At 30.3% G+C, this 53,791-nt stretch overlaps 3 protein-coding genes and 2 pseudogenes across 4 annotated transcripts; 4 read left to right on the top strand and 1 right to left on the bottom strand.

The window, feature by feature from the left end:
- The first annotated feature begins 1,289 nt into the window (after positions 1-1,289).
- Positions 1,290-3,104, top strand: LOC114193729 (WUSCHEL-related homeobox 4-like). The gene is made up of 3 exons (XM_028083639.1): positions 1,290-1,658; positions 1,888-2,202; positions 2,681-3,104. Exons 1-3 carry the CDS (start codon positions 1,383-1,385, stop codon positions 2,831-2,833), a joined length of 744 nt encoding a protein of 247 aa, XP_027939440.1. The 5' UTR covers positions 1,290-1,382; the 3' UTR covers positions 2,834-3,104.
- Positions 3,105-8,156: 5,052 nt separating this feature from the next.
- LOC114193536 (60S ribosomal protein L13-1-like) lies at positions 8,157-9,994 on the top strand. Its single transcript, XM_028083370.1, has 5 exons — positions 8,157-8,296; positions 8,699-8,814; positions 8,909-9,042; positions 9,342-9,500; positions 9,609-9,994. Exons 2-5 carry the CDS (start codon positions 8,706-8,708, stop codon positions 9,828-9,830), a joined length of 624 nt encoding a protein of 207 aa, XP_027939171.1. The 5' UTR covers positions 8,157-8,296; positions 8,699-8,705; the 3' UTR covers positions 9,831-9,994.
- Positions 9,995-14,197: 4,203 nt separating this feature from the next.
- On the bottom strand, positions 14,198-19,424 carry LOC114194220 (annotated as a pseudogene).
- An 18,305-nt stretch (positions 19,425-37,729) lies between these two features.
- Positions 37,730-42,604, top strand: LOC114193900 (polyadenylate-binding protein 2-like). Of its 2 annotated transcripts, none has more exons than XM_028083882.1 (9): positions 37,730-38,291; positions 38,398-38,516; positions 39,206-39,862; positions 39,956-40,033; positions 40,140-40,229; positions 41,225-41,362; positions 41,597-41,773; positions 41,855-42,055; positions 42,147-42,604. In XM_028083882.1, the coding sequence occupies exons 1-9, from the start codon at positions 38,036-38,038 to the stop codon at positions 42,384-42,386; spliced, it is 1,956 nt and encodes a 651-aa protein (XP_027939683.1). In that variant the 5' UTR covers positions 37,730-38,035; the 3' UTR covers positions 42,387-42,604. The 2 variants fall into 2 exon arrangements, with proteins under 2 accessions (XP_027939683.1, XP_027939684.1); XM_028083883.1 differs by having other exon boundaries at positions 41,240-41,362; positions 42,147-42,593.
- Positions 42,605-46,498: 3,894 nt separating this feature from the next.
- Positions 46,499-50,376, top strand: LOC114193558 (annotated as a pseudogene).
- Positions 50,377-53,791: the final 3,415 nt, after the last annotated feature.

Here is a 53,791-nt window from a genome sequence, read left to right as displayed (position 1 = left end):
TTTTGCAGAATTTGAGCATGAAATTTTTTATTTTAAAAAGTTGTCCCAGTATAATCTATATATATTATATGGGATAAGTATGAATATGGTATAAAAAATCCTTATGGTGAAAGGGGTTGGTTGGATTTTGAAGTTTTGGGATTGGAGGAATCTTTTTGCATTCCTCACTTCACTCACTTTAATTGATGAGCAAAGGGGTTGAAAGAGAGAGAGAGAGAGGCCACCGAAAAGCAAGGACACCTTATCATGAAAGCAAGAAAAAAACGACCCGATTTGACGGGCCAACACACCAACATATACCATACAAACATACCACGTACGCATCCCATGATATCCTCATGTCCCTACCTTCCCTTCCGATGCATATGAAATCAATTGTTCAGAAATAGAGACAAAGCGTATTTGATCGTGATATTTGGATTATTACATTATTAAAAAGTTATATTTTGATTAATGATTATAGTTTTTATTTAGTGATAAGTAGTTGATTCTAACATTCTCTTTGTTTAAGAGAAACATGATTGTAAAACATGATTGTTTTAAACCTGTAATTGTAAAATAGGATTAGTTAATTTTTTTTGTAAAATAGGATGAAGTTCTTAGGATTTATGATGACATTCAGACCGAAATCGTCATGAATGTGACTGATTTTATTATTTTTTTGTAAAATGAAAATTGTTTAAACTCCTACTTATTTCTGTATTTTGTAAAAAGATGCAAAACTGAAGTCGTCATCGACTCATTCTTCTAATGTATAAAATAGTCTTGATAACTTCACTTTTAAAAAAAAATATCAGCCACACTCATAATGATTTTAGTCTTAATGTTGTCATGAGTTGTCGAACTTCATTTTATTCTAAAAAAAATCAATTCATCCTATTTTATAATTGTGTGTTCAAAACAACCATGTTTTACAAAAGAAAAGAACCTCTCCTATGTCTTACTCTCTTTTGCTTCTTGGTTATGGTCATCTTTAATATATACCATCCAAGTATATATTCATCCAAACACAATCTCCTTTTCTAGTAAGTATAGTCATGTTATTTTGTTACAAAAACAAGTAAAAAAAAAAGTCACTTTAGGTTAAAATTTGTATTACATGTGCATATGTAAATGTCACTTCGTACTGTGACTTTTCTTTTCTTTAAAAAAATAAATAGTTAATTCTACTTTTGATCAGAATAAATCACCTTTTAGTTTAATATAGAGAAGTAAATTCCCAAGTCAACTGCACCTCATGATTTGGTCTTGGTTGTTGCAGGCAACACCTCATTTCCCACTTGGTTCACTTTAATCACTGTTTGTTCTACTTGTACTACTACCACCATCATCCACCACCATATGCATATTCCTCTATATAAAATCACCAACTTCTCCGCCATATGGTAGCTACTAGTAACTCACTAACCATAACCATGAAGGTGCATCAGTTCGCACGTGGGTTCTGGGAGCACGAACCCTCCCTCACACTTGGCTGCAAACGCTTACGCCCCCTTGCCCCCAAGCTCTCCAACACCGACTCCACTACCTCCATCACTTCATCTCCTGTCACAACCTTCGACCTCAAGAGCTTCATCAAACCAGAAAGTGCCTCCAGAAAACTTGCATCCTCCGATGACAATAAGAGAGACCCAACTTCACCTCAAGGCCAAGGCCAGGTTATTATCTAATTTTCGATAAAACGAGTTTATAAGTAAATGCAAACTTCATCTTACAAGCTGGTTTTAAACCTTAATCCTACGTTATCATATTGAGAGACCACATATCAAACAGTATACATAAAGATTTTTGGACTATAACTGCATTAAGTTTACTTGTCTGTAATGTGTCACAGTATATAAAAATTGACTATAACAGATTTTTGTTTATTTTTGTGTTGTGATGCAGGTGGAAACGCATATTCCGGGAGGGACGCGGTGGAATCCGACGCAGGAACAGATAGGGATACTGGAGATGCTGTATAGAGGAGGGATGCGAACACCGAATGCTCAACAGATAGAGCAGATCACAGTCCAACTTAGCAAGTACGGCAAGATCGAAGGGAAGAACGTATTTTATTGGTTCCAAAACCACAAGGCACGCGAGAGACAGAAGCAGAAGCGTAACAACCTCGGTCTTGCTCATAGTCCTCGTACTCCCACCACACTAGTCTCACCTTCCTTTAGTTGTAGTGTAATAACCTCTTTGGACACCACAAAACGGGTATGTCTTAAAATAACAGGATTGTGTATTCAAAATTCAAGTTTCAGACTCTGTATTCAACCATACAAACTATTAGGTTTGATCTAGAAGTGAAGTATTAGCTGATATTCATTAGAATGTTGTGCATGAGAGATGGAAACTTGGTATTGATCGTTGACAATTTTATAGTATATAAGTGGAGTGCAAATCTCACCTTACAAATCAGTTTTGAGATTGAGTTAGGTTTAAAATTCACTTCCTAATATAGTATCAGAGACCGTTAAAAAACTTATCCTAACAAGATTTCTTGAACATATTAGTTTCATCTACTTTACTAGAGATAAAATAATTTCAAAGCATATAAGTGGACTGAAAATCTAAGCTTATAAACCGGTTTTGTGAGATTGAGTTAGACTTAAAATCTAATTTCTTAGCATGTTATGAGAGTTATAGTTAATATATGACATGGTTTTTGATTTATGAATGATATTTTGTGCAGGGGGAGGTAGTAGAAAGAGATGAAGAAGATAGTCCTTTGAAGAAGTGTAGGAGCTGGGCATTTGAGTACTTGGAAGAGCAAAGTTGGTCATCATGGAAAGAGGAGGAACAGAGAACTCTGGAGCTTTTCCCGTTGCACCCGGAAGGCAGATGAAGGGGTTTGTTTGTTTGGTTGGTTGGTTGTTTGTTCAATTGTTTAACCATTTAACGAGAAACAATTTTAGGTTTTTTGTTTTGTTTAGTTTGCTTTTAGTTTTCACTTTCTTCTTTGGTTGTGTCGGGAAAGAAGAAAAAGACAAAGTTGTCTGCAGCCTGTACTGTTCCCGCGCGCTCTCAGACCAAATTAACCAAACCTGCGTAATTGTCTCTTTACTTGTTGATTTCAGCGCAGTGGGTGTGAATAAATCGAAGCTTTTAGGTTAAAAGGAGGAGCTACGGACACTGAAGTCCACGCACCTACTGCTTCTATACTTCTTCTTCAATCTTAACCCTACTTTACAGCTGAGCCCAGGGATTCATTCACATACTACTTAACATGTTCACAATAGAACTTTTCGACCCAAAAATTATCATAATACTACATTTAATTAAGACTTAAAATAGTCCATGAAGAATGTTAATTAATATTAGCACTTGATACTCCACTCACCATCACAGATCAGACTTTGATAAAGTAGGCACATGTGGATATTATATAAGGTACATGCTTCCATTTATTTTTCCATCATTGACATGCAAATTTTCTTTCCATCACACACTGCATGTAGGGTCACCTGGTAAAGGCACCGTTAGAATTATGACTTGGGAGGGAGGGAAATATGGAAGATCCACATTTTCAAATCTTCATAAAGTTTGTGAAAATTCGCCAAAAGGGGCTCTGACCAAAATTAAATTGCGTTATGAATTCAAGTCTCTTTGAATTTTTTTTTTCAAGTGTTCTCACCGGATTATATACGAAATATATTGATTGTGTTCTGATAAGCGTGCCATTATTAAAAGACCATGTTTTTAGGCTTTGTTTGGTTGCTGGGAAATGAGATAGGAACGAAAGAAAATAAGGGTAAACATAGTATACTTTATTGTTTTGGTAGAGAAAAAAATGAGTAAAGTTTTAGAAGAAAGATTGTATGATAAACTTGTTAAAACTTGTCGTGAATGGACAAGATATCAAACCGCATATGTTTCGGCTTTCTAATTATTTTTACTTCGCTGAAAAATATATTTTAATATATTAAGCATTATTACTATTACTATTATGTATGTATATATTATGTGTGTGTTGAAGTGAGTAAGAGATAAGTGAGGTTGTATAGATATTGACTCTTATCATATGAGTTGGTTAACTATATTGAAGATAACTTCAAAATTATTAAGAGTTATTTTCCAGTTATTTGTATATTTATATATTAACAAGTTATATCATATTATTATGACAAAATAGATAATAATAAAGATAGCTGAGTTGTTGAAACTTGTCTCTTGATTATTATATAATTTATTTTATGGAATAAAAGTTTATTAACAAGAAAGATTTGATATGAGGAATTCATGCCACAGACTTGCTCTTGGTAAAAGTTTAAAACAGAAAAACATAAAATAAAATAAAAATAAAATTATATATATATATATATATATATATATATATATATATATATATATATATATTAACAGAAGAAAATGGAGAATGTATTATCTTATAATCATTCAATGATAAGAGTCATTACATTACTTAAGACATTTTAACAAAAGAAAAAAATCTTATTTTATTTAATTAAAGTGTGTCTTGTAAATAAATGACCCTTTATTTATACGGTGGAAAAGGTTTAAAAAAATATTCAAAGAAAGATAAAGAGAGCAAAATAATCTAAAGAAAAAAAGATTATCTTCTCTTGACAAAATTATTGCATAATGAAGATGAAAGAAGTTACAACTCTCACACTAATGAGATTCTTAGATACAAAAACTTAGTTAAACACTTAGGTATTCAGTATTGAATTATCATTCCTAAGGACTCTTTGAGGTGTTTTTTTTCCTTCCAAGCTTTCATCCTCTCTTTAGATTGCATCATCTCCATCCATGGTCTCATAATTGATTATGTTAATAATAATTTATTCAAACGATTGGATACAAGTGGAGTGGAGTGTCTCACACTACAAGAAAAAATTATGATATATATGATCAAGATTCGTGAATAATATTTAAAGTCCATTTGAAAAAATGCAAGATGATAAATTTTACCAATGAATTAAAAATTTCATCAGTAATTACCAATGACTAAAAGTTTTTCAAAAACTTTTAGTCAGTGATTATCAATGAAAAAAATTGTTAGTAAATATTTGTCGATAATTACCAACATACTTTTTTCATTGGTAAATTTTACATTTTAGTTCTTTTTTTTCCTCCCTTTTTCTTATTTCTTTTATTTATCCTTTTTTTTTCTTCTTTTTACTCATCCTCTCCTCCTCCTTCTTTCTTCGATAAAGTTGTTATCATCGTCATTGGCTCCTCCAACTCTGGCGCTGTCATTGTAGGCTCTTCTTTCTCCTCTTCATTTTCACAATCTTTCTTTTTCTCCTTTGTTGTAACCACCACCTCTACTACTGTTGTCGTTTTGCTACCACTGTGACACTATTGTTGTCACTGCACCATTGTTTTACAGATGAATTTATTTTCGTTAGTAAATTAAAAAAAAATTAAATGTCTTTTTACCCATGTTCTTTAAATTCTAATGAAATATATTTTTGTTATAGACTAATAAAAAATAATACAACACTTGAATGAAATCTCCCAAACAAAAAAAAAACTAATAATAATTGGAATTTAATATAGACTTTCATTTCTTGAACTTTAATATATAATGATAAACAAGATTCATGATAATGACATTGAATTATTATATTATAGTAACTGAAATTATTTTAAACAATTGTAGTGACATAATTACATTTATGATAATGAGTTAGAAAATAAAAATTATTATATAAAAAATATCAAAACAGTATTTTACATGACAAAAATAAAAACAAATAAAATATTAAAAAGAAGTAAAAATAATCAAATGAGTGTCTTTGAAACAATTTTAATACACCATTTGATAAAATCGCAAAAAGAATAATAAATATATACTTAAGAGTACGATAAAATCATAAATACGTAAGAGATCTCAGAAATCTTTTCATATGTCAAACTAGGTTTGCCACATGTCAAAATTTAGGTCTTCTTTTATTTTGGAACTACTCTGATTTTGATATGTGACACCTTTAAAGTAAAAGATGACATAAATTTTGATATATGACAAATCCAATTTTGAAATATGCAATTTTTAAATGACATAGTGACACTTCCAAACAACATGAAAGTCATTTAAACAGAAAATACCACATTGGATCTTTTTTACAATGATCTCAATCGAGTAAAAACGAATCAAATACCAAAATATAAAAACTAGTTTACTAATTAATTAAACCTTGACTAATCTAATAGTTAGAAGTAATTTCAATTAGTAAGGAGCAACTTTTAGGATTTAAGCTTAATATTCTTGCGATACTTTGGGATCCACTCCAAATATTATGATGGCTTTATTATCTTTGTAATAGTTTGACAATAAAAAAAATATTTAACTTTTGTATTCGACTCTCTATCCAATGAAGTTGAATAATAGATCTATATTAAAAATAGTGATTTAATTATTAGTTACTATTTTTATTCAATTTACCTTTTTAAGTACATTCTTTTGAACTTGTTATATGTGAATTTATAAATTTATGGATAAAGAAAATCATAAATTTGTAAATAAAAATTAAAAAGGATAACACAGTCATTGTTTTATTTATTTTGAGGCGACAGTGAAAATACTCTTGTTTCTTAATCTGTTTAAATGAGATGTACTAAAATACAATTTGTTATAGTTTATTGGTTTTTTAAAATATCAATTTTTATATTAATTTGAGAATATGAAATTAAAATATCACTTTAATTGTACTCCATGATATCAGTTTAATACTTCTCAACCAATAAAATATTAAAAGGTATATACTTTTTTTTTCAATTTATTTTACTTCTGTATTCTAATTTTTGAAAGTTAAAAGATACAAAAGTAAAAAAAAAAAAGAGGTGTACATTTTTCATTTTATTAAAAACTTCAAACCTTGAAAAATATAAAATAAAAAACTTAAGTGAAATATTTTATATGCTTAAAATTAAAACGGAGCTTTCACTTTAATAATCACATGATAAATGTTAGTGTTAAAAACCAGAATTCATCAATAAGACAAAAATTCGACTCTGATTAAAATATACAATTTAGAATTCTCAGAACATAATTCTTGTTTTATCTCAAAATAAGTGGATATATTTTTTTACTTTGTTATTTATAAAATAGCACATTATAATTTAGGTTAAAATATCTTTTTGTTCTCAATTTTCATCAAGTTTTTTTTAAATAAGTCATAATTTTTGTTTTATGTTTAAATAAGTCATAATTTTCGTCAATTTTGTTCAATTGAGTCCTTTTTTCTAACACCGTTTAACTCATTAACGGCTATGAACAGTGACTGCCACGTGTCACTTCGTGTTTTTTTTTTGAATTTTTTTTATTTTTTTATTTTTTTTTTAAAATTTAATTTTTTTAAATGTACATGTGTCAACCCATAAGCGTGCCACGTGTCACTTCGTGATTTTTTTAAAATTTTTTATTTTAAATTTTTTGAATTTTTTTGAATTATTTTTTAAAATATCCACGTGTCAACCCAGTAGTGTGCCATGTGTCAAAATCAATATTCTATATTCAATTTGGTCCCTATATTTGTTATTTTTGTTCAATTAGGTCCCAAATTTTGTTAACATTAACCAATTTGGTCCCTATCGAAGATGTGACCAAATTTAATTTTTTTATCAAAGTTATAATGATGTGAATTTTAATATATTATATAAAAAATGTGAATTTTAATATAAAAATTAAATTTGGTTTTAATTTGGAGAGGAACCAAATTGGTTAATGTTAACCAAAATTGAGACCTAATTGAACAAAAATAACAAATATAGGAACCAAATTGAATTTAAAACATTAACTTTGACACGTGGCACTCTATTAGGTTGACATGTGGACATTTTAAAAAAATTCAAAAAAAAAAAATTAAAATTCGAAAAAGAATTTCAAAAAATTTTTAAAGAAACCATCAAGTGACATGTGGCACACTCTTGGGTTGACACGTGTACATTTAAAAAAAATTTTAAAAAAATTTTAAAAATTCAAAAAAAATTCAGAAATAAAAATAAAAATAAAAAAAATTCAAAAAACCACAAAGTGAGACGTGAAAGTCATTGTTGATGGCCGTTGAACAAAATTGACACAAATTAAAACTTATTTGAACACAAAACCAAAATTAAGTCTTATTTAAAAATATTGACAAAAATTGAGACAAAAAGTATTTTAACCTATAATTTAAGGTTTGAATGATCAGCAAATTGGTCGGGCCTGTGAAACCTTAAACGGATTGGGCTGGCTGGCCCATCTGAGAAACCCTTCCAAAACATAACACTAATCCTTCTCGTCCCTCCGCAGCTGCAGCCACAGCTACACACAACAATCTCCTTCGGCGTCTCAACGGAAAACCAGGTTTTCACATTTTCATTTCTGTGTTCAACTCTTTCTTTTCAATTTCTTTTCGTTTCGAAAGATGTGACAGTGTGGGAGATTCGTAATTGTGCAAATCTACACGAGTTTCTCAGATTACTAAAACCCTACTGAAAAATGTGAATTTTTATTTGAAAAAGTGATAATGGTTCATGGTTGATAGAATCCTATAGGTTTAGACAACCAATGTAGAATTAGGTTTTTTCTTGTGTTGTCATTATAGCATGGTTTGCATATGAAGAATATCAAAATGTGAATCATTTTGGTTATAATGGCATAGTATGTTGATGGCAGTTTGGAGCTGATTCGTCTATTTTATTTTTTTATGTGATCTTTTGTTCACTCTGTTGTTTTTGTTGTTCTTTTATTTCTTTGTTATTTTAGGTAAGCAATGGTTAAGCATAACAACGTCATCCCCAGTGGACATTTCCGAAAACATTGGCAAAACTATGTTAAGACTTGGTTTAATCAACCAGCCAGAAAGACCAGAAGACGATTAGGTAATTTTTACCTAATTTCTTATTATTCATTAAACAAGAATTAGTTTGAGTTTATAATAATTGCTGTGTTTGTCTTTTAATTTTGTTTTTTCAGCTCGGCAGAAGAAGGCTGTCAAAATTTTCCCCAGGCCAACTGCTGGACCTCTCAGGCCTGTTGTTCATGGTCAGACTTTGAAATACAACATGAAAGTCAGAGCTGGAAGAGGATTTTCTCTTGAAGAATTGAAGGTAAAATGAATAATTCTTCTCCCACCTCCCAAAAGATCCTTTTTATGAGTAATTTATGACTTGCAATAGATTCTTAATGTTTGTATCACTGAACATGCTGATTGCTAGTCAGAAGTATGAAATTTTGATTTCTTGGAAAATTCTTAGTTATCCCTTTTCCGTTCAAACATATATGATTCGTGTTGAAAGGAAAAAAAGAAAATAGAAGCGTGTAATTACTCTAAAACTGTGTAAAGCATTAAAAATTCTGCCTCTTCTCTTTTCTTTCTGACCGAATAATATTCATTTATATATCTTAGAGTGCTGGAATTCCCAAAAAACTTGCTCCAACTATTGGCATTGCTGTTGATCATCGTCGCAAGAACCGTTCTTTGGAGGGTCTGCAGGCTAATGTGCAGAGACTCAAAACATACAAGGCCAAGTTGGTTGTTTTCCCAAGACGGGCACAAAAGGTCAAGGTAATGCTAAAAATTCTTTGATTAATTTGTTAAGTATGTGAACTTTATTCCCATGGAAGTAGGAAACTTGGCAAAGTTTGGGATTGTTAAGGCCCTTATTTTTTGCAGAGCGGTGATTCTAGTGCTGAGGAACTAGCAAATGCTACCCAGGTTCAGGGTCCATTCTTGCCCATTGTGAGGGAGAAGCCTAGTGTTGACCTTGTTAAGGTAACAGATGAAATGAAGGCGTTCAAAGCTTACTATAAGCTTCGTCTTGAACGCACCAACCAACGTCACTATGGTGCCCGTTTAAAGAAAGCTGCTGAAGCAGAGAAGGAAGACAAGAAATAGTGTCCTTGAGAAGCTAGTTTGTTATCCGTATTATAGTTTTCAGAATTCTTTGTTTGAGATTCTGCATGCTTGGCTTTGGAAGATCTTGTTAGTCTTAACAATTAACATTCTGGTTTGTTATGATTATTTATGTGATTTTTGTCTTCAGTAAGTTGTCTTTCTTAGTTACTGGTATGGGAATTTGGATTCTCTGCATCTATTATGTTTTTGAAATGATGGGATGAACATTAATTTTGAAATTTTAAAATATATTATTTTTTTTAAAAAAGTATCATCATAGTCTATTTTTAATCCTCAATAGAATAGCTATATGCACGTAAATATTTTGAGTACACATTTTTTAATGAAGATTTGGTTAAAAATACTCAAATTTATAATATATTTAAAATTTAATTAGGCTTAAATAGTAGTTTGGTCTTAGTTTTCGTTCGGTTTTTTCAATGTGATCCTACTCTTGTTTTTTTTTTTCAATTTGGTCCTAATATGGATAATTTTTTTCAATTTGGTCCTTTTTGTTTAAAATAGTTAGCGGATGTGAACAGGAACCGCCACTAGTCATTTTGTGGTTTTTTTTAATTTTAATTTTAATTTTTTTAATATTTTTATTTTAAAAAATGTAAAGGTGTCAAACTCATATTATGTCACGTGTCATTTTTTTATTTTTTAAGTTTTTTTAATTTTTTTAATTAAAAAAAATGCACGTGTCAAGCTAATATTATGCCACTTGTCAGAATCAGATTTTTATATTCAACTAGTGTTTTGAACCCGTGCCTACGCACGAGTCATTCATGTTTTATTTATTGATTTTGTTTAAATATTTTACATGTAATTATTAAGATATCTATAATCTATTAATAACAATAATAATTATAATAATAATAATAATTAGAATAATAATAATAATTAGAATAATAATGATAATAATAATAATAATCTATAATAATAATAAAGAGGATTTTCTCTTGTGTCCACATTTTAAAATACCAATTTTACTCTTTAAAATATAATTATTTATTAAATTTTTGAAAATTGACTGTTATTTTTATAAATTTTTTTCTTTATTTATCAACAATTATTCTCTCATATTTTTTTATATATTTTATTTTATTTTTAATAAATATAATTTTAATTGACCGTTATTTTTATAAAAAAAATTATTTATTTATTATTAATTATTTTCTCATTTTTTTATATATTTCATTTTATTTTTAATAAATATAATTTTATTTTATATATTAACTTAATAATATTATATTATAAATACCTATTAATATAATATCACGCATATTTAAAAAATGTGTATACAGACACTGTCGCTAGTAATTAAAATAATAATAATTATTATTATTATTAATATGTGGAGGCTAGTAATTAGAATAATAATAATAATATTAATAATATTAATGTGTGGACGCTAGTAATTAGAATAATAATTATTATTATTATGTGGGTTTTGTCATTTGTATCCTCGTCAAAAGCTTAAGTTCAAACCTTCACTTCTTCTTTCATCACTTCAGCCGTCATAGTATCCTGGTAGCCAAAATGGTGAGTTTCCATTGATCAACCCTTTAACACTTTCTATCTACCTTGTGTGTTTCTGCATCTGGATTTTCTAGTTTTAATGAAATAATGTTTATTTGTTTTTGTTTTTTTTTTGATCTTTGTTGCAGATTTTCAAGAGGTACATTGAGATTGGAAGGGTTGCTCAGATCAACTACGGCAAAGACTATGGGAGGCTAGTGGTCATTGTCGATGTCATTGGCCAGAATAGAGTATGTCCTTTTCGTTTTTCTTTCTTTGATTTGGTGTTTTTTGGTTGAATTAGATTCATGGAGTGCGTGCCCTAGTGTTTGTTTTGGTTTCTTGTGATGTTTGGGGTAAAAAAGAATCCTATTCTTTGATCTTGTTGTTGGTAAATTTTGGCATGAATTTTGTTGCTGGAATATTTGTTGTGATCCATAATTTTAGGTTTTTGGTTCTGTTGAGGCTGTTGGTTCTGCTTAGTTTTATGATAATTGGGTCGCAAGGCTTTCGCTATTTGTGCCTTAGAGCTTCAACTGAATTTAGCGTCTTGGTATCAATTTGGTATGCGATAATGCCAAATTCCATTGAAGGCGTTAGAGTCGTTTACCTTGTTTGTTTGATGGATGATTTCTTTATTGTTTTATTTCTATATTTTTTGTTAAGCCTATTTTTTGTTAATTGTATTTAAACTGGGTTATAGCAGTTAAGGCTTTGTTGTGTATTGTATTTTTGTATCATCAACTAATTTTGACTCTTTGTATCGATTTGGTTTTGTGATAATATATAATATATAATATCAAAGTCCTTTTAAAAGGAGTTAGAACAATCAATCTTGTTTTGGTTTCTTGTAACGTTTGGGGTAAAAAAGAATCCTATTCTTTGATCTTGTTGTTGGTAAATTTCAGCATGAATTTCATTGCTAGAATATTTGTTCTGATCCATGGTTTTGGGTTTTTGTTCTGTTGAGGTTGTTGATTCTGCTTAGTTATTTTAATTGGGTTGCAAGGCTTTTGCTATTTGTGTCTTAGAGCTTCAACTGAATTTAGGGTCTTGGTATCAATTTAGTATGCAATAATGTCAAATTCCGCTGAAGGAGTTAGAGTCGTTTACCCTGTTTGTTTGATGGATGATTTATTCTTTATTGTTTTATTTCTATAATTTTTGTTAAGCCTATTTTTTCTTAATTGTATTTAAACCGGGTTATAGCACTTAAGGCTTTGTTGTGTATTGTATTTTTGTAGCATCAACTAAGTTTTGACTCTTTGTATCGATTTGGTTTTGTGATAATATATAATATATAATATCAAAGTCCTTTTAAGAGGAGTTAGAACAGTCAATCCTGCTGATAACTTTAATATGTGAGTTTTAGTTGTATGATATAGGCTTTGTATGTTATAATCTATAATAATATATAAAAGATTTCATCTTTTGTGTCTACATTTTATAATACCAGTTTTACCCTTAATTACTTTAAAAATTAATTATTTTATAAATAATTTACTTTTAACTATTATTCTAAAACACTCTTTTGTTTTAAACCATTATTTTAATTTTTTATACATATATTCTTTTTTAATTTTATATTTAACAACTATTTTAAAAATTAATTATATATTTATTATTAATCTTAACTTAAATTTCTTAAAAATTAAAAAATGCAAACACAACAGCGACTGTGTGTTCGCTAGTTTTTATTAAGAGTAATTTAGTTGATATTAATAGTAAATATTTGTTATAATTTAATAATACTAATTTGGTATTAGTAATTTTAGAAATAATTATTTATATGAAATTTTGTATTGTATTATATTAAATTCTATTTATAATATATAGTTTATTAAATGAGATTTTGGAAAGAAATAAAAAATAATAATAATTTGTGACATAATAATCTTCATATTGCTTAAAATCTGTATAACACTACGTTAAATTTAGTTTATATTACATTAAGAATTATAATATGTAAGTGTATAAAAATAAGTCACGGTATATAAACATTTAAGTGTATAAGTATATAAAAGTAATTGTATTAAAAGTGAAATAGTAAATTTAAATATATATATATATATATATATATATATATATATATATATATATATATATATAAACAGCTTTCAAATCTCATTATTAAAATTGAAAGATTCAAATTGCGTATCATGCGTATCCTTTGGTCTCCCTTCAAAAAGGTGAAAAGAAAAACACCTCCCCCCATCTTGCTCGAATAAACGTCGCCCCATCTTGCTCGAATAAACGTCGCTGAAAGAATCACCCAATCCAAAAAATCTGGATTTCAGCAACTGGGAACACATCATAAATGGAAGCAAGTCTATTATATTGGATTCTCAGGTTTTGATTTCTGATTTACTCGATTCTTCTTATCGTTTCTTTTTGGTAAAGTTCTTTTCATATATTTTTTATATGCTTCGATCAATCTACTTTTTCCAAATTTTCAGAAAATATTAAGATGTTGGTAGGTATAAAAAACATAATTTTCACTTATTAATATATTTTATTTTTATTTTATTACTATATTACTGTTATTTTATTGACAATAATTATATTAATTTTTATTTAATATTTTTACACATATTAGAATAAGGGGATCTTTAAGTTTGAATAGGCATAAGACATGGTAAATGGTAAGTATATATAAACCAAACAAAGATTCATGAGCAAGAGATTTGAAAGACAGCCATAAATAGTCTAATGATGTGAATAAAATAACCTAAGGTTGAATAGAAGAGCATCATGTAGTGTTTGTTGGATGTTGGTAAATGTTGAAGTTGTTTAAAATTCTGTACCTGTAGAACAGAAAATGTCAATCAAGTTATATTAGTGTTACACTATGCAAGATTAGTTTAGTTATTGGTGTGTACTTACTTGCTATAAATTTTGGAGAACTTCTTTGAAAACCACATTAGTTGTAGAGTCCAAAGCCCTTTTGTTGTTGTCATGAATAAGAATCTTTAATCCATATTTGCTTTGAACCCTAGACACAGCAACATACAATTGTCCATGGCTAAAAACTGGTGTTGGTAAATATAGTCCCACTGAAGCTAAAGATTGACCTTGGGATTTGTTTATTGTCATAGCATATGATACCATGATAGGAAATTGTCTTCTAATAAGTTTAAAAGGCCATGGTGATTGTGATGGAGACATAGACATTCGCGGAATATATATTTCATCACCACTTGTGCTTCCTGTGATAACTTTTGCACCAATAACATGATTTGCTAGCCTTGTTATTATCAATCTACTTCCATTACATAAACCTTGAGTTTGATCCAAGTTCCTCAAGAGCATTATTGGTGTTCCAATTTTCAACTTAAGTTTATGGTTTGGAATACCTGATGTGGTTAATGAATTTAAAAACTCTGGAGTAATTTGATCAAAAGCATCGGCTTCTATTCCTTCAGAATTGTCTATTATATCAGAGATAAGATACTCCTTTTGTTCTCCTGCAAAAATAGTCAATAAAAGATTGATATGGAATACTATTTTATAAATATGTATATCATTAAATAAAATAAATTTTAGGATATGTCATGTAAAAGTACCAGGTATTAATGATAAAACATAGTCATTGATTTGATCAACTGTTTCAATTCTGCTAGCCAATATTGCCCTGCATTGTAAGAAATTAAGATCTCTGAAGTTTTCAATTAATTCTGGATAAGTACTTGCAACTATCGCTTCAACAGGATCAACAAAGTTTGTGATTAGCAATTCTGGCGGGATTTGTATTTCAGCTATGCCATCATTAGGTTCAAATAATTTACCATCTCCGAGTTTCACTATCCATTCAGAGAATTCTTGAATTTGTCTTGCATTGGATTTTTGTAACCCGTTTTGCAATAAACGCATATTCTTTGTCAGTGTTAATATCTGACATTGGTCCCAAAGATAGGAAGCATTAATTGTTGCATGAACAATATCTGATTTGTTTCCTCTAGGAATAACATGTAGAATTTGCCTGAAATCACCTCCAGAAACTATTACTTTTCCACCAAATACAGAGTTAGATTTATTTTCTTTTCTCATTATATCATTCAATGTTCTGTCTAGTGCTTCGAAACAGAATTTATGTGCCATTGGTGCCTCATCCCATATAATTAACTCAGCCTTCTGTAATAATTCAGAAACCTCACTTCCTTGTTGGATATTACAAACTGAGGTATCTAGTGTTGGTACTGGAATCTTAAATTTTGAATGCGTCGTTCTTCCTCCTAGTAACAATAGAGATGCAATTCCACTTGATGCGACTGTTAAGACAATTTTTCGTTGACTACGCAAAGCTGAAGCCAATGTTTTTCACATGAATGTTTTTCCTATCCCACCATAGCCATATAGGAAGAATATAGCTCCTTTTTTACTTGTCACTGCATGCATTATCTTCTCAAAAATTTGTCGTTGCTCATCTATATAGTTTGTGAAAAGTAAATTAATATTAGTCTATATTACTATAATAAAGTAATTTAGTAGGTAATATAGGATATTTGCAATGTATTATTATTACCAGTAAGCAAGTTGAAGTTTGATTGAAACTGATGTTTTTGATCCTCAATGTTATAATCAAGTTCAACATAAATTAATCTATTTCCTAAATGACTTGTAACATAGTCATTAGGATAAGGCATGTATAGGTAGTCCTTCAAGCTCTTTCTGTTTATTTGGAGAAGGTTTTCTATCTCCAACAACGTTAAATTTTGTAGCTGGTCAACAGTTAGATGCAATTCTAAATAAAAGAAAAAAGTTATAGGTTAGTACATGGAATATATAAAAATGTTTAACTCAAGAGTATAAGAGTTTTTGTACCTGGCAATCTCGCTATTTTTCTTTGATTATATTGAATGTCATCTGAAAGCCATTCCCAAGTCTTTTGCCAAAATAGTTGTGGATTATTGACACAATTAGACAATAATATAGTTACAAACAACTTTCTAAGATAATGTCCTGAACCCCAGTCCTTTGCTTCTTTAATAGCTTCAATATATTCTCTATCATCGGCTAAGAATCCTGAAACAAAGCAAGCTTCTCTAAATGTGGGATATGTTATGTTATCAACAGTTTTGATGTCATCATAGGACGAAGGTCCCTTTACGACTGTTAGCATCCTCTGTAAATAAAAAAGCTCCCCAGTACTTGGTGGTACCCAAATAAGTCTTCCTATTGTATTTCCTCTTTGTCTAGGTTTCCAACATCTATTCTTCTTGACATAAACAAACTTGGAAGCAAATTGTGTGTATGTTAAATTTCTTGCCTCTTGGAATGTTTTGTTGCACTCCATCCAAGCTGTAAACATTGATTGTGAAACGCTTGGTTTAGAAATTATGTCATCAATGTCATCTTCATCTTTAAAATATACACCGTGCTCACCTTCAAGATGGAAAAAAAGTTTTTCCTGCTGGATTTCTTCCATGAATAGGAAAAGAAAATATTCGCCAACATGCTTCACATGGAGAGATGTATCTACAATCTAAATATTGTTTGATCTCATCTAATGGTTGAGATAATGAGTTGGCTTGAGTGTCATTAGGAACAATAGCAGCTGTTATCCTGTCATATCCTTTGTTGATATATTTGAATAAGTACTTTATTGAAGTACTTTGATTACACCATTCAACATTAATATGTGCTTGATACTTTAGTAACAACATGGGATTATAAGGAACTACAAAACGATTGTCTAATGTGATATCATTCTTAACAATGTTACAACCATTGTCTCTTCTTCTATAATGAACAAAACCATCTTGGTTTATGACAGTTATTTCTTGAAATTTTTTTGGAAAAAATCAAGAACATCTTCCGTTTTTCATGCAAGGTGATGATTTATTAGACATACCACAAGGTCCGTGAAGCATATGATCTTTCACACAATTATACAACTGGGGATTTTGTTTGGAACATGGTATTTCAGCTGATATCACTTTATCTATGTCCTCTGGATTTGGATATTTGCTAGATGGATGCAAAAAAATAAGTAGATGAGCATGTGGTAATCCACGTTTTTGGAACTCAATGGTATACATGTCTGCAAAGAAAATTACACGCTCTAGTTAGAAACATTATGCATTATAATAATTACTTTGAATAACATATAACATTGAAACTTACATGCTATAACTCTACCCATCACGTGTTTTTTAGTCAAATCTTCCAGAAATTTATCAAACTTAATTTTGAAAATTCTAGATATTATATCTGGACGGTCTGATGGTGTCAAAGTCAATTCCTCCAATAATCTTGTTATTTCTGGCCAATTTGGATTGCAAGTAAAAGTTAGAAATAGATCTGGAAAACCAACATGGCTACAAATTGCCATTCCATCGAAATACAGTTGGTCCATAAATCTTCTACTACCAACAAAAGTTGATGGAAGCACAACCCTTTTTCCTTTGTCCGCTCCTTCATTATGTGAACTGGTTGTTGGTTGGGAAAGATTAATATATTTATCAACCCTCAACTTAGATTGATTGTTTCTGACAAATGATAGTCTCTCAGATTCTACCATTATATATCCATCTACCACAAATTGTTGGAACAACCTTTTAGATCTTAACACAGTGCTTGCCTCTGATTGTCTAGTTTGAATTCGAAAATAAAACCATTCTCTTATAGTGAGTCGATTTCTTTTTTTATGTGTGCGGTCACGATGGGCAACATCTTCTCTATAGCCATCTTCTCCATAGGGAAACAATAAGGGATATTGATATCCTAAGTAACTTGGATGCAATTCGTTTATTCTTTGAAGCTTGCCACTTCTATTTTCCAGTATTATATCCCTAGGAGATGTTGTATCAACATCACCTACTATCAGTGCAGCTACTTCTGAAACCTTTGGTATATTATATATACGACCATCTTTAGCCCTGTCAGATATCAATCTTAGTTTCAAATCTTGATATGGTTGATCTTTATATCTATCTCTGGCCATCCGAAATGATTTTGTATGTACATTATGAGCATCCAACATATCTCTTAACTTTCTTACAATTTCAACATCAACCTTGTTTTCGTTCCTGCCATTACACATATGAATTCATAAATAAAAATATAGTTAACAACCATACTATGACGAAAGTTAATGCTTTTATTTTGTTTACCATTATGTGTTAAGCATATAATGTACAAAGTGAGAAATGGTTAGAAGAAGTATAGAATTAAAAAGAGCATTTTACCTTAAAAATTTCATTCTGTTATGTATTTCATTTTCAGTGTCATATATGTATAGTTGAGCAAACTTAGGTAGTTGTCCTGGCAGTGGTAATAAGCTTCCTATTATGTGACATGATTGTCCTTGTATTCTCAAATTTGGAGGTCCTTTTCCATTGTTGAATGAGTTATCAAGCTTTGCCCCAGGGGAAGTGAATGCAAACATCATGTTGTATGCTCGGATGTTTTGCTGGTAATTCTTACTATCTGCAAAGTTACTACTAAATAGAAGATGTTGTAGTAGAGATGGAGGTTCTTTTAAGAGTGGGAGTTGAACTTTGCCATTACCACAACATAGTTGAAACTTTGGATTAGCAGCATTTCTATGTTTCATTATTCTTTCCTGGTACCACATATAAGCTTTGCAATGATGGCATTGGAAAATAGGATTGCCTATATCTGAATAACCTTCAAAGGATTTGAAATTTGTTTTAGCTAATTATATTAAATGATTGAATATAACTTAACTTCAAAGTAATGAACTAATGATTTATTTTTTACTTGAATTTGTTATGCTCTGTATTTGTTCTCTTGAAAGTATTTCTTCTTCATCATCACCAGAATTATTGTCAAATGTCTCATCTATTCATATGTGAAAACATCATCATGAGATAAAATTATACATATATAATAAATGTAATCATAGAAACAATAATGCATATGACAATTAATGTATATGAGTAAGTTACCTTGGGATTGAGCACTGACAGTTGGAGTAAGATAATTTTGAAATTTATGAACTTCATCTAATCCATTAAAAGCATTTGATTGACTTTCTCCAATAAATGTTGTAGTGTTTTCTGTTTTTGTTTCTTGAGATGCATTTTCTGTAGGAGATCTGTCCAAATTCATTTTTTGTTGTTTGGGACACTTTGTCGCATTCTTAGTTGTATTTTTCTTTTCAATTAGAATATTCTTTCTTTTCAACCTTGCCTTTGCAGATAATTGCTTCTTTATGTTATTTCTGGTGTCCATAAAGAGTTGAAAATGTCTGAAATTGTTATATTTGCATTATAAATTTATAATTCAATGTTGATTGATAGCTAAAATTTGAAATTGTTGTTCTGAACAAAGAGAGAAAAAATGCTTACCCAAATTTTCTTTGATTTTTGTAATTCACAGTGGTAGAGAAGATGAATTTGAAATCTGAAACTCTTTGAATGGACAAAGGAAAAAAGGTAACTCTTCTTCTCTCCATATGATAGTTGATAGTGGACTGAATACTAATTAAAAAAAGTGAATATAGGAATTGTGAACTTTTTGTAGAGGTCACTCTTGTATAACTGAATATGGCAGTTGATAATATGACCAATTTGTGAGAAGATGCTAAAAGTATAGGTAGTTGATAAGTATGGGAATGGGCAATTTATAAGTATGGGCAGTTGAAGGTCACTATTGTCGTTTGATTAGTGTTTCTATAATTATTATTTTATTCAAAGAAGCGAGTTTGTTGGTGGTTATTATTAAGTTACTAATAAGTGATCTTTCTCCACTTCCTTAATGATATTGATATTAAATTGCAATTTAATTTCATGAGAAGTGACTCTGGAGGCCAATATTGAGTTTAAGGAATGCAGAACTGGTATACAATTTTATGACTATTACGCATAGATCGTTTACACATGGTTGATAATTACATTTAATTTATAAACACCTATAACATTTTTTATATCGATGATTCTCTTTATGAGTGAGATGTGTATTGATTTAGCCTAGTTTATATCATGTTTTTGTCATGAGATGTGTATTGATTCTCTTATGTACTGATTCTTAAACATGTATTGCGGGAGCATTTGGTGAATTTGCCACTGGGATTGGAAACAGTGACGTTGGTTTTGTTTTGGGAATTAGGAAGCTTATGCTCCAGGTATACTTAAGATTATGTGTGCAGTTTAATACTTAAGATTATGATTGATTAAGTAACAACTGTTGTATGCAACACTGGAATGAATATTATCTTTTTGCACCCCTATTAGCTGGAAAGGAAATTTACTTTGCTAATTATTAAATCTCCTTCCGTGTCAAATAAAATATCTTGCTAAAAGAATACATTCTGTGTCAAATAAAATATCTTGCTAAAAGGTAATTATTTTTTTTAATTTTAAACTTTATTCATGACTAATACTTGAAATCAATCTTGTTGTATTTTTACCATTCAAGAATAAACGACTAATATTTTATCCACAAAATACTTGTATTTAAAATAATATGTTGGTCATTCAAAAAGTAAAACACAACCATAACAAAGATAATCTTACTCATAATTTAAAAAGTACAAAACATAACCATAACAAAGATAACCCTTCTCATAATTTAATTTTTCTCCTTTTTGACTGTCTTGCTCATCTTGGTAGTTGACATTTGAGCATTTTTTAATTCTTGTGATAATTGATTATCATTGTCAATATCTGAACACAATCTCTTGCATGGAGTTACAGAAAATGATGTATTTGGATCATGATTTGTTGATCCACAAAAACTTTCCTACAAAAGTAAAGAATATATATAAGGTCCTATTATATGATGTAATAAAGAGGAAATAAAAACGATATATCAATATACTTACAATACAGGTTTCTGTATCAGCTCCTAAATCATAAATTTCACTCAATTGTCCACTATGCTGAAATAAGAAGAAGAAATTATTATATTAGATTTTCATAATACATATACTAATGGCAGTATAGAATTAAAATAATATTATATATGATATATATTTCATAAAATGTTATGATAAAAATGTGATAGTCATTATACCTGTTCAGGTTGGAGTTGACCTTTAATTTCCTCAATAATTTCAACATCATTAGAAACTTTCATAACTGACATAGATTTGCTCCGTGATTGAACTTTAACCTTAAATGCCAAAGTACACCCCAAAATTACATCTAAATCATTTGGAAAGCATTTAGGATCATCCTCACCAACCTAAAGTTAAAATATAAAGATGTTAGTAAATAGAAATAGTTTTAGTATATTGTAAATATTTATATATAAACAACAAAAGTTAAAAGGTAGGCTAATAACCTCAATCATAGACTTTCTCAAATTTGTTGTTGACATTCCGATAATCGATGCACAATCTTGATCCCAAAGAACAAAGTTAGCATAATCCTTTCCATAACAAACTTGAACTTCCAACTTGTACCTAAAGAGTAAAATTTATTAATAACATTTAATTTCACATGATAGTATTTAAATATGATTTTAAATTAAGTAATTGTCATAATATATTAATGTACTAACTTGAGAACAAGATTGTCATTGTATTTGTCACATTTATTGCACTTGAAAGCACCTACTTGATTAGTTTTTTTGTTACAGTGCGTGCATGCAAAATAAATCCAACCATCATCACTTAAATTAAATTTAATTGTAGTACCCACGGTAACACAAGTCATCTCCTATTAAAATAAGCCAACAGAAAAGTCAGAATAATCTTAATTATTTGAAATCATGTATCATAATTAATATGTACTTCATACACACCTCTTTTATGGCATTGATCTCTGAGATACTTTTCACTGTCGCTTTAAACATAAATCTTTCTTGTTTGCTATACTGGGAAGATGTAGGCATTTGAGTTTGATCCTGACTTTGACTAATCTCGGACAAAGGCATTCTACCAAATATCATACAAATAATTATACATTAACATATATATATATATATATATATATATATATATATATATATATATATATATATATAATTATCACCCTTCATTATGTTAATTGACCCATGTACAATAAATATAAATATAAGAATACAAATTCATACATACTCTATATATTTCTCCTTGAATTCCCTTATCTCTGGTATATCATCATCCGTAAACAACTTAGACCCATGCCATGAGTTAGATATTGAAACAGGCCATGTTCCTAAACATATGTTATAATTCAATAATTATTTAAGTAATTGAAACATTGTTCATATATAAGTGAATGAAACATTGAATTACCTGATGGTGCTTTGATCTTTGCTTGAGTCAAAATGACTATTGTTGTATCAGAATTTTGTTTTTCGTTCCAATGGCTTAAAAATTTGGTTGCATAGTTATCCCATAGGGTGCATCCAATGACACTACCACTACAAATTCATGAAGTAAACCACATTAAATAATTATTGTTGCAGCTCCAATTTCTGAAAAACCTAATATTAATTACCTTAGATCCATGACATTAAAGAACACACAGTTTGAGTTGAGTTTATTTTTAACATTGTCCACAGCCCCAATTATATCTTAGAATCATGACACCAAACTCATTAGTTAGCATAACATAACCGTGTTTAGAGTAATGGGTAATAAGTAGAGAAATATAATATAGGCTTACCAATCAAGATATCAGTAGTAGAGTAGGTTCCATCTACAATTTCCTTTATACTTTTGAAATTGTACACTCTCATAGGCACATTTGCAATTTCTTGCGGCTTAATAGTTGTTGCACCAATGAACATTAATTTATAGGGGTGTTCACACACTCTATATTGTCCTTGGTTCTTTAGGATTTTGAAATTGTGCATAACATAAGTTTGACCCTCGATCAATTTATCCTCCCACAGCCCTACATCTTCCTTCTTAACAAAAGCAGGTATGACATTACCCTACATACATCATAATAGTGATTGTGAATAATACATAATACATATTATATAAATGCATCATAATGATATACCTTATGGTCTACCAGAATCATCTGAATATGCTTAGTAGAATCACGATTTTGAACAATCCATAAATCAGTTATTCTAACACCAAGTTTTAACGTTTCTCGCTTGCCATCAATATCATTTATTAGATCAAATTTCTTGGCCATGTACTATAAACAAATCAAACACTATATTATTAGAAAGTCAAACACAACTTCTAAAAAAGTAAGAAAATATAACATACATGAAATGAAAATTAATAAGCAAAAAATAAAATCCAAATTTGAAACCCTTGCTCTGGATAGAAAAAAAGAATGGCATCTACTGCATGCAGGCTTGTACATTTGTATGTAATACTAATATTTTGTTGTCTTACAATGACATGTTATGATTACATGGTTTTGCCTTAAGTATAACGTGAATGTTGATTCATTTTTCTTCTTCATGTGCCACTGGCTTGCATAAACATGCTTATGATTACATAGTGCATTAATAATTAATAAATCTGATTGTGCATATTGAATTCCTTTGACAACAGATTATTAAGTGATTGTATCATTTGGTGAGGTGCAGTCTTGTTCCCTTTAGACAATTGTGTAAGTCTGTGACATTGTATTTTTCTTTTCAAACTATTAATTTTTCTATATTATTTAGGTTATACTAATGAGGATTCTTCTCATACAAAAGTGTTGCATGACTCTGGTCCTATTCCAATGGAGGAGGAGTAAACTTGTGGTACAGCTTCAGAGCTAACCGTAAAACTTTAGCAATTATTTATGTGACATTGTATTTTTTTTCAAACTATTAATTTTTCTATATTATTTAGGATATACTAATGGATTCTTCCCATACAGAAGTGTTGCATGACTCTGGTCCTATTTCAGTGTGCAAACAAATTAAGGTGATAGCTAATAAAAAAATAAATATGATGCAGTAATCGACGTACATTGAACTTACTCATCAAAAAAAGGAAATTATTGTATATAATAAAAGAACAAAGAAACAGCTTCGATGCTTACCCAAAAGAAAAGAAGAAGAATGCTTGCCTAAATTTTTATTCTCTGCTATCTGAGTTGAAAGTGTTAGAGAAGGTAGATTAATTGGAAAGCTTTAAAAAAAGTCAATTTCTTTTTTGGATTTGGCGGTTGAACTTTGTAGTCCATAAGTTACGTGGGGTGTGGGTATTGGGTAGTTAAGCAATCCACAAAAATATAAATAAACAAAAAAAAAAAGAATGCTTGCCTAAATTTTTGTTCTATGTTATTTGAGTTGATAGTGTTAGAGATGGTAGATTAATTAGAAAGCTTTAAAAAAAAAGTTATTTTTTGTGAATTTGGCAGTTGAACTTTGTAGTCCATAAGTTACTTGGGGTGTGAGTATTGGGTAGTTAAACAATTCTATTATTAAACAATCTATTATGTATACAAATAAGCCTAATTATGTATAGGTATCAATAAAAACGAATGGAAATCTATTATTAAAATAATAATAGAAGTAATTATTATAATTAACAATAATAATTATAGTTAATAATAATAATTATTATTATAATTATAATTAGAGTTGATAATAACAATAATAATATTTATTATCATTACAAATAATATTTATGGAAAATTATTAATAAAATAATAATAGAAATAATATTATAATCAATAATAATAATAATTTATTATTATTATTATATTTAGAGTTGATAATAACAATAATAATATTTATTATTATTATAAATAATATTTATTGAAAATTATTAATAAAATAATAATAGAAATAATATTATAATCAATAATAATAATTATTATAGTTAATAATAATAATAATAATAATAATTATTATATTTAGAGTTGATAATAACAATAATAATATTTATTATTATTACAAATAATATTTATTGAAAATTATTAATAAAATAATAATAGAAATAATATTATAATCAATAATAATAATAATTATAGTTAATAATAATAATAATTATTATTATTATAATTATATTTAAAGTTGATAATAACAATAATAATATTTATTATTATTACAAATAATATTTATTGAAAATTATTAATAAAATAATAATAGAAATAATTATTATAATCAATAATAATTATTATTATAGTTAATAATTATTGTTATTATTATAATTATAGTTAGAGTTGATAATAACAATAATAATATTTATTATCAATTATATATTAATAATCTATTATAAATATTATAATCTATTATATATTTTAATTAATATTATTATAATAATAATATTTATTATCAATTATATATTAATAATCTATTATAAATATTATAACCTATTATATATTTTAATAAATATTATGATAAATATTATTTTAATAATAATCTATTATATATTTTAATAAATATTATTATAAATATTATTTGTAATGATAATACTATTAATAATTAATATTGTAGTTGAAATTATAAATAAATGAAAAAATAAAAATAAATTGGCTTTAGTATGATTTGAACCCAGATACTTTTAGTAGGATTTGAACCCAAAGTTTTAAAATGACTAAAACAGAGATTTTTAGGACACTTGTCAATAAAAGAGAATAGGTAATATAGTAATTTTGGTGGTATCTTCTTTTCTTAATATATAATAGATTTGATCCTAATATTCATCCTAATATTCGTTATTTGTTTTCAATTTGGTCTTAATTTTTTTTAATTTAATATTTTTGTTTCTCTCCAAAGACAAAATATAATTTGTATATAAATGTTACATGGATATTCTCATCAAAATACATATTTTTATTAAATATTTTTAATTTAAAATTAGAGTTGGTTTAAAATTAAATATTTTTAACCTCTTAAAATTTTAAATTAATAGTGTTGTTGTTTTTTTTTCGTTTTAATTTTAAACTAACTCTAATTCTAAATTAAAAATACTTAACAAAATTATGCATTTTAATATATACATATTAAATTTTGTCTCAATTTGGAGAGGACAAAATTGTTAAATTTAAAAAAAAAAAATAGGACCAAATTGAAAACAATTAACGAATATTGAGACCAAATTGAATATAAAAAACTGACTCTGACACGTGGCAAGATATTAGTTTGACACGTGTTTTTTTTTAAATTAAAAAAAATTAAAAAAATTAAAAAATCACAAAAATGACACGTGGCATGATATGAGTTTGACACGTGTACATTTTTTTAAAATAAAAAGAAATTAAAAAAATTAAAAAAAAAAACACAAAATGACACGTGGCGGTTACTGTTCACATCCGTTAACTATTTTAACGGTGTTAGCGTAAAGGACCAAATTGAAAAAAAATTACCAATATTAGGATCAAATTGAAAAAAAAAAAAAAAACAAGAGTAGAACCACATTGAAAAAACCGAACGAAAACTAGGACCAAACTACTATTTAAGCCATTTAATTAAACCCTTTAAATTTAAGGTCATCACAACTTATAATAATAATAATAATAACTTGGAAACTAACTAAAAGTTTTCAGATGAACTATTAATTATTTTATGTGAAAATATATTTATTTCATTTTCAAAATTTTCAAACGTATATAATTTAGTGCATTTTTCTAATTTTTAAAATCTAATTTAATTCAATCTTAATGAAGAATAATTGAATTGAATTTTCTTGTTTTTTAAATATATAAGTGTTTTTAGCAACATATTTAATGATACAATTCATAATTAAATTTGAAGAATTAATCATCAAATAAAATAAATCAATCCACACTTATCAACCATAATAATGATTATTATAATATCAATGTTTGATATTAAACTCAAATATGTCTGTACAATAAATTCAACCAAAAATAAGAGCCCATTAATACCTGAGCTGAAATTAAGAAAAATTATAGTCATGTTGACTTTTTTACAAAAATGTGGTGTAATTTGAATTCATAATTACGAAAGTGGTGCAACTATTTTTAAAATTTCGAATAAGGTCTTCTATTGGAGCAGACACGAGAGAGTAAGAGTAAATTGTGAGACTGTGTTTTATTGAATGAAAGGAGCAAGCCTTTCATACAGAGTAGAAAAGAATAACGGGTTTTGTTAAAAACAGAAATAACAGAATACTTGACTTAATATTGTTTACAAACTAACAAACAAACTAACACTCTTCCTTAAGTCAAGTGTTTAATAGATACAACTCCAACTCTCCTCTTTAAGTCTTCAAATCTCTCAATCTTCAATGCTTTTGTGAAAACATCTACTAATTGTAACTCTGACTTGCAATATTTCACAGAAATTCTCCCTTTATTCACCATGTCTCTCAAGAAGTGATATTTTACTTCTATGTGTTTGCTTCTGCCATGACTCACAGGATTTTTAGACAAGTTTATGGCAGATACGTTATCAATTCTCAGCTCCATAGGTGCTTTTGTACTGATCTTTAGTTCCTTTAATAATTCTCCAAGCCAAACTCATTGGCATGCTGCAAGACTTCCCGATATATATTCTGCCTCGCAACTGGACAGAGCTACCACCGACTGTTTCTTGGAACACCATGAGACATGAGCATCGTTCAGCGAAAACAAATACCCTGAGGTGCTCTTCCTTTTCCACCAAATCACCACTGTAATCTAAATCAACGTACCCTATTAGCTTCAGTTCTGATTTCTACTGTCCGATAGGAAATAATATCCCATAATCTGTTGTGCCTTGGATGTATCTCAACAATCTCTTGGCTGCTAGCATGTGTGACTTCTTTGGATTGCTCATGAATCTGCTTATCAATCCCACACTATAAGTCAAATCTGGTCTGTTGTTGCACAAATACCACAAAGAACCAACAATACGTTTGAACTTTGTCTCATTCACTACATCTCCTGATTCATCCTTGGTTAATCTCAAGTTAACCTCAATGAGGCTCATCACCGCATTACATGAGATCATATTAAATCTATTTAATATATTTCCAACATATTTTTTTTGATGCATGACCATTCCTGCAGCAGTGTAGGTGAACTCCATTCCAAGAAAATAGCTCAATCTTCCTAGATCCGTAATCTCGAATTCGGCCTCCATTGTCTTCTTGAACTGTTCAATGTCTTTAATGTTTGACCCAGTCACGAGTAGATCATCAACATAAAGACATATGATTATCAAACCTCCTTCTGTGTTTTCTTTTACGTACACACCATGTTCAACAATGCACTTAGTGAATCCAAGATCAAGCAAGAAAGAATCGATCCTTTTATTCCAAGCTCTAGGGGCTTGTCTTAATCCATACAAGGCCTTTTGTAGTTTGTAGACCTGATTCTCCTTCCCCTTTACCATGAATCCGGGAGGTTGCTGAACATAAACCTCCTCCTCTAAAGGTCCATGCAAAAATGAGGACTTAACGTCGGGCTGGAATAATGGCCAGTTTCTCTCACATGCAACTGCTACAACCACTCTTATAGTCTCTGTTCGAGCCACTGGAGCAAACACTTTAGAAAAGTCCACTCCTTGCCACTGGAGAAATCCCTTCGCAACAAGCCTTGCCTTGTGCTTGGAGATTGACCTGTCAGGGTTCAACTTCTGTTTGAACACCCACTTTACACCTATGCAATGCTTCTTGGTTAGAAGATCCACTAATTTCCAGGTCTCATTTTTCTCTATTGACTTGAGCTCCTCATGCATCGCATCTCTCCAGACTGGTTGTGTCACAACTTCTTTCTCATTAATTGGTTCAGCTCCTGCCATTAGTGCTATGTGCACTAAATCTCCATCATCATTAACCTGTTCGTCGGAAACCATTTCAAAGTCAACAAACCTGTGTGGCACTACTCTCTCCCTTTGTGACCTTTGAGTCACAACATCTTGTGCCCTGCTGATATTTCCTGTTGTGACTGCTTCTGGTGTAGTTTCACCTGTTACAGATTCTGTCAGTGTTACACTATCAATTGTGCACTTCTTTAAGCTAGTTTGTTTGGTCTCCCAGTCCCAACTTTGGTCTTCTAGTACCAATATATCTATGCTCAGGACCATCTTCTCTTGGTTTGGATCAAAGAGCTTATATGCTCCTATAGGATGATATCCAATGAAGACCATTGCTTTACTTTTATCCTGCAACTTGGTTCTCTTCTGGTCAGGTATGTGCTTAAAAGCCAATGACCCAAAAACCTTAAGATGCCCAACTGCAGGTTTTACTCCAGACCACACCTTCAAAGGTACTTCACTTTTCAACACCTTTGTAGGACATCTATTAAGGATGTAAACAGCAGTGGAAGCTGCTTCACCCCACAATTTATGTGGCAGTTTTTTTTCTTTCAGCAAGATTCTTACCATGTTCAAGATTGTCCGGTTTCTTCTTTCCGCAAGAGCATTATGTTGTGGTGTGTAGGGTGTTGTAACCTCATGCATAATCCCATTAGCTTAACAATAACTTTCAAATCTGTTAGAGGTGAATTCTCCTCCCCTATCTGTTCTGAGTGTTTTCAACAATTTTCCACTCTCCCTGCCGACTTTAGCTTTGAACTTCAAGAAGACTTCAAACGCCTCACTCTTCATTTTGATCACATACAACCAAATCATTCTACTATACTCATCTACGAAGGTAATGAAATACCTATTTCCACCCAATGAGGGAACCTCGAAAGGTCCACATACATCTGAGTACACCACTGCCAAGCATTTTGTGGCTCTCATCTTCATGTTAGTCTGGAATGGTCTTCTGGTTTGCTTTCCAGCCAAGCAAATCTCACAGACATTCTCTGGTAAGTCTATATCACCAATCCCAGAAACCATATTCTTCTCACAGAATTGCTTTAGACTTCTGAAATTCAAATGGCCATACCTAAGATGCCATAGCCAACTCTTGTCATCCTTCTTGATTGCAGATAGGCATTGCGCATCAACAGCCTTCATGTTAACTTGGAAGGTTCTATTTTTTGAGATCTTGCTTCTCAAAATTAGATTCTTGTTAACATCAAACAACTCAATTTTGCCATAATTTCCCATTACTACAGTAAACCCCTTCTGCACCAATTGACCTATGCTAAGGAGATTACATTTCATCTCTGATACAAACAACACATTTGATATCACAGCTTTTGAACCATCTATCCTTAAGATGACTACATCTTCAGCCCCCTCAACTTTCAAGGTATTGTCGTCAGCAAATGTCACCTTACTCTTTTTCTCTGCATCAAAGTTGATAAGCCACTCTCTATGACAAGTCATATGATTCGAGCATCCTGAATCTAAGTACCATGACTTCTCTTGTGAATTCACACTTCTTGTTGTAGTGGTTACCATCAAGGTTAAGGTTTCGGAAGAATCATAATCATAATCTTCCTGTGCCATATGAGCTTCTTTATCTCGATGCTTCTTTTTCTTCTTGTCAGCATAACATTCAGAGGCATAGTGACCCATCTTGTGACAGTTGAAGCACTCGAGGCTTCTTTTATCTTTCTTCTTGTGATGGTTCTGATACTTTTCTGTTCTTGCACTCCCTTTTGTTGTATCTGACCTGTCATAGTAATCTTGAGTAGTCTTGCCAGACTTCTTTTCTCCTTTTGCTTTCTTACCTTTCCACTTCTTCTTATTTTTCGTGGAATGGTGTGTTTTCAAAGCCTGCTCAACATTATCTGCGTCAATCAGCAGCCGCATCTCATGTGCTTCCAAGGAACTTTGGAGTTCCTCGATCTTCATTTGTGATAAGTCTTTAGACTCTTCGATTGCCACTGCAATAAAATTGAATTTTCGTGGCAACGATCTCATAACCTTTTCAACAATCTTAAGATCAGATATTGACTCACCAAGACCCTTCATCTGATTAGTGATCGTGAGTACCTTGGTAAAGTATTCACTGATTCTGTCACCTTCCCCCATCTACAGTAACTCATACTGCTTTCTCAGGGTTTGGAGTTTTACTTTCTTGATCTTTTCCCCTCACGCATGACTTCGAATTAAGATATCCCAGGCTTCCTTTGTAGTATTCGCGTTCTGAATCTTTTCAAAGTGGTTATCATCAATGCCTTACTGTCCTTCTACCACATCACTGACGTCTTGAAACCTGAACAACACCTTCATTTGAGTGCTCCATCTGTCCCAATTTTTCTCTATAAGAATTGGAAGATTTGATGAGGTAATATGATTGTCGTCACCAGCCATTCTTCACCCACAACTGATCAAGAAACTGAGTCTTGATTCCCCTACTGTGTTGTCTGCTCTTCACTGCTTTCTTCAACCTTGAAATCTTGAAGCCAAACGTCCCAGAAATGAAACTAGGCTCTAATGCCACTTCTATTGGAGCAGACACGAGAGAGTAAGAGTAAATTGTGAGACTGTGTTTTATTGAATGAAAGGAGCAAGCCTTTTATACAGAGTAGAAAAGAATAACGGGTTCTGTTAAAAACAGAAATAACAGAATACTTGACTTAATACTGTTTACAAACTAACAAACAAACTAACAGGTAAGTCGTGCTTGATATGACTTTATAAAGAAAAAGTCGTATTAATTAAACATAATTTTATTTAAATTAACATGACGTCGTGCTAATATCACATATCACACGATTTCTTTATATAATATAAAGTCGTCTCATATCAACACAATTTTGTTTAAAAATAATCATTGTTTTTTTTTTTAATTATTGAAGGCAAAGTCGTATGATTGTGCTAAAATCATAAGTCCATATTTTCTATTAGTGTTTTTGTACTGTTATCTACTGAGCATTAAAAATACACTGTATTAATATTTTAAATATCTTTGTAATATATTTTAAAACGTCAAAATTAATGATAATCAATGTATTATAAAGACACAGTAGAGGAACAACACAAAAAAACCCAGCAGAGAATCCAAATTCTAAAAACATAGTATGATTGCAAGACTTTAACATAAATGATAATTTCAAAATTGTGGTGAGCTATAATGGCACAACTTCCTCATTATGATTGATATGACTGAGTCAATTGCAAGAAATAACTCAATTAAGCAGGGAAGTTATTAGCACTTTACGGTATTCAACCGAAAGCGATATTTTTAATAAAAGATGCAAATTTGATGTAGTCTTCAAAATGTTTATTTTTCTGTAAAAATGGAATAAGAAAAGAATAGACAAAAATATTTTTGTTTTTGTTTTTTTAGTCCGACAAGGATTGACATATTCTCATTCAAAATGATAAATTATGGTTACGTAGTTATTTAAAAATCGATTTGAAAAGCAATTGGGAAAATGATATTTTTTTAGGAAGTAAACCTAACAATGACGGATCTTGTTCTTACGTATCTTCGTTCATAATGGAGAATCAAAGATTATGTAATTCTTAAGATAAATTATTTGTTAGAGAGGGTTGATGTTTTTAATTTTTGGAAATTTATATCTTTTAGTATTTTTAAAAATAGGTGTCACGCAACGCGAACGGTCGGACATACACGAAAGGTAGAAAGCAAAACATTTTATATTTTTGTACTTTTTTGAATTACTTGAAAATGGGTGTCACACGACGCAAGCGACTAGACAAATACAAAAAACTGAAGGAGAAAACAATTTTTGATATATTGAAGAAAGGAAATGGACCAAGTATGAGGACGACGTGGACAACCACATGTGTAAACATACCTTTAAAAGCGTATTTAATAATTTTTTTCATTTTTAATTTTATTATTTTTATATTAATTACAAAAAGTGAGTGTATGAGAGAGTGAAAAGTACGAAAATTTTAAAATAAGTGTTTAAAAAGGAAATAAAATAAAAGTCCCAGTATTTAAGAAAAGCTGACAAGGGTGCATAATAGTAAAATCAGTGGTGCAATAAGTAATTGTTAGGAGGAGTGTGTAGTGAAACATGCAGGTGTAAGAAACAAAAACAAATAATAAGCCCAAATAAAACAAACAAACAAATGTGTTGTGTAGAACATGGGTGCAACAAGCAAACACATGATCCAATCCAATAACACATAACAAACTAATAGAGGTCGGGGAACAACAATGGGGTGCCGAAATAAAACCAGTCCAAAAATAAACACATACAAAATAGGGTGTGAGTTGATAATGATGGGAGTGCATGGAGTGTACTTATTATTTAGGGAAGCAAGAGTTTTGATGGGTACGAGCAAAGCATATGATGAAGGCTAGAGTATAAGAGATTAGTTGAGAAAGGTTCAAGTTGAGATTTATAGGAAAATATTTCCCTAATAGTGCCAATTTTGCTAAGGAGGTTGAATTTCTAAGATTGGAACAAGGAGATATGTTTGTACATGCTTATGATGCAAGGTTTGAGTACTAAACTTGTTTCTATACTCAAACCACTTATGAAGATTGGAGATGTAGAAAATTTGAGGAAGGGCTTAAGTATGAGTTGAAGAAGATAGTAAAACCTATGTGTATCCATGAGTTCCTTACCCTAGTAGAGAAAGTGGAGATGATCGAAAGATTGAAACAAATATCTGGAAGAGTGATGAGGTCACATCCTAATGGATCTTCAAGTAGAAGGTATAGATTGCAACAATAAAAACCTTATTCTAGGCCTTAACTCAAGAGGTTTAAAACCTTATCTCAACAATCTCAACAATCATCACAAGGGAGTATTAAATGTTTTTATTGCAATGGACCACATATGAGAAAAGATTGTCCAAGACTGTCTAAAGATGGAAGGTGCTACCAATGTAACCAGCCAAGGCATATAGTTAGAAATTGCCCTCAAGTGGGAGTTCAAAGTGCTCCTACTAGGCAAGTTTCACCACAATCGTCACACTCAACATCTCAGCAACAACCGATAAAGAGAGGAGGAGATAGATCGCAAGCGGCAGGAAGCGACAACTATTTGGGGGAGTGCATAGTAGCTGGCAAATGTTTGAAGATGTTATTTGATTATGGATTGACACACTGCTCTGTGTCAACTTTGAGTGTGCAAGAGTTAGGTTTACAAGTTAGAGAGCCATAGTTTAAACAATTGGTATCATCTCAAGCCTCTAGTATATGTCTACCTCTTTGGTATGTGCTTATTGCTCATTATTGGTTGAGAGACACAAATTCAAGGTGAACTTGACCTGTCTACCATTATGAGAATTAGATGTCATTTTGGGGATTGATTGGTTGTCTGTTAATCGAATACTCCTAGATTATAGTAAGAAAAAAATGTTATTTTCTAAGCCCAAAAAGTTGAATGTAGTGTATGCACAACGAGTATGGAATGGGTTGAAAGAAGGACCACAATGTTATATAGTGTTAACTCATTCAGATGTTGGGATAATGGAAGAACGAATAGTACACCTGTGGTAAGTGAATATATGGATGTTTTTCTAGAATAAATACTTGGATTACCACCACACAGAAAATTGGAATTTTTCGTTGACCTAGGGCCAGGCGTTGAACCAATATCAATGCCTCCATACATGATGGCTCCATCAAAATTAGTTGAATTAAAGAAGCATATAGAAGAATTTTTAGAAAAACAAATTATTAGACCCATTGTATCTTTGTGGGGAACAACAGTACTATTAGTGAAGAAAAAGGACGAAAGTTCTAGATTGTGTATGGATTACACACAACTTAATAAACTCACCATTAAGAATAAGTATCTGTTATTAAGAATACACGATTTGATAGATCAACTACATGGAGCCACTGTATTCTCCAAAATAAATTTAAGATTGGGTTAACATAATAAAAGATATATATATATATATATATATATATATATATATATATATATATATATATATATATATATATATATATATATACACATATTCACTACCTAACATTGGCGATGCCGAGCATGTATCGGATAATTTCAAGTTTGGCTTATGAATTTCCTAATTCAGGGAGCTATTATGAACTATTCAGATACTCACCTACTTGGTAAAACTTCCTTAGACCCCACCATGGTCTTGCCTTTCATCCCGCAATATACCAAACTGTGACTTTCTAAATACAAACACTCTGACATTAGTTTTATCTCAACTTATTGAAACCAACCTTAAGATTCTTTCTTAAACTGACTTACTCTTAGACATATTCAAAGAACATAAAATGTAATCACTATCAAGTTATGTCCTTTTTTACCAATAATATATATACACCATGCACAAATAGTACAAAATAACAGTAAAACATATAGGTAACTTTTATTTTTTTTTATCCAAGCTCACTAAATAAAATAATATTTGCTTTTACTTTATTTTTATATTTTTCAAAGTATAAAATAATGATAAAACAAAATAAAAATCAAATCAAAAACTTTAAATAATTTATTATAGACGGATTAGAATGTTATAAGACATAATAAATTATAAACTAATATAAAGATTCATGCAAAACTATAGATAAATGAAATGAATGAATAGGACCAATACATAACTAGAGATAAATTACTAAAATAAATCAACAAAACCAGTACAAGTACATAACTGAAGATAAATTAAATAAAATAAATAAACAGGACTCATGCATAACTAAAGATAAATTAAATAAAATAGATAAACAAGACTCGTGCGTAATTGAAGATAAATTAAATAAAGTAGATAAATAGGACTCGTGCATAACTAGAGATAAATTAAATAAAATAGAAAAACAAAACTTGTGCATAATTGAAGATAAATTAAATAAAATAGATAAACATGACCAGTGCATGACTGAAGATAAATTTATATAGATAAATAGGACTCGTACTTAACGAGAGATAAACTAAATAATATAAATATAAATAAATAGGATAATAAATGAAAATAAGTTAAATGAAAGTAAATAAAATAATATACAATTCAAAATAAATAAAATATTAATATAACACCCATGAGTTTATAAGATTAATATAAAAAAAGCTCAACCTCACACTTCTTACCTTTAATTATTGAAGGGGCACACTAACAACATTTTAGAGGATTAGGATATCTTCCAATATGTTGTTCCAAGACTTTCTCAGTGTATTTTCTATGATTCTCTCTCTCTCCTTTCTTTTCTCACATTTCTCACATAACTTTTATCTCTTTCCTATTTTACCTATATTTATGAGCCAAAATGGAAGGATTCATATATGTGCATTAATTACATGATCACATTTGCCTTAAATGCACATTATTCCTTCTTATCTTCATTTCTTTTTCTTTTTCTCTTTCACTTGGGTTTTTTTATAATCAAACCATGTGCTGCACAATTATGATAACATGTAATTAATGCAAATATTCTCTTAATTAATGAAGAGATAAACCTTATATCTTTCCTTTTTTTTCTTAGGTAATCACTCTTCCCTCATTTCTTTTACACTTTCCTATCACATCCACACATATTTACAAGTTAGAGTTGTAATAGTCTTTATATGTACAATTAAATGCATGTTTATTCCTGTCTTATCTCTTACATTTAAGATCAGAAGATTCCTTTAAATTTTTTTAATATATATATATAACATTGTTTTTTATTTATTTAATATTTTAATTATTATTAATACTATTATTTTAATTCAAAATATAATATATTTAAAATTAATCAATTCTATCAATTTTTTATTATTATTTTATATGATTAAAAAAATCAATGTGTACATGTAATATTAATTGTAACTAAGTTTAAATTTGAATATTAATATTACAAAATAATGCAATGATAAAACTATTTACATTTGAAATTAAAAATAAAAAAGCAAAATTGTAAAATGTCTCTAAAAATTTTCACATGTTTTCATCATATTTTCAAATACTGCAATGATAAAAATATTTGCAATTGAAATTAAAAAAAAAATGTAAAATGAAGCCTTACAATTTTTTAATGTCTCTAAACAACTAAGTTTAAATTTGAATATTGATATTACAAAATATTGCAATGACAGAAATATTTTCATTTGAAGTTCAAAATAAAAAAAACAAATTTGTAAAATGAAGTCTTATGATTTTTTTAATAGATTACAACATTAAACAATTTTTTTAATGTCTCTAAATAATTTTCACATATTTCCAATTTTCATAATAGATTGCAAATAAAATGAGAACAAAGTCTAGCAGTAGAATTTAAAAGATTTGACCGTTCTTAAAGAATATAATAATATATTATAACAAATAATACTATCTAATAGTGGGATAACATAATATTAATAAAATGTTAATGATAAAATCATTAAGTTAATTTTTTTTTTTTTGAATCATGTTTATCATTGTTTAAAATATATCTATTTTTAAATTTTTTATTTACTTTTAATTATTATAGGAATAAAATACAATAATATTAAAAATAATCTCGTGTATTGTACAGATTAAAATACCAGTTAAATAAATAAAATAAAAGGTGATTTTAAAAATTTGGAGTATTGAAAAGATGAGGGGGGTTGAAGGAAGAAGGTCCCAAAAGAAAAATAAAAAAACGAAACAAGAAGGCCAGATCTGCTTACACGGCCCAATTGTAACATTCTTCCTCTCTGCATTTCGAAGCACTTAGATTTGACCTAGCACACGAATAACGGTTACCACCGAGTCCAACGTTTGTTCAAAACAAAAATCCCAACAATATATCTGACTGGGTCTCTCGCACGTGCGAGCCCATAACATCTTTTGACCCACGGATTTAACTAGGGTTTCCTTTCACACTATATAACCCACACACTTGCCTGTGTGACGTGCGGTGCAGCCCCTTCTGCCCTCCCCCCTAAAACTGAAAAAAACCTAAAAAACCAAAAATAATATTTTTTTCAGTTTCTCCGCCGTCAACAACCACCACTACCACCGTTCTATTCTCCGGCGACCCTATCACTATCCTTTATTCCTATCCCTTACTTACACGGAAGAAGAAGAAGCAAAGCGAATTACGAAAAAAACTATTCCAAAAAAAAATTTCTGAAGCGGTTAGGGTTTAGTTTTCTATCAGTTTTTTTCGTGTATCGATTTTGTCTGTTTGTGAGATGGCGCAGATTCAGGCACCGCAGCATCAGAGTCCAGTTTCGGCTCCCCCAAACGGCGTCGCACCAGCGCCAAACTCGAACCAGTTCGTGACGACGTCGTTGTACGTAGGCGATCTTGACCAGAATGTCAACGACTCGCAGCTCTACGATCTGTTCAACCAGGTCGGACAAGTCGTTTCGGTTCGTGTTTGCAGGGACTTGACAACGCGTCGTTCACTCGGCTATGGCTATGTCAATTACAGTAGTCCTCAGGATGGTTAGTTTCACATTTGTTTAAATTTTTAATTTTTAATTTCTTCTGTTTTCATTTTGAAAATGGGAATTGTCATTGATTATCTGGTTTGTGTGTTTGGAAACCTCAGCGGCGAGGGCATTGGATGTACTGAATTTCACTCCACTGAACAACAAATCTATTAGGATCATGTATTCTCATCGGGATCCTAGTATTCGGAAGAGTGGTACTGCGAATATTTTTATCAAGGTATGTTAAAAAAAATGATCTGGCATGGCAGTGACAGTGTCATTTCGCGTCTTAGTTGGATTATTCTTCTGAATTTGTCAATGTCCGCATTCAGTTCTTAAATTCACGAAATTTGTAATGAATTAGCATCAGTGAAGTGTTAATACTTGGCGGGTGTTTTAGATGTTTGGATGATATTAGTTCGCATTGCACTTGAAACAATCTAAAAGTAGAAAACATTTATTGAGAAAGAGAAAATCATTACATTCCTGTATTTCTATCGCCGTAAATATTCTTTTAAATCACCTTTTTGCGTTTAATTGGTTGAAAGTCAGATGCATGATTGTGGATAAGCCTCTTTGATTTTAATTTATAGCTTGATTAAGAAACTAGCTTAATGATTACCGGACTGTATGGTTTAGTTTTGATGAAATGTTTTTAAATTTGTCTATTTAAACAAATACTGGAATCACACAGCATTAGACAGTTGTTCTCACTGTGTACCATATATACACAAGGAGATTATGTGAGCGTGACGTTTTGTTTTTAAACGCAAAAGTAAATGCTGTTTTCTTCAACAAAACAGCCCTGGATTTTTTTATTAGCGTTGTTTATTATGTGTATGTGTATTATCGGCTGAGTATTTGAGTTAATTATTGTTGTTGTCTCCTGACATGTTGAATCTGATATTTACATTATTGGTTCTGCAGAATTTGGATAAGGCTATTGACCACAAGGCCTTGCATGATACTTTTTCTTCTTTTGGACACATTCTTTCTTGCAAAATAGCAACTGATGGTTCTGGCCTGTCTAAAGGTTATGGATTTGTTCAATTTGACAATGAAGAGTCTGCACAGAATGCTATTGACAAGTTAAACGGCATGCTGATCAATGATAAGCAGGTCTATGTAGGTCCTTTCCTGCGAAAGCAAGATAGAGAGAATGCTCTCAGTAAGACAAAATTCAATAATGTCTATGTGAAAAACCTATCAGATTCAACCACAGATGAAGAGTTGAAGAAAATTTTTGGAGAATATGGTACCATTACTAGTGCTGTAGTAATGAGAGATGCGGATGGTAAATCTAAGTGTTTTGGTTTCGTCAATTTTGAAAACCCAGACGATGCTGCCAAAGCTGTTGAGGGGCTTAATGGGAAGAAATTTGATGAGAAGGATTGGTATGTTGGAAAAGCCCAGAAAAAATCTGAGCGTGAACTTGAATTGAAAGGAAGGTTTGAGCAGAGTATAAAGGAAGCTGCTGACAAATTTCAGGGTGTGAACCTGTATCTGAAGAACTTGGATGATACTATTAGTGATGAAAATCTTAAAGAAATGTTTTCTGAGTTTGGGACAATATCTTCATACAAGGTTTGTAGATGTGATTTGTTGACAAATGTTATGGTATAAATATCGTTATTGGTGGCAGACTTGAACAATGCTTGTAATTCAATCCTTCCCTAGGTAATGCGAGACCCGAATGGAATTAGTAGAGGATCCGGATTTGTTGCATTTTCAACTCCTGAAGAAGCATCTCGTGCTGTGAGTACCCAATTTTATACAATTAATACTATAAGATATAGTTTGCTAGTACTAATTTTTTGCTATGAACTATTGTTTTCTTATATAGTTGTGTTGTTACTTGTAGCTTGCTGAGATGAATGGTAAAATGATTGCTGGAAAGCCTCTCTATGTTGCCCTGGCACAGAGGAAAGAAGAGAGAAGAGCAAGGTTACAGGTAACAATGTGTCAGCAGTTTTTTTTTTCTTTTCCCAATTACACTGGTTAATTTTTAGCAAAGAATATCTTGTATTTTGTTCTTTGAGAATGATACATATCCGGTATGCATTTGTGCCTGTATTTTTGTTTTCTTTAATGAAAGAACTTAATTTGGTTACCGCAATTCTGATGATAAACAAAAGTTGTCCGTAGAAACTTGAAATTCTTCTTTTATGAATATATTATTGGGTTGTGTTGTTGATAGTATTTTGGCACAGGCCTTAGGTTTTAGGACTAAGTTAGAGAAGGTGCAAGCAAATCCTACTTACTGGCTGAGACCCTTACTGTGTGTACATAATCTGCAGATCTTGAGTGTATTTTTCATTTTTCCCTTCATAGGTTAGGTGTGGCACGCAAGTTCCTTATTGAACGTTATTGTCTTTACAATTCCCATCTCTTGTAGTCACCTGGTTTCACTTTAGACCTTATTCCAAGGCTTGAAATAAACAGTGTCTCTGTTAATGATGAAAGTGTTTAGTTATATTTTATATTTCTTATATACGTGTTACACTTTCTTTAGCAATTATATCCCCTTTTTATTAAATTTAGTCTTCTGCAGATCCGAGAAAACTGTTCATCTGTTTCAATGCTACCTTTTGAAACTTGTATTAGTCGTTTTGTACGTATACTATGATGTACAGTTGATTGAGTTAATTTAATTACCTGCTTTGTTGTTATTTATAAAAAACAATTTACTGTGGTCTTTTGTTGCCCTTGTGTTGTATTACGCATTATTAAGGCATGTGTTTTTTGTATGAGTATATATTTAGCATATACAACTTGGGCTTTCTTTTGTTTTTATTGAGCCATGCATACATTCATTAAATATTATATAGAAACGGGTATATCAATATTAGCAACTTAATTAGAATTACCGTAAGCTCGATAAATCGAAATGGAAATGGGAATAGAATTTAAATTATTGTTTCATAATAATTACTGCCTTTCGTGCAGGCACAATTTTCACAGATGAGGCCTGTTGCAATTACGCCATCTGTGGCACCTCGTATGCCTCTCTATCCTCCTGGTGCTCCTGGACTAGGACAACAATTTTTGTATGGGCAAGGACCACCAGCCATGATTCCTCCCCAAGTAATTATTTCCTTTTTTACTTCTCTCGTTTCTTTTATGCATTAGAAAATATCTTTTCATGTTAGAAGTCAAGTGTTACTTTTTTTTACTTAATATCTCAGTTATCTCAGAGGAGGTATTTCTCTTTGTATTCTAATTATGCCACGTATGCTACTGATTGTCATGCCATGATGCTTATTTGATCAAATTTAGACTGAGAAATAATTGTAATAATCTCTCCTAAAATAAATACAGGCTGGATTTGGTTACCAGCAGCAGCTAGTTCCTGGAATGAGGCCTGGTGGCGGTCCAATGCCTAGCTTCTTTGTTCCTCTGGTTCAGCAGGGACAGCAAGGCCAGCGCCCTGGTGGTCGCCGTGGAGCAGGTCCTGTTCAACAACCTCAACAGCCAGTGCCAATGATGCAGCAGCAGGTCTGCTCTTGCCCAAACTTTTTTTCTTCTTTTACGTACCTTATTATCGGTATGTATGCATGATGATCAATTCGTTCACAGATGCTTCCAAGGGGACGAGTCTATCGTTACCCTCCTGGCCGCAACATGCAAGATGTCCCACTCCCAGGTGTTGCTGGTGGGATGATGTCTGTCCCTTACGACATGGGTGGTCTTCCAATCCGTGATGCTGTGGGACAGCCAATGCCTATTCAAGCTCTGGCTACGGCCCTTGCAAATGCCCCACCTGAACAGCAGAGGACTGTAAGAAGATGTTTGGTGCAAATCTTTGATTTTTGATTCTGAGTTTTTAATGTTGTACTGATTTTTGTTACGATGTATAATGGTTCTGTAGATGCTGGGTGAAGCTTTATATCCTCTGGTTGATCAGCTGGAACATGACGCTGCAGCAAAGGTTACTGGCATGCTTTTGGAGATGGACCAGCCTGAAGTGCTTCATCTGATCGAGTCACCGGATGCTCTGAAGGCGAAAGTTGCTGAAGCCATGGATGTGTTGAGAAATGTTACTCAGCAGCAGACCAACCCTGCTGATCAACTTGCCTCACTCTCTCTCAATGACAATCTTGTCTCTTAGATTCCGTTGGTCCTTTGACAGGAATCTGCACTTCATTTATTCCTAGCCAGCCACTTTATTTTCAGCTCTTTAGATATTTCCTTTTAGTCGTTTTCTCTGCTACTTTTTGTTTCTGTTTTTCCACCATCTCGATTGCTAGGAGTAGAATAACTTGTTGGATTTCTTAGTTTATGCATTTATGCTTTTTTGCTCGTTTGCATTACACTTTTTTGTGTCAATTTCTTTACTCTTTAATTCTTCTAATCCACTATTTGTTGTCCTCGATATTAAAGGCTAAATAATCTTGGAATTAAAACCAAGAACACCAAGACAATTATTTTTTTATAAGAATTGAATTGAACTTTTTAAAATTGTTTTACTTTTTCAATGTTTTATTTGAATGAAATAAATTTAAAATTTTCAAGTATTTTTTTCCACTTAAATTGAGTATTTTTTCCAAGTATTTCCCTGTTAGTAAATCAAATAGATTAATATTGTATTTTAAATGTTTATGTTTATTTAATTAATAACGGTTTCCCTTTAATTCATATTATTTTCGGTTATTGCTTTACCAAGTAATAAAGATTATATTCACTACCATTTTGATTAAATCATTAATAATAAAGATTATATTTACCATAATTAATATTAAAGATTATATTCACTACATATTTTCTCTTCTGGCATTATTTGTTCCATTAATAAAAGGAGGCACTGGACATAAAAAAAGTTACAGGTAATGTCAAAAAGTTCATTATTATAATTTTTATTAACGATTAATGTTATCGAATATTATTTTTAAAAATATTTATTAAATTAATAACGTTTTCTGTTTCATTGATATATTATTTTCGGCTATTGTTTACCATAATATTTTAGACTACAATAATCAACAAGATTAATGTGAGCACAAATTTCCTCTCCGAACGTTAATTAAAAAAAATAGTTAATTTCAATTAGAAGTTTTTTCCTTTGAACATTAGAAAATAAAATTGAAACATAGTTTTGAGAAAGATATGTGCCATTAATAACAGAAGTCACTAGACACAAAAAGTTAGAGGTGATGTCAATTGTAAAAATCTAATTTATTTATATCCATAATAAAGAAAAGAAATCTTTACTGGCACTAATTAAGAAAACTATTTAATATTTCAAAATTCTTAAAACTATAAATTTAAAATTCAATTTTACAATAATAAAAAGCCTAGTGCACAAACTAAAAAACTTCCGATGTTGGTTAAGAAAATTACAACTAACATTAATTGAAAAATATTTTTGATCAATATTGTTTAAAAAATAATTTTGGATTTAGAAAAACTTAACTTTGTCAAATGAAAATAACTTCAAGTCTCGTAAGTTGAAAAAATTAAAAACATTTTATCAACTTCGAAACACGAATAAAATAATTTTGATAATGTCGACCAAAAAGTAAAACATAATTTTAATATAAAAGAAACATTTATTGATATTTTATAAAAAAAAAGTAACATTGAAATTATAATAATTAAACTTCAACCAAATCAACAATATCTCATTTTAATTAATATGACACACTCTCATCAAATCACAAAAAGTTTGAAAAAAAAATATATAAAAATTTGAAAATATAAATAATTTCATATTCTTGTTATTTTTAAGTATATTTTGAAAATTTCTAATTTTTTTTTAAAAAAAATTCTTATCAAATTATAAATTTTTAACTTCCTTTATATTATCTTTCCTAAATTGTATATTTTTTTTATAAAATATTTGAATTTTTAATATTAATTATCTTATTAGAATTCTCGTTCTACATAAATATATCTATATAAATAGAATAAAAATTTAAAGTTTAAATTGAAACGTGTTATTTATTTGTTAAAAAAATTTATAGTTTTATACTACTAAATTAAAGAGATTGAGCTATACTATATACTAGTTAAAAAAACAATGATTTTATATTAAAAAAATGAACTGAACATTCGGAGGGTATTAAAATATATCTTTCTAAACTAAAGCTATCAACATTTTTTATTCAACTTAAGAATTTAAACTAAACTCTTCGATCACAATATTTATCAGACGAATATGCTTGAAGCAACTTTAACTTTTTCATTCTATGATTTATTGAAATAATATATATATATATATATATATATATATATATATATATATATATATATATATATATATATATATATATATTTGGTGGATCTTGGTAAAAAAATTTAAAGGAGTTAAAGTAATATACTCAAATTTTATATATTTAATTATTATTATTAATATAAAAAAGTATATATAAATTTAGTATTACAATTTTTGTATGTTTTTCTTTAAAAAATTATATTTTTGAAATTGTATTTGATATGAAACTCAATTTAAATTATTTTTTCTAATTTCATATCTTTTCGCATATATTCTTATATTTGAGCATTTTTTTTTTATACTAAGTTCCAAAAAAACCAATATGAAACATTATGTATATAATTCAAAAGAGATAATATGAAATGATTATCTTATTCAACAATTAAATTCTTAATATCATGCTTGAAAATGTTATTTTATTTTTCATCAATGTACCTATTTAAAAAAAATTAAGACTAAAAAGAATAATTTATCAAAATTCAATAAAAAATTGAGAGACATAATTAAAGAAAAAAAAACGATAATCAAGTCACATTTAAGAAATAGTTATGAAACAAAAAATACAGTACATAATTTTTTATATTGATAAAAAAATAAATATACAAAAAAAATCATAAGATAAAAAAAATTAAATATCAAACTAATATTTTCCTAGAGAGAGTTAACTTTTTTTTTTATCTTAAAAGAGAATGATAAGAACCAAGAATAAGAGAATGAATTTATATCTAATTTTATATCTTTTTAAAAAAAATAAGAAACAAAAGAAGAGATGCAAGATTAATAAATGAATACAATACTTGAGAAACTTAAAATAGAAGAGAACAAAAAAAATATCCCAATGAATTTTATTATTTTATATTATGTTTAATTTTTATTTTATTATTTATTAATATTAAATATTATATTTTATAAAAAATAAAAATAAATTCAAAAAATTTTAGAAAATACTTTTAAAATATTTAAAAAAAATTAAAAAGTCTTGGGAAGTCATGGTAATATATATATATATATATGTGGTTTGTCCTAATAATTTTAGGTTCTTTGAAAATTATTAACTACACATTTAATACTATTAACTAAAGTAACCAATTTTTTTTATTGTACCAAAAAAATTAACAAACTTTTGGAGAACATTCTCTAAACCTAGACTTATATGATGAGTTTATTAAATTTAAGTCACATTGGTTAATTCTTTTTCCCCTTCAAATAAGTATCGTGAAATTGCTTCAATAAAAAAGCTATTACCTGCTATGTACCAACAAAAAAACCAAGTTTTCACTCATAAGCATTTAATATAACTTCAATTAAACATTCAGTTTATTAATCTTAACATTATATTAATATTTTTGGGTAGAGTTATTAAATTTATACAACAGTGTGAAACCCACACATTCAAAAGAAACAACTAATTTATTCAATATAAAAAAACAAAGAACTTTCACTATTACTTAGGTTCTCATGTCAAAATTATAAAAAATAGAATAAATTTTTTATATAATAAAATAACTACGAAATTTCCTAATCGTATCATTTTGCATTTCTATATCACAATAAATATAAATATAAATACACATATCGAAACTAATTAAACTAAGGATATATATTTGGGGAAAAAATGAATGTTGCTCAACTTTAACGACGGACATATAAAAAAAAATGTAAGAATTTGAGAATTAATTTTTCTTAAAGTTTTTATTTTCTTGTATAAGCACATGTTTTCTACGAATAATGAGTAAAGAATTAAAAATAAATGATCATTTTCCATTAAGTTGGTAATACTGGTGGACATACATGAAAAACATTAATTATTAACCATTAACCATTAATTAATAAAATTCTCAGACTTAATTAAGAGAATATGCGTTGAAACGTAGCGCAAAACGCCAAGCAATGTCGCAGAAAAAGCGGCATTATCCGTACGTATGACACGTGTTGCATCGTCATTGGCTATTACTCTACCCCGTTAAGCCCAGGCCGCAGCAGATTGCTCCCCAAGGGCAAAACGAAGTAAAAACCAGGAAGTATGTGTGACCAGGTGCTCCGCAGCCGCACGACGCATGATGGTTGCGCCACTCATGAGCCACTTATCCGAGGCTGCTGCGACTAATGATACCATCACCCGGCTCCACCGTGGGCAAATAAAATGGCGTCGTCACAGCCAATCAAGAGGCGCCCTGTCCCACACTCACAGTCACCGGCGGGAGAGTGACAAAGCTTGCATAACACGATTCTCGTTCTCACTACAAAACCACACTCGCTCTCTTTCTCTTCGTTTTTTCTCCCATTTCCTAAATCCTCCTTAAACCCTAACACTCTCAATCTCAATCTTATGATTAATGGAAGACCAAGCGCAAGATTCTCTACCCCCTGGTTACCGGTTCTACCCGTCCGAAGAGGTTCTCCTCCGCTATTACTTAACCAAGAAGAACGAGAACCGGGAGGGGGGTTCAACGGTTCTGATTTGATCAAGGAACTCAACCTGTACGATCACGACCCGTTCGAATTACCGGACGCTGCGTGCTTCCCGTACGGTTACCGAGGGAGGAAGAAGCATTGGTTCTGTTACACCGTTAAAGAGACCAAACGCCGAAGCAGAAAGGTCAAAAGCGGGTTCTGGCTCCGGAAAGGAAGGGTTCGGGACATTCGCGATAACGGTGGGATTGGGAACGCTGTTTTAGGCACCAGGTCGCGTTTCGTTTTCTACGTCGGGAATTCGCTGAAAAACGCTATCAGAACGGATTGGATTTTGTACGAGTACGCATTGGTTGACCAAATTCTGGTACGGTTTCACGATTAATTCAAATCACACCAATTCTTGAAATAGTTAGTTTGCTTTTGGAAGAGCAATTGAAAACTGATTTTAATGTAATTAGATTTTTGCTTGCATTTACTTAAAAATAAAAACTAGTATTGGAAGTTACTTAAATTGTTTCAGCTCCATAAATTAGAACGTGTAACAAATTCCTCAATTTAACAATTTAAATCAAGTTATGTCGGGAGATAAAATGCCACCTTACTGAATAACACTCTGCGCTCGTATTGAAAAAGGAGAGAAAAGCAAGAACAGGGGATTCGCAACAGAGTATGCATGGTGTTGTTCGCTTCAGTGTAAACAATAGGAGACATGAAGGAAAGAAACTGAACAGAGAAAACCGAGAGCATGAAAGGGAAAAACATGTATTATTGAACTAAAAGAGAGTATTGTCTTAACGTACAAAAGGGGAGGAAAAGGGATATATTTATATAGGAGAGTATTGTCTGATTGATTATACTGATACTTCAACGTGATTTTGATAATCCAAGGTGAGTCCAAACAAGCTATTGATTAATGTAATGAATTTGATTTTTGCGTGTGCAGGGTTCGTTCGTGCTTTGTCGTGTGGTGAATAAGCCTCATCATAAGAATAGTCCATCTGAAATTGGTCGCAGTTGTTGTGCTGAAGAGAGTGCCGATGTGGCGGTGCGACACATCGGTGTTCAGCATGATGGATGTGTTGGAGGTGATGACGTTTGTGATGATGGCTTTGTTAATAGAGAGATTGAGGCTGTTGAGAATCCAATTAGGCGTGGTGGTGAACATGATCATGCTGCAACTGTTTCAGTTGCTCAGGGAAGTCAGCCGGTGAGAAATTAACACTGATTTGATAAGCTGTCTTGTGCTTTCGCAAATTGCATGACTTAGGAAACTTACCTACATGTTAGAATGTCACATAAGAACGTAACATATGGTTTTATTTCAAGGGAGAACTTGAATACAGCTTCTTAGGTGGTGTTGGCATTATCTAATCAGAGATTGGAGTTTTACCTCAGTTGTTGACCTTTACTGAATTTTTTATGCAAACTTATATTTTACGGGCATTAAACTTTACATATGGTAAGAGAACAAACACCTAGAGTATCTATGGGGCTGTTTTATGTTTGTTATTTGTTTAGCATTTGGCGTATTGTAAAAATATAGCAAAACATGAATATATAAAGTGGAACCTTTTGTTTTTTATAGAATAGAATTGAACGATTACAATTTGTGTTAATGTGTGTTAAGTCTCCATGTTAAATAGTACCTTAATAAGAAATTATTGTTCTGCTTATTTATGCTTCATTTTTGTTACCATGCATCTGAGAAAGTAAATTTAGCCCTAAATCAATCTTACAAGTAGCTTATGAAGTTATGAGGTGAGGTTTGACTTATATATTACAATATGATCATATGTGAGATTTTCCACACATTCTTTCGTGCCTAGAACTAGACATCTCAAATATGGGACTAGATATTTGTGGGTGATAGATAGTGTTCTCATAGCAAGTGACATCATAGTTCTCAACAAACTTTGTTAAAGTAGACTTAATACAATCTTGGTGGATTTAAGTGTACCTCAACTTCACAAAACTGACTTATAAGATGAGTTTTGGATTCATGTATATACTATAAGTTGGTTATACCTTTAGCTGATGTAGGATATCCAATAATGCAACAGTGTATGACTTACTACCAGGAAGGCTTTGTGTGTTGGTAGTGTTTGTTTGTGGAGCTAGATAGTTCCATTGGATTCATTTGAATTATTTTTGTTTTGGAGTTGTCAGTTGCGAACATCGGCAGTAGCCTGAAAAGTGCAGTCAGAATTAGGCTATTAGTATAGGGAGTCACTCAAAATATTTGTTGCAACTACTATTTTTTAAAAGAAAATTGAAAAATTTTCAACTCATTCATGTGATGGTTCTTTTTAGATGGCATTTGCATCCATGTTTTACTATTAATAGAACTTTTTCTATTAGAGGTAACATCTTAAGTTTTTAATTCTTTTGTCACAGCATGTCGCTAAAACTACAAATATGTCACTATGCTCTTGGATATTCGAAAATACGTGTATTTTGTTTCATTTATGTCTCTGTAAAAGTTGAGCTGTCTACTCTTCTAAAGGTGGACAAGACATGTAATGGTTAACAGAAAGCTCTGCATGTGTCAATTGATAGTTAACGCTATTGCTTTAAACTTGTCTTATTTTTTTATTCATTCGTTCAGTTTTAGCATATTCTCCCTTGTACCTTTTCTTTTTATAGTGGAGAAAAGAATTCATTTTAAAGTATTAAATTCTTTTGTTTGCTGTTGTGGTAATCAGGTTCAAGAAAGGCTTTCTGGACTTCCCTGTGACGGTGCATTGTTAATTGAAGCTGTGATACCTCGGCAACATATGCTTTCCATTCTAGAGGAGGATTTCATAGAATTGAATGATTTGATATGAATTGGTTGGTTGTAAGAGATAATGTGAATTCTAATCCAGCTATCAGGAGTATTTGTCACCTGAAACAATTGTATTCAGAATGGATAACTGACTCGGCTAAAGGAGAGAGATTTATGATATTGAGTAGCTGTTGTTCCGCTCAAACGAAGATACATACCGTCAGATGGGATTGGGGCGAATGTCATGGATTATGATCTCTTCGCATGTTAAGGTAGTTACTTTAGTCTTTGTATGTTAAACTCTTGAGCCCTACTTGAGGAAATATTCAGCGGATCTTCTTTGTTTTGGGCATGCAGATTTTTTTCCTCTGCCTACTGAATGGCAATTGGCTCCAGAGCGATAGAGTTAGAGTTAGATATTGGTATTGGTAATTGGAATATGCAATTTACACTAATATGCCATGAGCAACTTCACCGTACTTCATGCTTTCATTCCTACCTTGAATGAACGACCTGTTCATATTTAAATTATATTAGCATTCCTGGGACCATCAGAATTTCCTATCTACACCTTAGTAGCAGGGCCTATTCGTAACTGTCTGTGGTACTTTATTTTTCCTATCTTGTTCAAGAGGCAAATCGGATGAACTCCAAATTGTAAGTGTTACAGCATAACGATAGTTATGAATTGCCTTAAGCTTCTATTTACTTCTGTGGTTAAGCTGACTAATTTTATGATTTTCAGGGTCTTTATGTCTTGATAAATTTCTCTATAAAGACTCAGAGGAGGAAAAACATAAGGAAAATAAGTTTTTCTATAAAGCTAAAATTAGTTTATGCATTAATTGAAAAAGCAGCTATTATAGAAGTTAATATAAGAAAAGTTTTATAAATTAGCTTATGTATAAGCCAACTTTAGCTTATGAAGAAACCTATTTCATTTTTATTTTTCTTCTTTTGTAAGTGTTTATAGAGACTTTATTTAAATTGGTACTGTGCAATCTGGTCCTATGCCATATATATCGTGGTTTTTTTCAATTGAATCTGTGTAGTTTCTGTGAATAGCAATATGCTGCTTGTGCCTTTTTGTGTGGATCTGCCACTAGTGGTATCAATTTATGTTTTGTGTATTTGGGGGAGGATTTGCTTTTGTTTACTGCATTTTCATATGTACTTAATGTGACTGATTTCATTTTATCGCTACTTGTACTTCTGTTTTTGAAATCCAGTTGTATTCCCTTCTTCTGGCTAAAACTTTGAGCTTAGCACTTAAAAGGCACGTGAATTGGTTTAAATTGTACTTGATTTCTATGTGATATGAAAAAGTTCCAAAAACTAGGAATCAATGATCATTTACCTATTGAATGTTGTTTTCTGCTGTGTCTATGACATTATTGTGTGCGAGATCAATGCACGTTCGGTGATTTAATATGGTCCCCGTTAAAAATCATGACTCTTTTTGGTGGGTCTGACATAAAATTTATCCAATAGTAAAGAATACTCTATATTGTAAATGTAAAGAGTGTGCTGTTCGCTGCATCGATATAGGAACAGTGTAATTTGTATTTGTTGTGCTTTATGTGCATTTAATATACTGACATTTGGAAGTTCATAGTAGTTGGTTTGTGTTGTGCTGTGTGCTATGCTTTAACTTTAAGACTCATACAAAGATTTCAGAAAGTTCATGGTTCCTGAGACCCGTTTCTCCGTAAACATGATGTTATTTAAACATCTAAACATATATCTTTGAGCTTCAGTAAAGATGTCAAAAAAATTGGGCATACTTTGAATGTTGGACCAAAGAATTATATTTTTGCAGCAGTTATTCTTTCTTTTACCCAAAGCATGGGGCGTTGCGTGCGCCTGCCAAGTTTGGCACCACCTATGCAGAAATAACTTTTTTTGGGTGGGTCGACTTAATCCCAAAAAACTATCATTGTATGAACAGATTGATGAGATTATTTGCGTGAATACTGCCAATGATAACCAATGAATTCTAGTTTTTATCTTGTGCATGAGTTGAAATGCAAGGTTGTAGGGTTGTATTGTAGTGTATTCTATTTTGTTCTGCCAAAGTTGTTCACGGGTCCAATTCGTAGCGAAGATGCAAGGCTTTTGCAGTACCCCTTCCCCCAGAACAAAAAATAATAATTGCAGTACAATAACGCACTAGGAAAAGCTTATATAGATTGCCTGAAATTTAGTTAGAAATTGAATTGCTTTTAACCCATACTTGAGTGATTAAAGTAACATATATTTGTATATTTAGTTTCCCAAGAAAGCCAACAAATAAGGGTGGTTGCCTTGTATTTTCTTGTATTTTTAGTCAAGAAAATTAGCTGGCCTCCCAACTCAGTTTTTGGGATCATCCTCCCGTGTCATTTTCTTCCTACTTCAAATGTTTTTTCGAGGCAATGCTGTTTCATGTTAAAATTATCAACTATAATCACTCGCGATTTACAAATATTATTGTAAAAATAAGAATAATAAAAGCACCTTTAAAGTAGGTTCTCTTACTTTTTGTTAGAAACTTTGGAGAAGCAAATGTTTCACGAGGACGTAAGAACTTTGGAGACAAGAATGACATTTTTTTTTCTTTCTGTAAGGTCTTTTCCGGCAACTTGTGTAATATTAGTACAATGATTGGGGATAAGAAGTTACTAGTTAATTTCGAGAAGTCTATAATCTGGTTTGTATCATGCTTGAGCTGCATCAAGTTTATTTAATATTTTATGATTTACGAAATAGGTCAAGCCAAAACTTTTTTCTTTTTTTAATTTAGTTAAAAATGTTATATGCCATATAAAAAAAATTAATCTTAATAATTAAATTAATTTAAATAAATACAAATAATGCAATCATTAAACTATGGGATTATATGTTGGTCGAATTCAAAATGTGTATGACTGTTGCCTTAGTATCCATGAAATTTGGATCGAATATCGTAATAACGATTCTGTATCCAAGTAAAAATAATATAAACAAGAGAAAATATTTCACTATAAGTTTAAGCTAATTAGTTATTGCAAGAATAATATTTTTTAATATATTTAATTAGTCTTATTACATTTTAAAAAAAAAGTACATGTAAAGGGGTGCCTCTTTCCCTAATCTAACTTCTTTTAACAACACCAACAAAAAAAGGAAAACTTTAAAGTTATGTCAAGTCTTAAAGACTTGCATAAAGTAAATAAGTTAGCCTTGAGCCTTTATCTCAAAAATTAGGTTAGACTGGCATCTTGCATGGTGATGTTTGTTTGGGGTCAATTCCACTTTATAATACACATTTCACACATTTAAATCCTTGGGTCTGTGGATTTAAATAGTCGAGCTAAGTTAAATTTAGTGTATTCTAATACATATTTTAATAAAACGTGATTCAGTTAGATATTTCATTTTTAAATGACATGTCACTCATAGTTAACCTTGATTAGGTTAGTCTAGATAGATATACACAAAATTACGACCAAAAAAATTAAGACGAGGTTTTTTTTTAACTGAAACATTACACTTTTAAATGACATGTCATAAAATTGATATGCAAGAAAAAAAGAGAGTCAGAAATAGCTTATCACTATGATTCACCGTTCCTTTATCTGTCTCATTTTCCCTCTCTTTTACAACAATTATTTACGATTGTCTTGCAACGGTGAATGAAAAACTATTTTTGTTAAAATATTATTTTCAAAGTATGATTTGTCCTTCAACCGTGGAGAGGTGTTTGGATGTTTCAGAATAAATTAGTTACTATTTTATGAATTAATTTTAGCATATGAAGGTAACGATTTCGATGAAAAGATCGTATTTAAATAGAATATAATACATATTTAATTTATAAACTAAAAATTATTAATATTTAAAATAGTCTTTATTTTAAATAAAAAATTAGATTAATTTCTTAATTGTTAAAATACTGAGTCATAAACCAATTATAATATTTTATTTATAATAATAATTATTTTATATATAATAATTTTTAGTTTATAAATTGATAATTAAATTAGTTATATAATGACTAATTATTTTTTATTTATATTTTTTAAGTAATTCGATTTTCATTTTTCAAAAACTTTGGTTAAGTTTCATTTACAAAATAAAAAATGTATTAAAATTTCAAATGGTA

This window comes from Vigna unguiculata, chromosome 8, assembly GCF_004118075.2.
Source record: "Vigna unguiculata cultivar IT97K-499-35 chromosome 8, ASM411807v1, whole genome shotgun sequence".
NCBI classification, from domain to species: Eukaryota; Viridiplantae; Streptophyta; class Magnoliopsida; order Fabales; family Fabaceae; genus Vigna; species Vigna unguiculata.
The sequence above is the reverse complement of the archived record's forward strand: the minus strand, read 5'-3'. Positions and strand labels throughout refer to the sequence as shown.

Excerpts from the sequence above, each read along its gene's own strand:
- LOC114193729 (XM_028083639.1), top strand. The coding sequence starts at position 1,383 with ATGGTAGCTACTAGTAACTCACTAACCATAACCATGAAGGTGCATCAG. Across the intron at positions 1,659-1,887 it reads CACCTCAAGGCCAAGGCCAG|GTGGAAACGCATATTCCGGG; the intron begins GTTATTATCTAA and ends GTTGTGATGCAG. Across the intron at positions 2,203-2,680 it reads CTTTGGACACCACAAAACGG|GGGGAGGTAGTAGAAAGAGA; the intron begins GTATGTCTTAAA and ends TATTTTGTGCAG.
- LOC114193536 (XM_028083370.1), top strand. The coding sequence starts at position 8,706 with ATGGTTAAGCATAACAACGTCATCCCCAGTGGACATTTCCGAAAACAT. Across the intron at positions 9,043-9,341 it reads TTTCTCTTGAAGAATTGAAG|AGTGCTGGAATTCCCAAAAA; the intron begins GTAAAATGAATA and ends TATATATCTTAG. Across the intron at positions 9,501-9,608 it reads GACGGGCACAAAAGGTCAAG|AGCGGTGATTCTAGTGCTGA; the intron begins GTAATGCTAAAA and ends TATTTTTTGCAG.
- LOC114193900 (XM_028083882.1), top strand. The coding sequence starts at position 38,036 with ATGGCGCAGATTCAGGCACCGCAGCATCAGAGTCCAGTTTCGGCTCCC. Across the intron at positions 38,292-38,397 it reads TTACAGTAGTCCTCAGGATG|CGGCGAGGGCATTGGATGTA; the intron begins GTTAGTTTCACA and ends TGGAAACCTCAG. Across the intron at positions 38,517-39,205 it reads CTGCGAATATTTTTATCAAG|AATTTGGATAAGGCTATTGA; the intron begins GTATGTTAAAAA and ends TTGGTTCTGCAG.